The 72,089-nt window shown below is 39.6% G+C and overlaps 4 protein-coding genes across 6 annotated transcripts; 2 read left to right on the forward strand and 2 right to left on the reverse strand.

Annotated features, from left to right (window-relative positions):
* Positions 1-8,242: 8,242 nt before the first annotated feature.
* Positions 8,243-18,455, reverse strand: wdr93 (WD repeat domain 93). The gene is made up of 18 exons (XM_041217938.1): positions 18,416-18,455; positions 17,641-17,930; positions 17,087-17,288; positions 16,704-16,768; positions 16,344-16,422; positions 15,966-16,057; positions 15,533-15,571; positions 15,164-15,248; positions 14,331-14,511; positions 13,973-14,043; positions 13,443-13,538; positions 13,118-13,249; positions 12,416-12,629; positions 12,101-12,161; positions 11,578-11,734; positions 10,278-10,458; positions 9,447-9,576; positions 8,243-8,426 (listed from the first exon to the last, which is right to left on the reverse strand). The coding sequence occupies exons 2-18, from the start codon at positions 17,899-17,901 to the stop codon at positions 8,367-8,369; spliced, it is 2,106 nt and encodes a 701-aa protein (XP_041073872.1). The 5' UTR covers positions 17,902-17,930; positions 18,416-18,455; the 3' UTR covers positions 8,243-8,366.
* Positions 18,456-18,487: 32 nt separating this feature from the next.
* LOC121294333 (peroxisomal membrane protein 11A-like) lies at positions 18,488-21,934 on the forward strand. Its single transcript, XM_041217939.1, has 3 exons — positions 18,488-19,013; positions 19,528-19,643; positions 20,081-21,934. Exons 1-3 carry the CDS (start codon positions 18,958-18,960, stop codon positions 20,647-20,649), a joined length of 741 nt encoding a protein of 246 aa, XP_041073873.1. The 5' UTR covers positions 18,488-18,957; the 3' UTR covers positions 20,650-21,934.
* Positions 21,935-23,425: 1,491 nt separating this feature from the next.
* On the forward strand, positions 23,426-46,019 carry LOC121294779 (perilipin-1-like). 3 transcript variants are annotated; one of them, XM_041218857.1, is made up of 9 exons: positions 23,426-23,532; positions 24,236-24,294; positions 24,929-25,127; positions 26,848-26,930; positions 27,426-27,690; positions 31,253-31,443; positions 34,379-34,519; positions 35,689-35,925; positions 43,860-46,019. In XM_041218857.1, exons 2-9 carry the CDS (start codon positions 24,250-24,252, stop codon positions 44,265-44,267), a joined length of 1,569 nt encoding a protein of 522 aa, XP_041074791.1. In that variant the 5' UTR covers positions 23,426-23,532; positions 24,236-24,249; the 3' UTR covers positions 44,268-46,019. The 3 variants fall into 3 exon arrangements, with proteins under 3 accessions (XP_041074791.1, XP_041074793.1, XP_041074792.1); XM_041218859.1 differs by lacking the exon at positions 43,860-46,019 and adding an exon at positions 39,308-39,443; XM_041218858.1 differs by lacking the exon at positions 35,689-35,925.
* A 2,150-nt stretch (positions 46,020-48,169) lies between these two features.
* Positions 48,170-52,010, reverse strand: LOC121294843 (ras-related and estrogen-regulated growth inhibitor-like protein). The gene is made up of 4 exons (XM_041218969.1): positions 51,773-52,010; positions 51,614-51,667; positions 51,309-51,385; positions 48,170-49,875 (listed from the first exon to the last, which is right to left on the reverse strand). The coding sequence occupies exons 1-4, from the start codon at positions 51,903-51,905 to the stop codon at positions 49,450-49,452; spliced, it is 690 nt and encodes a 229-aa protein (XP_041074903.1). The 5' UTR covers positions 51,906-52,010; the 3' UTR covers positions 48,170-49,449.
* Positions 52,011-72,089: the final 20,079 nt, after the last annotated feature.

Genomic DNA, 72,089 nt, shown 5'->3' on the forward strand with positions numbered 1-72,089 from the left:
CATCGTGGGAATCTATTTATTAATGTATTTTCCAAATTGTAGGTCATTCATGTTATTTTATTTTCTTGTAAAGTGTTGAACGATTGGTTAATTCATTTTATTTCTTACTAAACTTCACAAAGGGTGATATTATATATATATATATATATATATATATATATATATATATATATATATATATATATATATATATATATATATATAAAAATCTGGCACATAACAAGCCACCCTTGATTCAACTTCAGCCAGTGATTAAAGATTAATGGAGGATAATATTGTTCTCCCTCCCCAATGTTTCACAACAAAAGATGTATTTTGTTTTTTGGAAAAGTCATTAGCAAGCCTTTGGGAACCCATTACCTTGACATCGTACAATGTTCAAAATATTTGCCCTAAGTGTGCGACGGGATCACTTTAGTCATTCCTTGGGCGTGATGTATTTCTTCTACCTCATTGTGATGACTTCATTCAGGGTCAGAAGAATCAGAGATAAGCCCACTGATACAATAGTTATACAGCTTATACTTGCCCCCAAAAAATGCTCTTGTCTTTGTTCATTACGTACTTGAATTCGGAATTCAGAGGTCAGATTAACCTTAGACTCTATGAAGTTATTAGTGTTGCATGAATGACCTCCTTGGATTTAAATGATTTGTATTGTATCTTCTAAAGACGGTAGTAATCTATTCTTATTTCTGTATTTCAGGAGACTGTATCTTTGCCTAGATGTTTTGAAAATGAATTACAGGATGCAGATACTAACTCATAAACTTTCATCAATACATTTTTAAGATTTTTTTTTTGGTAACACTGTACTGTACATTAAGTGTCTCTAATTACTGTGTAGTTACTTAGTAAATACACGTGTACTTACACATAATTAGTATGTTATTATGCGTTGTTACAATGTACATAGCATGGAAATCTTTTTGCATGGTATATGTAAGTACACAATTGTATCAGAAAGGGGTTAGGGTTAGGTTTAGAGTTAGGATTAGAGTTAGGATTAGGGATAGGGTGGGGTTACCGTTATTTTAATCTCTCAAATGGCTTCTGTTCTATCTTGCTTTTTGCTTGAGCAAGCTGTTCATTGTGTACAACATGCCTGCAAAACTGAACTTTGAATTTCTGAAAAGTAAAATAAAAATTCATTGAAATTTAGTTTCAAATAGTTTCTCTTGATGTATGGTACCAGATTGTAAGAAAGGTTAAATGAGTCTATGAGATGTGTTGGTTCAGTGAGAGAGTTAAAAAAAATGGAACATCATTCAGTCGTTAGGCAGCATTGATTTGGTACAGTTTCTGCTCTGCCATGTCTCAGGTGGAGAGGCAAGCTCGCTGGCATGGCGGACAGTCTTGTCAGTTCTTTGTCAGCACGTTAACTCTGTTGTGTCAATAATCAGCAGCCACTTCTGCAGATTGAGAATCACTGCTGTACAATCAAATGTATCTTTGTGTCCATCAATTCAAACTTACACTTTTCACTTCCTCAAGCAATTTTCATTACTGGTACCATCTAATTTGTGATTTCAAACTCTTGTCTAGAGAAATATAGCTTTGTTGTCAGTTTCATAAGACAAGACTTGATTGTGATAACTTGAGAGGTAAAGATTGCCGATTTCAAAGGGATAGATTTTTTAAATTGTTATTATTATTATTACATGGTGTAACATTTTTTTATTTTTTTGTTTCTGGGTAGTAAGTGTTATTTCCTAATTGCTTATGCCTCAAAAGTATAGAAAATGGCTATTATTCCCCACAAACTTTGCTTTTGTGTTCACATAAAGTCAGGAAAAAACAACATATGAATCCAAATTAATATGTATTTATACTAAAGTAATACAAAAATGACTACAAAAGATTTAGAAGTGAGAAGCTTTTCGAGATTTACGATTATACTGTATTTACATATATTTACATGACAAAAGACCAAAATATACAATTTCTGGTAGTCTCCATGCCTGCCCAATCACTGGCCTGCTGTACATAGAGTACTTGTACTTTGAGGACTAACAGAGACAGTGTTGCTCTGCTACGGTTTGAAAAAAACAATCAGAGAGAGAGAGAGAGAGAGAGGGAGAGAGAGATTTATATAGTTATAATTTCTTTTTATATTTTACTAAAATATCTGCCATTGCTGGAAGCATTGCTGAGATGAGTAAGGTTCACATATCGAATGGGTGGGCGGTCGGTTTATAACACAAGCACAGTTACACTTCGCTGAGGGCTCATGAAGAAGTATCAAAGTATAGGTGTAGCTGCAACTCACACATCAATTATACACATTTCCTTCACCTTCATTGTTATATTGTTTCGAAAATCTAATGCTGGTTGTATAAGCTGGTTCAGTAACAGAGCTGATTCATTATAACCTGGGCAGTATTATGTTATGAGACACATGTCTCCATGCTTCTCTCACTGCAGAAGCCTTTCCCTTTACTATGGCCATGTGAACTTTCCTAAGGGACTAGCAAATATGTGTGCTAGATAAAGACAAGTAATGAGCATATGGAGAGGCTGGAGAAACTGTGTCCTTGAGATGCACAATGGAGATTTTAAAAAGCATTACTCACATGTTTATCTACCTGTGCAGCATACGCCAAGTGGATTCAGGGCTCAACCAAAAGCGTGTTCTCTCTCCAAGTATCTGGAAAATCCTCAATTTCTTAAATGAGCTTATGCCTCAATTGCAGTGTGGCTGTAACACATTGGATCTGACACAGCACAGCATGAAACACATTGGATCTGGCACAGCACAGCATGAAACACATTGGATCTGGCACAGCACAGCATGAAACACATTGGATCTGGCACAGCACAGCATGAAACACATTGGATCTGGCACAGCACAGCATGAAACACATTGGATCTGGCACAGTACAGCATGAAACACATTGGATCTGGCACAGTACAGCATGAAACACATTGGATCTGGCACAGCACAGCATGAAACACATTGGATCTGGCACAGTACAGCATGAAACACATTGGATCTGGCACAGCACAGCATGCATCTATTTGTTTGTTTGTTATTTTGCCATGCATATTAAAATATATCATTTGATGTCATTGAGTATCATTTAGGTGCCATGTACAGCACTGCGGGACAGATTTATCAAGCTCTATGTGGCTTATTCTAGTGAATGGAAAGTAAAACTAATAATGGAAACAATGAAGGTCAATGTAAGCAATGGAAAGCTACCATAGGTTGTGCATCACTTTGTGCATCACTTTTAATCATCACTTAATCATCTACATCTCTTGTAATCTGCTGGCAGGGGCCAGTGCATGTGAATGGGCAGAGGGTACTGTGAGAGACCAGGCATGCTGCTTGAGTAATGAGGGTTCAACTTTTAATGAGAGCTGTGACTCATCTCTTAAGAGGACCTTCAATCATCTGTATTGTGGAAATCTTTATTCTTTTCCTTAAACAAACTCAATAATGTATCTCAAGATGTAACATACACACACACACACACACACACACACACATCCACTTTTAATGACAACTCCGGTGTTCTTTAACTGGTTTAAGCATGATGTTCTGAATCGAGTCCATTAATTATAGCCACTGCTTCAGCTAAGTTCTAACTGACCCTCTGTTTTAATGAGCCCCAGCAGGCTTGAGACTCCACTGCTACTCTTTTCATTACATCAGTACTGCGGCAGAAATGACAAAAATGACAAAATGTATTTTTCACTGTCTTGAAAACCTCACTTCATTTACTCTGCAAGTAAAGGCACGTGGCAAATAAAACTGCTTCTCCGTACACCCGTTACTGTAGATCAAATTTCAATAGCTTTCCAATTATTTACTTCAGCCTGGTTAAATGAATGTAGGTTAATAAAACTGCATTATAGCTGCGTTTGGGTTATCAGTGTGTTTCAATCACCGTTCACAATTATGTTTGATAACCTTTAACAACACACATTGTGGTAAAAGCAGTGTGCATCGATCAAAACAACACGTCTCTCCCACTCCCCCACCTCTACCAAGTGCGACAGCATAAAGACAGTAATCAGGGTCTGGACACCTGGAGATATTCCTATAGCAGCTCTTTCGTTGCATGCTGGAAATTCAATTCAAATCAACATAGCTCCAATCTCACTCAATTGCTTTCCAATATCCAATCTGGCCAACGCATCAGTAATAATGCATTAAAACTTCTCCTGAGGTAGGTTAAAACCCATCATATTTAAAAAGCTGCATGCTGAAGACCATGGATAGTTACTGACTCTGTATCAGTGCAGGCAGCCACATGTGGTTGGGAGTTATTTAGACTGTTTTAAAAACAGGGACATTAGCAATCCCCACACCTGTAGGAATATTTTCAATATCTCCCAAACAAATTAACTGCAGTCATAAAATGGCCAAAGCATAGCAAAGTGAATATATTGGTTTTTGTTCTCTTGGCTAATTCACCTTCACCTGTATATTGATTTGCAATAGACCATCTCATAAAACAAGGGCTGTGCTAAAGTAGGACTATTGCTTATTCCTGTCCAATATGAATGTATTGTGTCTCACCTGGGAAGCTGTTGTTCTTGTTTTAAAAGAATGCCCTGTGAGGAGCACAAACCAGTAGATATCCAGGACTCAAAGACAACAACAACCAGATTCCTGAGCTGCTCCCATCTTTACACAAAGACCAGTCAACAACAGGTACCTGTGTTTAGAGAGTATAATATATAGATTTTTTTTTCTAAGCATGTTACATCTGTTCTGTGTGTTGAAAACACAAGCAATGCTAATTCAAACTGTTGAAGTTTGGATTAACCTTGCACCTCAGACATCCTTCCTATACAGTAAGAGAGATGACACAGTGTGTGTGCCCAACACAGGTGTAATGGAGGAAACAGCTGAAGTCGTTTTAATGCAGAGGACAACCAGAATAGATTCCAGCAGCGTTTCAGGCTCAAGGGCTTATCACAAGCAATCAAGCTGAACAGTTAGACAATATTGAACATAATGATTAAATACATGTCATTAAACCCACTTGGGATAACATGCCTCCATTTGTTCCTTTAATTTCGGAGTCATATTGCCTGGATGTTGTGGTGCCAACGCTGAGGCTTTATATCAGCTTTTAAGTATGGGCACTAATTGCAGTAAACATAAAAATAATAGATGTAAAAATAATAATTTTCTGGTCATTTCTGCAATGACCTTACTGCAGAGGGTTAGAGGTGCACTGGAATATTGATCAGTCTACAAATCTTTGAGAGCTGCTGAAATCCTTGGCAATGGAATTACAAAGACATATTTTATGTTGCAATCCTTGGCCCACCTGCCTGAACAAAATCTGTAGTAATGCCCCCCTCCTCCCGCCTGTTATGACTGTTCTTACATTGCCATTTCAGAACGTATGGAGTTAGTATACCTGCAACTCCATTAAGCAATGAAGGAATTGGCTGGCTTTTATTCCACTTAAAGGAAACCGACATCCCGTTCAATCAGCATCACTTTGCTGTGTGTTGCTGCAGCATTTCTGCATTCTGCAGCAGGTTTAGCAAGGCTACACACCAGAGCATTTGTCTTAAAAAGCAGGAATCCAGCGCATTAAAAACTACATTATGACAAAATGGTTTACATTATTACGCAATGCACTCAGAAGCAAATGTGACATTTATCTAATTGAAATGATTCTGTGCAGCAAAATGTTATTCTTAAAAAAAAGAGGCTTTAGGTAAAAGCATGCAGTATAAAACAAAAAATAAGTCATTTGCTTGAAATGCAGTTCTGAAAGCAGCAGTATTTATATAAACTTGTCATTGACATTAGATGCCTTTAGCAAACACGCTGCAACAGTACATAATGCAGAAAAGGATTGTTTGTTGTCTTGCAAATAACATTTACATTTGGTCAGATTTCAATCCCAGAACCAAAAAATGCGTTGTGGCTGCTTGACTTCTGAAGGGCTACTTGCGGCTGTCATTACACACAGAGGGAAAGCCATTCCAGCTCCAGCCACTTACTGTGTGGCATCTTTCAGTCACAAATAGAAATAGCCAAGCATAACATTACTTTTAAGTTTCAGCTGAGCTCAGCCTTGGTTTGGTGAGGTGAAGAAAATATCTGTATTATTTTGTACAGCAAAGAGAAAGAAAGAAAAAGTAAACCTGAGCCTGGGGCTGACATTACCTTCAAGGAATGTACACAAACAGGGTGGCTAACAAAGTCTACCGCTACTTTCTGAGGCAGAGAATAGTGTATTAACCAGACTTCCATTCATTATATTTTGGCACTAAATATAACATCTTTTTTGTAGGACGCTGCGGCTTGACATTAAGTAAGCTCCTGCTTTGCAGTACGGAACCTTCTTACTCAGCACTGAGCCTGAACAAACTGCCAAGCCTGGGGGTGTGTGAGCCCCACAAGAATACAAATGAATGACTGGGTCTGCAGCACATGAAGATACCTCCCTTCATTTAGATTAGTAGCTCATTTATTATTCATGAAGCCATTTATCTTTAGAACGTCTTCAACAGTAGAATTTCCCTCTGCCTCAGGAGACAAGTCCACCAAGTGAATTGCAGCAAGGGATTAGACTATTACTGACCAGGGGTCAGTTGCATCAAAATACCCCAATTGCTCCTATTTAAGTTCAACCTTTTAGGAGTGACGTTAAGAAGTATTGTGCAACATTAGTCTTTTCCGTGAGTAGAAGGCTTGTTAGATACAGCTGCATTTTAAAACAAGCTCTACAATTCAGCTTCAGATGCAGAACAATGCAGACTCATCATTTTAATATGGACAGTGAACCAGTTAATTAACTCAAGGCTTGCAGTTTCTAGCTTCAGCAGATTTGTATAATTTGCACTGCATATTGCAGAGAAAGCATTCAAAATTTGTGGTTTTGGCAGAGCTTTGTCAACAAAAAATGATGCTCATGTAGTCTTTACAGCCAGCTGAACTCTTTCCTTGATTTAATATATATATATATATATATATATATATATATATATATATATATATATATATATATATATATATTTTTTTTTTTTTTCACCAGTACTGTGGACACAATACACTGTAGTAATATAATCGCTGGCATACATGAACTGATGACAACTAGATGCATTCTCTTCAACAGCTCTGAGGCAAGAAAGCTGTGTAAAACTGTGCCGTACTCTAGGGAAGCCTGCTGAGTGATGACAAATCCTCTTGCACTAAACTGTTAAGAAACACGTCACTGCATCGATTGCCCCTAATGTTTTATTAAGCACACTATTTGTTTTACTCATTTACCCATATTATGTTTTTACCACTGGGAGAACTAAGTAAAATTGCTTAGAATGTACTACACACAGCAATTAAGAAGTCAGCTTCACTTCTTTGGCGGTATGCTGTGTACCGTATAGGAATAATTTGGATAACAGACTTTGCCTTATTATTAGGTTTCATTCATACCTATTTTGTAAAAATATTAAAAAAAAAAAAACGCAACAAACGTAACTGATTTTAGTTGGAAGAGAAACTGTTGAAATTCCAGTTTTGGGGTAAACCTACCATCTGGTTCAATGCTCATTAATCAGACATACATTTTACTACACCTGCTTCCAAACCAAGGTTTAACGTCTATCCAATCACAATATTATTATTCAACTTGTCACCGAATCCTTTTTATAGCTTGATCGGTGTGTGCTCATTAGCCTATGCCTCCCTGCACGCAAAAATGATAAACTTAAGAAACAGAAACAGATGTAATGCTAAATAAACGGGGCTCTGACTAACTGCAAGACACATTTCATAATTAAAAAAATAAATAAAAAAAGATATATTCAGCATTAAGTCAGTGCTTGGGTCTGATAAGGTGTTTATGGAGCAGAGTAAGAGCTAGGCAATGATTTACAAGTAAAATGGTGCCTCTATTATGAAACAATTCATCCATAAGTTCAGCAGAAGGTAACTATATACATTCTCTAAGGGCATTCTTACACAAGCTATGCATTTTAAAAAGGTATTCAAACTTGTTCAGCAAAGACTGCTGCTGAGACTCATTTTCTCTTGTCAGCCACAGTGGATATGACTCTGCTGAATGTTCAAAACATCCAGGGTTCTGTTTTAATGAATCAAACAACAGCCATGTTCAGTTCTGACCCGTTTAGATCCACTGAATACACCCCACAATGTTAACAGGAGGCCAGTAAAATAAAACTCAAATAAATGATATATACACACACACACACACACACATGGAGAGTGAAATGTTTTTTTTATTCCATTTTTGCTAATGGATCAACATGTGCTCACAAAGAAAAGAAATGTGTAATACTGTAACTAATTTACAACTCCCATCAGTGTGGAAGCCTGCAGGTACCAGGTGCTGTATAACCTTGACACGCATGCTGAACTACAGAGCACACTACACACACACTGAAGTGATGCCTGCTTTGTCTCCTTGTTTCAATCTTGTTGACCGAATCTATACAAGAAAAAAAACACAAGAAAAATGTGTATGTATTGGTTAAAGTGTTTATCCATGTAAACCCAGTTTTATGTATGTATGAACGTATACAACAGAATGTGCATTAACTGAACAGGGAAAAGATTGTATTTAGTTTATTGTAAGTCTATAAACTTTTGTTTCAGATTGCTTCAGTGTAATCTTCAATGAGCCATGCATAATAATAATAATAATAATAATAATAATAATAATAATAATAATAATGAGAGGCTATTTTCTCCTGCAGTGTTATTTTATTGCACTAATTAACTAAATCCAATACAATGTCATTTAAAGTGGGCATGTGGCAGGGTGAAAGCCTGGCATGTAAATATGTATAAATATATATAGGGCCAGCAGGGAGGGGGTTAGAATCCTCCCTGGCAGAATACATGCGAGAATGTGGCTGGTGCCTTAATGAATGATTGGTGGTTAATTGGGTGCTAGCTATATAAGAATGGAGAAATCCTTTGTCTGGTGGTGGTGTGGTTGTGGTTGTGGTTGTGGTTGTATTGGTATTGGCATTGGCATAGGTAGGTAACTTGATCCGTGAAGGTGAATGCCCAACCTGACCACAGCGTTGTTTTGTTTAACCTTTTATGTAGTCTCTTGAGCTTGTTTAGTTGCTCCCGTCTCTTGCTTGTGTTAATAAACGTGCACACCATTATTTTCTGCCATGCATCATAGTATTCACTTTCGTAACCTCCCTTCCCTCCACTCAAATGCAATTTCCAAAAGCATTAATTTTATGCTACTGTACAATAAATTAGGCTTCTTCATAATTAAGTTTGTGTAAGAGTAAATATTTCATGCTGTTCTTTAATTGATGTCCTAAATATTATATATATATATATATATATATATATATATATATATATATATATATATATATATATATATATATATATATATATATATATATATATATTTATTTATTTATTTATTTTTAAATAAATTCTGCCCTTCTGTCTGCCCTTCCAGCTCTCTCTTTCCTCCTACCTGAGACCTTTGGGTAACTGCTGTCCGATTCAACTGTTTCTCTTGCCTCTGCCTGACCGAAGCTGCATGCTGCTGGAGCTGGTTCCAGCACTCTCTCATTTCTTTATTCCTGTCCCCCAGAGACTGCAGCCTACAGATTATTGCAGAAGAGAAAAGGGTGTTTTCATATGCCTGGTCTATACAGGGGATATGTCTGTTCTCATTATATCAAATAGACACCAATGCATCTGTTCTGAATAGAAACAAATGTCACATTAGAGTCACAAATGGCCTCAAGCCAATGACATGATCATTACAACTAGTCTTGGATATCTGATGTGCTTTTATTAAGGAAATAAAAACAACTCATACAGCTTCGTAACACTAATTATATGCTATTTCAATGTATGAAAGTGAAATGGTAACAGTCACTTCCATGTCGAAACTGAAGCAATGATGACATACTTGCACAGGATTGGTCAAGTTGTTTTGGGAATAAGACCCTATTGTAATATGTCTCCTTACTGTTTATCAAAAAAAAAAAAAAAAAAAAAAAAAGGAAGAACACTTGTTAGTTATTGTAAACTCTATTAAAAGCAAGACATCTGACATTGAAAATGTCATTGCTCACATTAATAGCTCTCAAGTTTTGACAGCACCTCTGCAATACATTCAATGACAAAGCCCAACTCTTTGATTGTGCATTGCTGAGACATAATACATTTAAACTTGTTTTGAAAACTTGGTGCAATTTCATCACTAATAAAATATATTTTTTTAATATAAGCAATATCATTTAAATGTCCTTACAGAAAGGTTAGACAGATCCAGTACTGTAGGCAGACTGCTCACCTTTCTTGTAAGTATAGCTCACATCTCTCCTCCCATGTTCCGGGATGCTTGGCAGTCTGGACGCTCGTTTGCTTGTCTCTATAAGACTCCATGAATGAAAACTGATTGAAATTGAAAATGAAAAGTGAACTAGCAGCTACCTTCCCTTCCAACAATTCATCAGGAGCCAGTTTCTTATCCCCTGTAAAAGAAAAACAAGGCACCTTTAAAATAAAACTGTTATCACCTCTCAAAACACAGGTACATTAAGTACACACTACATTTTCTGATTGTAATTGAAGAGAAAAGGTAAATGTTTCCATTACGTAGATCTCATTTACAACATCAGTCCATTCCATAGTCAGACTAGAGGTCTCAATTGAGCAGGATAGCAATAGGTCTCAAGACAAGGCAGTGCCAGCCCTCCTCTCTCTTTTGATAGATGAACTGCTTTAATCTGATTCTTGGCCTTTAGTCGATCCAAATGAATCTTGAAATGAGTGAATCGCATTAAACTGCCCTGGGGAAATCTCTACTGGCAAGGTTTGAAATAGGTACAGTAGTCTTGGCAACACATTCATTTTGACAGCCTCCACTCTAGAACTCGGGGACAGAGGAAGCAGATTCCACCTGGACATATCATCTTTGATTATTAGGGTTAAAGGGTCATAATTTAAAAGAAATAGCTTTCAGGGGTCTTTTGGCAAATTAACCCGCAGGTATTTAATAGGTACTGAATGCCACTTCAGTTTATATGTTTCTTTCATTTGATCTGATCTGAATTATATAACAAACACCCCGAGACTTTACCATATTCCTCCAGGAAGGACATCACCTCCCTGAGGTGATGTTTTATGGGGTGTAGTCTGTTCCTGTTGTTTACATAATCGTCATGCTAATATTTATACAGTTTATCTTAATGTAATCTTCTAGAAACGATTCTTCAAGAAGGAAAGCACAGCATGATTTTACTGCACTAGTTTGTGTAAACAGTGAAGAAACTATTGGTAATCGGTACATATTTTTCATTCCAATCTTTTTTCAGTTAGATTGAACCGTTTTGCTAAGAGATAAGACAACAATATGTCAATTTACTGAAGCAGCTGCCATCATAACCATTTGTAGAAACATTAAAATGACATCAACTGCCACCTTGTGGCAACAAATTGGTGGTACATCACTTGCTGAATCTGAGTTAGTTTCTTTTATACGGTATAAAGATGACCTAAACTGTCCACTGTTAGATGACTCGTTCTGCTTGACTGTACACAATATTAACCCATACAATATCCTCGGTCTGGGGAAGGGAATGATTTAGTACCTCTTATGAACAGTGACTGTCTCTCTGGGTCCAGCAGAAAGACTGGGTCCCATGGAGTAGCTAAGGCATGTGGAGCTGGAAGCACCAAATTACAGATGAGGGTCCCATCAGTGCTGTCAATGAGTGCTATGGTGCCATCCCTGGACATGAAAAGGACCTGAGAATAGAAACATATCATGGAACTCAGTTAGGATTTATTAATACATATCTTCTAACGATTTTCATAAAAGATAATAAAACCCTTTTTTTTTTCAGGGTAAATAAAGCTGGGCATGATCTATATGTTGCTCTTCAAAGAGGAAAGCTGCTGGCTGCTGGTCTGTTTTAATAGCAGATGGCTGAATGCCACAGGATCCAAAATAATTAAATTTAAAACACATTTAAATGAAGAGTAGGCAACAATGCCCTGTAATTATATTAGAGCCACGGAAACACCGGCGTTGTTGATAAATGACACAACTTATATAAATTGGCTTAAGTGCTCATGGTCACATGAAGAGCTTTCAACATTCAAGTGACTCACCAAATTGGGTTGAAAAGGTATGGATTGTATTGCACTGGGGAGGGAACCTTGATCTTCAGACCTATTGATAATTAATCACAAATCAGTTTGTTTTCCTTTTCACTTTAGATTGAGTAAATAAAGGAACAGAATAAACCATTATTCTGATGCTAAACAATGACATATTTTCTTGATGCAATATATTTATTTTTGTATACACAGAAGCTTGTGGTAATGGCCCTGTTAATACAGTAGATGCATTTCTTACTGGCACTGGAAGAAGTTGATAACATATTGATTTGAATGAAGAACTTACTGGAGAGCATTGAAACTCACCTTTCAGTTAACCTTGTAATAGTGGTGTCTCTGCCTCTTACTGATACAACTGCATGTGATGCCCCATCTTTGCAAGACACCAAGACCTGAGTTTTGGGGTTCACTTGGAACGTGCTGCATGGGACATTATCTTTATTGACAGTGTGGGGTTCCATAAACTGCACATGTCTGATATCACTGTCCCCAGGGATTGAAAGCACTGAGCAGGGGAGACCTGCAGAGTACAAGAGAGACGCATTTCAAATCACAGGGCTGAATTCTAAATGTATAAAAAGGTCATTTAACAATACCCCTTACTCGTTATAGATTTTAACGGAATTGGGTTTAAAAACTGCAGAACAAAAATGCAGCAAGTAATCAATTTGTCAGATAAATTGCAACATTTCCATTGTTCAGGCTACATCCAAAATAATGGGAGAGTTACTTTTATAAAGATTTCAAAATCTGATTATGTAAAACTCCCAAGTCATTTGAAGAATGTCTTAACTTAACAGACATCTTGTGCTCCAGCTGTAATGTGCTCAGAGGACAACAACGTTGCTTGGCTATTAGTGTGTGAAGAGCAATATCCACGATGTGCTATTACTTTCTAATGACTAACACAAGCCTTCTGTGATTTACCTGAATGAGCGAGAAGTATTGAGAATTCTATGGGTTAAGTCTTATTGTTCAATGATGGTAATCTGTCATTTGCACCCTTACCTAAATATGCATCCCATACAGTCAGCAAGCCTTCGGTGAGCCCAAGAGCTATATACTTAGTGCACCTGCTGACCGCTGAGCAGAGAATCGGACGTGCATTTGGCCACACAACATCAGGTTTGGGCTCAACCTCTGAATTAAGACATTAGAAACATTGTAATTGTCATTAGGTCTAGCCTTAGATCTAACAGAAAACCTGCCCTATTCCAAAAACCTTTCATTAATGAATTAAGACTAAATAAGATACAAGAAAAATGTTACAGTATCAATTCTTATTCCATGTATACAGTTATTGTTAAATCAATGAGAATCAGAAGCATTTCACCTGTTTTGTCATTTTTGTCTTTTGCAGGCCTAACAAGTAGATACTTTAAAAGATTATGATTTCCACTCCACCACAGATTTATAGCAATAGGCACACCTGAGGATGAAAAAAAAACCATTTACCTTACTGTTAGAATGAATATGTTTGTTCAGGTGATGAACTGTTTCTTTAGCGTCTCTGAAATACAATGCAGTTCTATCAAATTTGGGTTAATATATAGTTTTGATGCCAGTAAAAAAATAAAAAAATAATAGTTTTACTGTGATAATATATTCCCTTTTTACTTTGTTGAAAAAAATAGCAGTGGCCAATTTCAGTGGTTGTGAATGGTGCACACCTGCACTTGGACGATTATTTAAACGAACTGAAAATCCCACATCTAAACATATCAGCAGCACTGTAGCAAGAGCAGTGCCATCTGTAGACTGTTGCAGTGTACTGAAGATGTTTCTAATCTTGCACAATAATGCTACATATTGTTTTCTATAGTACAGAAATAACAGTGGATCAGGCCTGATACACTTACATACCCGTCTGGCCTTTCATTTCCCCGAACATTGGCAACAACCCACCAGGTAGCAGAAAGTTAAATGTACATTCGCTGTAATAAAACAATAAACACATCACAAGATTTTCAGTACTTAGTATGTCAGATTTCAAATTAAATATAGAGTATCAAACGAAATATTTTAACAAAGGAAAGAAGCTCTTAAACAAGCATAATTTGCATAGAATACATACAGCATGATACACAATAAACAACAATACTACTTCTTTTGGAAAAAAATGTACATAGCACTATTTCTCTTGACCCTTAAAGGTGTTATAGAGCAAGACACAGGTTTTCTTGAAATCATAAAATGTGCCATTATTACTTAGCGGATTTACCAGGGTTTATCTTCTGTTTTCTTCAATTCAGTTGTATCAAGATACTTCTTGTACACCCTTTTAAATATTATTTCTTGTTCTTCCCACTGGTGAGAGCTGATCATATGGTTTTGGCCTGAGCCAATGACGTTGCCATCCTCGGTCTTCTGTAAGACTTCAAATGGACTTTTCAAAGAGGTCCCTGTTTTAAAAAGCACAATTGTTGAACAGTTAGACATTTCATACGTATATTCAGTATGAATAAGCAAGGGATTGGTACAAACAACCACCACGAAGGATGGTTTGGTTATATTCCAAACTATTTTTAAAATGCTCTTTAACTAGAATGTTTTAAGAAGTGGACCAGGAAAACAAAAAATCACTCAGCTGGATTATTCAATAGCATTGCAGATTAAAATACAAAGGATCAAGGGATGAAGATGTACAAATTATGACCACAAATATGCAAATATATGAATAATGCAGCAGCCTTTGTTCAGTTTTTCAAATACCTTAGTACCTGTGATAAAGATTACACAGGGTGTTTTTTTGTTTGTTTTTTTTGTTCTGTTTCAACATTTGCAAAAATACAAATATTCATAAGCAAACGTTCTCCTGTTTATTATATATATATATATATATATATATATATATATATATATATATATATATATATATATAGATAGATAGATAGATAGATAGATAGATAGATAGATAGATACTTTATCCTCTTGTTACACAGAAAAGGAACTCAGAAATCAAAATGAGTTGACATCAGTAAAGATGAAACATTATTTTAAAATTACAATTGCACACCATGAGAGAGAGAGAGAACATGGTTGTGATAACTGTACCTGAAATGAATTTTGGTGGCTTGATTTTCATTACAATCACTGAAGGGGACAGTTTCAAATCTCCAACACTGCTAATATGAGGTACCTAAAACGACAAGATCTATTTTATTTTTCATCAGTTTAAGTTTTTTTTTTTTTTTTAAGACAAAAAAAATCAATATTATATTAACATTACATGTATATTAATGTAAACAATAATAATTATCATACTTTAAGTGACTTTACTATTGCTACATTAGCACTAGAAGATAAAAAAAAAAACTGTAAATAAGAATTCTACAAACTGCTGGAAGCTACTGCCAAGAAACTACAGCTAGCATGTTATAAGGGGCAGTTTTTTCCCTCATTTTTAAAACATTAAATTATTACCGTTTCTGCCAAAACGCCATCTTGAGAATCAGCAGTTTGCTAAAACGGTCAAAACAATTGGATTACAAAACATCAAAAAGACGTAAGGTAATCACATAAAGCACCAAACATGACGCAAAACAAAGAAAATCTGCATTACCAAGTACCCTTTGACAATGCCACTGAACATTACTTTACACATGAAGATAACCTGTAAACTCTAACTGGGAGCTAGTTTTCCAGTTAATTGATAAAAATATGTACAGCATAGGATCAACTGAATATAGGATAGGGAAACATTTTCTTTTCTTTTTTAAACTGTTGTTTTACATTGCAATGTGTGTTGTTTAGACCTCAGATTCATTATCATTGCTGGTGGGTAACAGTTCAGCTTTTGTAATTGTAAGACACAGTGATATTCGAATCATACTCCAGATGTCTGGCCTGCTGTCACCTGTTTTTGTGATGTTGTCTGAGTGAGCTCAAGCTCTCGAAGCCAGGAATCTTTGGGAAACCGGTGGACCTCCAGCCAAGACTCACCACTGCCTGTGTTGAGAAGCCAGGCTTGGTTAAGCAATTCAAACTAGGCTAAATGTGCAGAACAAGTAAGCAGCCGCCAGACATTATAAAAGTGAGTCAGCAATTTGGCTTCCCACGTTATCTGGAGTATGGGTTTCTAGAAATGAATCACCAATTCATTTATTGACTTCTGTCCTGAAAAAAATAAGCAGCTTTTATATATTTATACATCATCGCATATATTTGTGATAGATATTTTTATATAATACATCACATTTCTTTTTAGTTTTTTTTCTAAGGGAAAGGGATTTACCTTCCAACATTACACCTGCAAAATCCCCTCCTCTTGACAGCTCAAACTTGGTACAGAGGTTTCTTCTACTTACATCTTCCTGGATAAAATTATATAGATTTAGATAAAGATCAAGGAATTGTTTATATTATTGCCACAAAAAGCCATCAATCTATCTATCTATCTATCTATGTTTTTATGGCAAGCTTCTTTAATGGAGTGTAATATGTCTTGAGGTTTAACTTTCCCCCTAATAAAATTACCACAGATAAAAAATGAAATGTGACCTTTAGATTCTTAACATCCTATATGGAGTTTCCAATGATGTGAAGAAATAATCATAATACTACTACTAATAATAATACTAACAATAATACTTACAGGTTCATTGATGACTTTGATTAATGTGATGAAATTAGAAAAATAAACTAAGAGACGTGCAACACCTAAAAAAAAAAAAATAAATAAAGGAAAATGTTTAACCTCAAAGTAATATTTTCGATAAGCAAATAGAAAATGGGCGTATCCTTTGCTAATGATAAGTACATTGTGATATGATACATATATATATACATAGAACATTTTATAAAAAAAATCTTTTGACTTTAATTGGATTTTAAGTTGGGCATTGCATAACCTGGTGGCTGAATATTGTAAAAGTTATTATTGTTCCTATGAAGAGAATTTCAGTGTTTTGAAGGTAAAATAAATATCTGGTGTTCTGCACAGCCATATTAAATATATATATATATATATATAATTACCCATATCATCCACAGTCGCAATGAGATACACTTGCCCACCAAGACAAGTAACACAAAGAGACGTGACCTCCACATCTTCCTCTTCCCAGGCTGAAACAGCTACGTTAGTTAAAGCACTGAATACACAAAGTCCTTTAGAAACCCCAGCAAAGACATATTCACCATCATCTGAGCTCACCAGGCAGTTGGTCTTTCCAGAAATCTGTGCAAAAGATAAAGATTACATAATAAAGTGCAGATTCCAAGGAACACCTAAAGATTGATTCTGCCCGACATAGAGTCCAGTACATTAATGTTGGCAGAATATGATTTTAAACTTCAAATGCATTACCAATTTGAACATTTGCATTTAGTTTTACCTAGAAATGTGTGCATGTTAATAGTCATGGATGCACCAATACATCATATTGACAGTAAATGGCTGCAAAGATGTCTGGTGTACAGGTATTTTGTGGGTCATGTTATAATTTCACAGGTGTTTACAGTACTATTTAAACACTGGTGCCTGCAAGTCAGAATCATGGGAATGTACTAAGGTAGATTTGAATGCTCACCTGGATTTCAACAGTTGCTTCTAAGACTGGTGACTGTTTCTTTGTTTGTTCTACACGCTTGAGTTGTGCTCTGTTCTGGATAGTGCTCCATGCATCGTCGATCAATGTGTTTATCACCTTGCTGATCATCCGAAAAGGCTGAGGCAGCTCATCCTGAATCTGTTCAGGGTCCTTCAAAAATGCCTCCTCCTCGTCCACACTGCAAGCCGCCTCGGACGGGGAGGGAATCTCCAGCAAGCTTTTTCTCATGTACACAGGCATCCTGAAGCTAGTTTACAGGCCAGGTAAAGCTATTATAAACAAAGACGTGCAATGTGAGAACCTCCAAAAAAGATTAAACACATCTAAAATAAAAATAATTAATACAAATAAATAAATAAATAAACATGTGTTTGAAGGCTATTTATTAAAGATCATTCGGGTTCATTCTCCGTTTTGAAGTTACATCGTGTAGACATGTTTTTAACCTGTAACCCACAGTCACATAGATCCACAACAGAAGTATTTTACAAGTGAAATAATTGCGAAAACAAATAAGTGCACTAGTCCCAGGAACGTGTTACCACATATTCAATAATAAACAGTATTAGCATCAGTGATTCGTAATGTCACAGCGCGCAGAAAAACACAAATACAAAATACAACTATATCCAAATAAACGCAGCGCCTCATCATATTAATAAAATACAGGCTACTGGTAATGCAAAGAAACAAATAATAATAATAATAATAACTTTGGCGACTTACTAAAACATTTTACTTGCAAAGCTCTTACCTTCGCTTCTCAGTTGTTGACACGTTGCCATGGTATCAACCACAGGAAGTGCCCTCTTGCCTGTCCGTCTGATAAAAGAGTCCACTCAGCAACGACAACTGGTGCTGCAGTTAATTGTGCTGTACTGTAGATATTGTATATCCATTCATTCATTTAATAATATGGACAACTAGTGGCAGAGACTTTATTTCATAAATCTTTTAAGAATAAGGACGATTACATTTTTCGGAATGGTCAACTATATTTAATATGCTTTTTTTCCGATGTTTAGGAAATTACATTTTTTTTCTGCTGTTGAAGCAGCAGAGGTGATCTTTGTTTTACACGTTTCTAGGTGAAAGGGCACAATTGGTTTCCCAGTTGTTTTTTCTAGTGCTGGTCTGTCAAATAAGGTCCACGCGCATTTTGTATAGATATTTCACCTTAAACTCACCTATTGATATTATTTATATGTATGTAGATTTAAAAAAAATACTAAGATATAATTTTAGTAAGTTTTGACGGGTTTGTACAGTTTGCAGGTGCACCGGTTTAATATAAGTATGGAATACTTTGTAACTTTCACCAACCAGAGCCAAGGCAGAGACCGCATATTCCGGTGAGTTTGTTCGGTGTTTTATTATTATTATTATTATTATTATTATTATTATTATTATTATTATTATTATTATTATTTATTATTATTTTTATTTTACACTAGCTGCAGTATTATATATATATATATATATATATATATATATATATATATATATATATATATATACATATTAGCCTAAAGTAGTATATGGTAACAATTAGCCTAAAGTAGTTGGATGTAACGTAAACATAGTTTACAGAAGAAGCGCACCTGCAGCTGGTCAACAGAACAAGTGTTTGAGTTTATACGAGTGTATTTACTCAGGTTGTAGAAAATAGGAGGCAAGCTAGCAGAGCTGAATGTTCAGGTGTGCCTTATTCCTATCCCTTCATTGGACTTGAATACAAGATCACTTTACACTGCTCGGACATCACCGAAGCTGGTCTTTAGTATACGGTACACATGTTTGACTTCATGGGCTGTGTTGATTCATTTGCAAGCGACTCACAGGTGCTCTGTGCTTGGTTTCTTTCAGAGCGGCTCAGTATGGATCTGCCTTGCTTATTTATTTATTGAAAAACAAATCTGGAAGACAGAAACTGATCAAAAAGCTACAGAGCCTGGAATCCAACATGAGCACAGGAAGGAAGTGTAAGTGTTAGAGTGATGCAGAGGGAGTGGGAAAACTGCTCTCCAAAGCACAGCATTCACAAGCAAAAACAGGGAGGGAAATACCACTCCCATTGCATTGCAGTCTGTTCCATTCCTGGTTTTACTTCTTTGAGTTTAATAAGACACACCTGAACTTGTTACCTATACACTGTGGCTGCCCATGCTCGTAGTAAAACCAGGAATGAAACTGCTGTGCAACAGGAGTCTTATTTCCATCCCTGAATAACAATGTCACAAGTATGGCTCTTCAGCACATTATCTGTTTAGTGTCAGTGTGGATGTTAATGCAGTGAGTGGTGCCACTGTGATAAAAGGTGACAGACACGACTCAAACTGCTATGCAATGGGAGTCTCAATCCCATCCCTGAGTGTAGCGTTGCTCAGCTCACCGTCTTAACATCTTACCTTTCTTTCAGTGTTCAGACTGGGCAACACCGTCAGTGCGATCAATGCAGCCAAACGCACCTTGCATCTTGAAGACCCGGTGCTGCGTTTGTGCTTGACGGTCGCCAATCTGAATCGCTCCTTGTATTTCTTGTGTGACAACATACTGTGGGCAAGAAGTATCGGGCTGGTTACTAACATGGACAAGGAGAGGTGGCGTGTGCACGCCTCCCGCTGTTACTTTGTCTCCTTGCTCATGAACCTGACCCGGGACCTGTACGGAATCTACCAGGCAATGGAGCGGGAGGCTCAAGATAAGCAGTATCGGCAGAAGGTGAGCCAGCACCGCAGTGACGGCAGAGATGTGGCGTGCGTGGCCGTCCTGAATCTCCAGACTCTCCTCCTGCTGCTGTATCACAGCCTGAGATGCAACCCGTCTATCCTGCTGGACACGGTGAAGAATGCGTGTGACCTCTTCATTCCCATGGACAGGCTCGGCATTTATAAAACAAACCCTGGAGTGGTGGGCTTGTGTGGACTGATGTCCTCGATTTTAGGAATCCTTACACTCATGAAACCAAGCTTCAAACTGAAGCCTTAACATTGGAAGCAGTGATTAGGTATCATGAAGCTGAATATCTACTGTTTGTGGTATAGCAAAAGTTACACAGTTATTATTGATAGATGAAACGGTAGCCGTATCAGTCCAGAGGTGATGAATATGTAGATGTGATACCTTTTATTGGACTAACTAAACAACAATTAATTCCAGGCTTTCAAGGCCTTCAAATGTCTCTTTCTTGAGGTGAAAGTAGATAAGAGAGATTGTATCACTTCTCCTTCTCTTTGTCTATCATCTCTGGACTGATATGGCTACAATTTCATCTATCAATACCATACAGCAAAAGGTCTTTCTGTAATGTAACATACAGTAAACCGCTGGGATCTTTTTCTACAGTACTGTAAAGCATTAAGCCTATATACTATAGTACATGCTCTGCTATAGCGGGTATTGTAGGAAATAAGCAGAACTGTTATTATGGTTCGAAGCAGGAATTTAAAATGAGGAAATTTAGAAGCTACTGTATGTTCTAATAGCAGTTTGCATTCCATGGATATCTTCTACTGGGGGACTCTGGAATTTAACATGCATATTGTTTATGTTGGAAAGAAAATAATTTGGCTATTGTGGGCAACAATGGGAATAATTTCCACTCCTGCCCTGGACTGCTGCCGTTGCCAGCCTTGGCTTTGTATTCTGGGGCTATTTCACACAGATATTCAGCATGGAATATACCTCGGGTATTCAGTTGATTATCTGACTTTGTTTGCTTTTATTGTTAAGTTCAGATTTAACAAGCGTAATAATTACCTTTCTTTCGGGTCTGGCCAAGCAACTGGCTTGTGAAATAAAAACTAATATAAACAACAGTGTCTAGGATAGTCCTAGACTGGAATAGTTAACAGGTCTGATCTGGTATGAATCTGGAAATGTGAACGTTCATTATTATTAGTAGTAGTACTATTATGTATGTGTTTAGGAAAGCTAACATTTGTTAATATGTATTTAATGCTGTAGATATCTTTATTTTAGTGCTAGATGCACACTTTGTCTAGTTCAAAGTTAATTTAAGTCTAATAATTTTTTTTATTTATTTTTTTTGTGAACAAGAAAAAGTGTTCCTAACAACTTTGAGTATAAATGACCAAGCCTTTTTTTGGTAGTCTTTAGGACATAAAAATCTAACTATGCAAGTATTTTAAAGTATGCAAAATAAGCACTTCTATCTCAAAATAGACTTATATATACTTATTACAATTTCTATTATACTGAAAGATTGTGTGGCTAAGATTAACTGAAATCTATGTATGGTTAGATTGCATGGTTGTGAACTAATAAAGTATTTTTTCTTGACTATTGTTTTGTCAAAGCAACACATTTGCACATTGAATTGAAGTCTTCAAACCAGTTAGTTATTCCTGTTTTTCCTGTTTTTTGTTGTTGTTGTTTTTTGGTTGAGTCATAAATGACACAGAAATCCAGAACACTGGTAACCTAGAGCTTTATCACAGCAAGCACTGTTTATGAAGTCTGTCATATTACACAAAATGCAAAACTGTAGCTGTAGCTTAATCATGTACGATAAATATCAATGTGCCTACACTGTAGTATCTTGTCAAAGCATACAATATCAAAATCCTCTCTAGCAAAATATGATCTTTTATTAAGATTTCAAAAGTGCTGCAGAAATTATGTGAATAATAGCACAGACAAAACTACAGGCATTTTCCTGAGTAACATTCTCACTCTGACATGCATTACAAGGTGAGGTTTCAGAAAAGCCTTTTTGACTGTAGTTTATTAGAGTATGGTGAAGAGCACAGAGTCCAACTTTGCCCCTTACATTTGAACTTTAGTTGAGTTGGAATGAAAAGAAAGTGTTGAAATGACATGTTTGCTGTAGATACGGAGCTTTGTTTTTTAGAGTTTGTTTCAGACAGAATGACCACTGGCATAGTACCTGTGTGAAATATTTGAATCGAATTCAAGATTGCAAAATTTTTATTATAAGGATTGCACAAAACGTCACCTTTTACCAAGATGATTTAGGGTTTGCTTGTGACACATTTTAATGAGTTTACTGGAATTACATGGTTCTTAAAGGTACAGTGGCTAACCATGTAGCAAACAAAATAATTTCTCAATTATGCACAAAATTAAATAAACAAATAGCAAACGTGCATTTTCATTTAACAAAAAGGGATAGCTTTCAATGTGCCTGTGTTAATTTCAGTCAGTCTATTGTACTTGTGCTGTCTACCCCATTTCACCAGGAGAGTGAAATTCTCTCTACTCCTTCAAAGCCTTTTTTTCTGTATTTGATTCCCTTACTGACTAACATGCTAAATGACCTAGGAAGTGCAGGTATAAAAGATTACCTGAAAGTAAGACTTGCTGGTCCTGGCAGATATCATTTCTGAAATGAAAACCCATGCTTGCTATAACATGTCCTCCTTTGAAAACTGCACATGTGCAACCTGCTTAGCAGATGGGGGTTTTGCAATAATTTCATCAACACAAGTGCAGTGTTAATATTGAATGAGGTCGCTGAAAGTCCCTTTATATTATGAGAAACCTAACCCTTCCACCACAAGCCATGACTTAATGAGTGTATAATTTCTCTGCACAGACACATACAAGCGATACCTGCACCGCCCCCTTCATACACCTGAGGTGTATTTCCTGTTTCCTTGATCTAAAGATCTAAGTGAGTAACGGTGAGTTGAACTTTAACCCACTGCTATAATGAACCTTTTAACATTGTTTTGCAGTATAGCAGAGGCTGCTGTGTGCCAGTCACTGCAGTGTGGGTGGGCGGGGCAGTGCTAGTACAGTGTGTCTAGTTGCTGTGTGTCAGTCTCTGCTCCAAGGAGGGAATATCACAACACAGCTGGAGAGCATTGCAAAGGGAGCTATACTTATGTAAATATTCAATTTTCATATTTTCCATACTTTTATTATTATTATTATTATTATTATTATTATTATTATTAGTAGTAGTAGTAGTCGTATGCATAGTAATGTTTATAAATATGTATGTATTTCTAAAAACCATTAGTTGCTAAAGCAAGATTGTATATTTCTTGTGATGACAAAGTGACTTAAAATAGTGTACATTTCAGTAAGTGATACATTGATTACAACAGAATTCCTATTGTGTGGAGTCAGAATTGTGTAGCTGTATAGTTTGAGACTTCTTCTACAATGTTGTTGGGTTTATCGTAAGTCTATTGCAATGACTGAATTAGAAGTTTCCTTGGTTACCGAAGGTAATTATACTTTGAGGGTAACGATGCAGTGCGTCTGTCCATACATAATTTGGTACTGTGTTCTTTTGTTGGTTTTTTTTTTCTGAAATGGTTACTTCCTTGGTAATGTGTTCCTCAAATGTCTTTGTGGTGTGTGTGTGTTTTTTGTTTAATCTCTACTGCACAGTTATTTTTATTCTCCATGTATTCAGATTGTGTTCAGTTTGCTTGGTGCAGATCAGCAGGTAGTGATTTCTTCCTCCACTGCTGCTGATGAACAGTGTGAGACATGCTTGCAAACTGCAGGAGCAAATCCTTTACTGAGTGATGCAAGGAAAACCTCACCTGCTCACCCGCTGCTCTATTCATTCTCTTAGATTAACGTGTCACCATGGCCACAGAGAGAACCTCCCCTGTCCAAAAGGATAACAGCCAGGTATTATTATTATTATTATTATTATTATTATTATTATTATTATTATTATTATTGTTGTTATTATTATTATTATTATTATTATTATTATTATTATTATTTATTATATTATTATTATTATTATTATTATTATTATTATTATTATGTTTTCACTTGTGACCAGCCATAAGTAACCTAGCTGTATGCAGAAGCAGTTACTGTAAATAGTCTTTTAAGTTGTTTCTTCTTAGTTTATGTCTTTGAAGATAGAATAGAGCACATCTTTGCATTGGTATGGAAACATTGATTTAGATTATTGCAGTCCCCTGAAATGTACTTCAAATTATAAATTCTTATCAAACTCAAATCAGCAAGACAACATTAAGGCTGATGTCTTCCTTTGGCAAGTGCCTAGTACTTCCTTGATCAGCAGTTGAATAATGCTTCTCAATTTGAGTTAGGCATTGATTTGATCAATTAATACCAGTCAGGGATAAGCATGATTTTTTAAAGCCTTTGACAGCACTGGGAATCGCGCTGGATTGCATGAGCCCCTCCTGTAATGAAGAGGTTGTGCAATGCAGACAGTTTGTATAAAACCCCAGCTGTGGCTTGAACCCTTGAGTTTCTTGTAAGTTTGTGTTTGTGTCCTTTGAAGATGAACGTGTTCGGGAGGCTCTTTGAACTCCCAGTGGTGAGCGCCACGTACAGCCTCATCCAGAAAACCTACTCGAGCACCAAGCAGACCCACCCCATCGTCTGCACCGTCTGTGAAGTGTACGAGAAGGGAGCCAAGACTGCCACCAGCCTCGCCGTGTGGAGCATACAGCCTGCCCTCCACAGGCTGGAGCCTCAGTGTAAGTCTGGCACAGTACTGTAGGTCAAGCTCAAAAGCCAGTGTTTACTTAGGGGTGTGTATGTGTGTGTGTGGCTTACAGAGACGTCTAACCCCACAGTTCTGAAAGCTTGAGCAGGCTATCATTGACAAAACACATGCTGTGAATAAAAAAGATAGACAATAAAGATCCCTACATTTGAAACTACCCCCCCCCCCCCCCCCAAGACATTGCTGGCAACTAATGTGACTTCTCAGTTAGGATTCTAGCTACAGTTAGGCAAGATTAAATAAATAAATAAATAAATAAACAAGAGCAAACTGCAGTTATGTAATTTGTCCACCATTGGCACTGTTGCTCAGTTAAGATCCCATTAAAAGAAGTAGGGTACATATTATAAAGTGGTAAATTAAATATAGTGTCAAACTGCATGTCACAGACCTTTCTAGATTAGCCACACATAAACTGTAGTTGTACTATAGGGAAATTCCTCTTGTTGGAGCGAGAACTGACTGCTATTGCTTCATCTGCTCTTTTGCTTACATCGGTTTACAGGTTCTCTGGGATGTTGCACAACGAAGACACTTTTGTTTTGTTTTCTTGTCTTGTTTCTGATTTGGCATGTTAATAAGCCATGTCTAGACAGGGCAGCAGAACTATACAGCAGTTGCCTGTGATTGAAACTTGGATGCACTTTCTGCAGATTTGAGTTCAAGGTTTGGAGTGTGCAGCTGGCAATCCTGGTCTGAGCAGAGCCATTGTGTAGCTCTCTGGGGAGGTTCCTTTAAGCGATTTACTGTAAACCTGTAAACACTGATGGGTATAATGACTTGTTGTCCAGTTGAGGAAAGTATTTCCCAGTTCCTGGGCGATAGTACTGTGCATTTCAACACAAAAATGTGGTGCACAAGCTTTGAAGACCTGGCGTTTGATTAAAAACAGATATAATTCAATACTCAAACTTCATTGACGTGAGTGTCTCTCGTATTCTCCTCTGGCAGCTAATTTATTTGTGATGTTTAAAAAATAAAAATAAAAAACAATCCCTGATTCTGAGGAATACAAGCCAATTCATTTAGTTTTGGCACGGAATGTTGCTGACTGTTGGCAAAATCAGCAGAAATGATTGCTTATTGACTCTGATGGAGAGACTTTGGCCTGCTTTCATGTGAAAGTAATCCGTTTACAAAAGTTCCAGGTTCCTGTGGCAGTACTGCACGCAGTAGCTGGAAGATTTTGCACAGTAGGACCGTTGCATGACTCTGGTTAGGTAATTCTACACTTGGGATTTTGTCTGTGTTGAAACGGGAAAAACAAACCCTCCTGTTGCCAGTGTTGTCAGTTACAGATATTTTCATTGCTTTTAGCTTTCCTGGGAAGTTTATTTGGTAACACTTTACATTAATTGCCTCTAATGACTGTGTATTTACATTGTAGTTACTTAGTAAATGCATGTGTACTTACACTTCATTGCAATGCTATTGTGCATAGTTACAATGTGTGTAATGCGCAGATATTTTTGCATGATAACTCTATCCCTAGATGCAAATGCACGGTGACCTCATAGGAGGATGCAATTGTTTCCTCATCTAAAGCAATGGGGGAAAAAATGTAATTAAAATATATATATTTCTTATGTGTCTAAAACTATGCTACTTTTTTCCTGCCATTTTCAGCATGTCATCCCTGAAAGAGTTAGTGTGCTTTCTCCAGTGTAACAGTGTTGCTTTCCTGTGTCCAGTCATAGCTGCCAATAACCTTGCCTGTAAAGGACTGGATCGCTTGGAGGATAAGATCCCAGCACTGCAGTACCCTCCTGAGAAGGTAAGCGCTGTACTGTACTGTACACCACAGCTCCCAACCCAAAGCACAGTGAAGCAAATCATCCACAACTGCAACCACTCAATCAGAAACCTGCAGTGCTGCTAAAAGATACCCAGTGAAGACAAGCACATGTGTAGGGAAACCTGCTGTCTTCAGTGTCTGTGGACTCATCTGTGTTGCATGTCTTTTAAGAATAAGCTCAAATTTCTACAAAATTCAGATTTCCGACATATCAACGCAGATATTACTAACCTGCATGTGGCATAAGGGTTATCTGAGTAAAACTGGTATTATATGCATTTAAAAGGTACAGCTGCTAGGCTGAGGAGTGCTACTTTTAAAATGTGCATTTCCAGGATCATGTATTGATACAGATTGTTCATTTACACAGTGGACCACTTTCAAGTGCTGTAGCTTGAACCTTATAAAAGGGAAGTTGATTAAACAGCTGCCTTGGTGTGGTTTGTGTTTGTTTTTTTTTATTATTTCACTCAGCTTGCCTCGGGTATTGCAGAGGTGGTTACAAACACGGTTACCACGGCGAAGAATGGCATCACCAGCCCTATCGCCAGCACCTCCGACCGGGCGCTCCACCTGGCAGCGAGCGGCTATGAGCAGACAGTGAACATGGTGACGGGCACCATCGACTACATAGTCAACACCAGGCCGGCAAAGCTGGCCGCGGAGGGAGTGGACGTGGCTCTAACCATCACCGAGAAGCTGGTCAACTACATCCTGCCGGAGTCACAGGAGGAACAAGGTAATGGGAAACAAAACCTGACAGCGTGCCGGTACTGCATTGAGTGTAGGAGCGAACGCAAGGCTTCCTGTACATGAAGTAACCCTTTACTGTACATTGAGTGTAGGAGCGAACACAAGGCTTCCTGTACATGAAGTAACCCTTTACTGTACATTGAGTGTAGGAGCGAACACAAGGCTTCCTGTACATGAAGTAACCCTTTACTGTACATTGAGTGTAGGAGCGAACACAAGGCTTCCTGTACATGAAGTAACCCTTTACTGTACATTGAGTGTAGGAGCGAACACAAGGCTTCCTGTACATGAAGTAATCCTTTACTGCACTGTGTATGTTCCCATACCTATTTAATGACTATGTTCTCAATGTCAAATATGTTGGACACTGGGCAGCAAAGTCCGTTCACAACTCATTCCACGCTTACAGTATGTGTATCAGACCTGTAATCAACAGAAATTCAGCAAGAACAGCAAGAGCTACAAAATGAAGCGACTTTGTTCCTTTATTTTTCTTTTCGAAAGGCCCCATATATATATTTATTGGCATGCAACAATAGAAGAAAACCAATACAATATGTATAATTTATATATATATATATATATATATATATATATATATATATATATATATATATATATATATATATATATATAAAGTAAAACAAAGGAGCTTATTGCTATAGCAGTCAGTGCATCCAGTTTGAAAGCCATGAGACCATGCCAAACTATCGCCAGGGGCAAATCTGTTCAATATGAAGCACTTTCTTTCCATTGGTCGTGTTGTGTGCTCTGAAGCAATAACGATTGTATAAATGTTAACACATTCCTGCCCCCAGCTGCTTCACTTTGTATTTGTGTTTTGTTTGGAGCCCTGGCATTGATAAAGCTATTCACAGGCAGTCAGATAATAATGAAAGATGTCTGGTCTGACTTATGGAATCACAGATAAGACAATCTAGCAACCAGTCATAATCTCCACAATCAGATAAACAATAAAAACCACAGCCAGCTTTTCTTCAGTTTTGTTGTAAGATGGCATGTCAGCACTAGAGGGCAGTATATCACTGCACATGACAATTCGTTACAAAATATGCTTCCACTTCTTGGTTCTATCCACTTGTTTTTTTTATAAAGCTTCCATAAAGCATATGTTTATAAAACAGGCAACAAAACAAAAACAAGCAAAAACTGATATAACTCACAGGAAGGGTTTCATTCAATGTCAGTCTTTGCATGTTATATTTAAGGGGGTCTGGTTTTCAACCCTAATGGAAAACGCATGGCTGCGTCATTCAGTACATGAAACCCTTTGAAAAGTTACAATTCTGTTTTTAAAGCCAAGCTTAACAATTAAGCTCTGGTTTATTGTCACTTCACATTTTGTTGTTGCAGAACACTGTGTAACAATTTATTTATTTTTTTTTTTGTTCCTGGGTAGTAAGTGTTATTTCCTAATTGCTTATGCCTCAAAAGTATAGAAAATGGCTATTATTCCCCACAAACTTTGCTTTTGTGACCAGGACAGTGATATTTCAAAATATCACTATTTCCAATGGGAAAACGGGCAAATGTGTGTCTTTTCGTTCACATAAAGTCAGAAAAAAGAGTATTTAAACTAGTAACTAAAGAGTATTTTTTCTAGATTTACGATTATACTATAAATACAGTAAATACAGTATAATCTTAATCTCGAAAAACTACTCACTTCTAAATCTTTTGTAGTCATTTTTGTATTACTTTAGTATAAATAAATGTTAATTTGGATTCATATGTTGTTGTTTTCTGACTTTATGTGAACAAAAAGACACACATTTGCCCGTTTTCCCATTGGAAATAGTGATATTTTGAAATATCACTGTCCTGGTCACAAAAGCAAAGTTTGTGGGGAATAATAGCCATTTTCTATACTTTTGAGGCATAAGCAATTAGGAAATAACACTTACTACCCAGGAACAAAAACTGTGTTACATAGGGTAATCAATTAACAAGTTTCCACATTTCCAAATTTTTACTCCATGTTTTCAAATTTAAATTGTAAACGAGGCTTCAAAATGTGAAAACTTGAAAAGTTTAGAACAGAATTATGCGGTATACACAACCTTAAAAATAGAAACAAGCCTGCCATCTGTTCTGTCCCATGGCTGTGGTGACATAGAGGGGTGATGCAAGCAGTAATGATACATCTGTGATCTTCTAGTTTATATCTTACACAACATGTACAATCCATCTGACAAGACACACAACCTTCAATGTTGCTTAGCAACTGAGCTGATTGAAAAGACATAAACACACATGGGTACCTTTCAAATAAACATTAATTACATTGAGCAATTTAGCTCAAACATCTGGAAAGGTTATGGAAAACACAAACAAAATACCTTTTGAAATGACTTCATTTCAGTGAACAAACACAATAATATTTTGAAAGACGAGAAGGGCTTTGCAATGATGCATCAATTCCTACCTGCTATTAAAACTTGACAAAGAACTGCAGCTTTGATATGCATGTCATTCGAAAACAGCAGATTGCTTTCTCTTGAATGAAAAGCAAATGTATTCACAAAGCAATCTGGTTAGCCGTGACACCTTTATAAATAAACAATGACTTGGAGTGTCTGCTGGGAATAAACCAGGCTTTCTTTTTACTAGTAGAGAGGTGCTAGCGCTGATAATCAGTTGGTTTGGAGCAGAGCTTTGAAATGGATTTCCTGCTTTCCTGAGTGTAGACCAGCCTCCTAGAACTGAACCTTGACCTCTCTAGGATTGCCAAAGCTGTACCCAAAGTCAACAGTGAGCTGAGCCACCAACATGTGAACAAGCAAGGCTTTGTGTACGACATGCCTGTGTGCCAGCGCACGGGAAAAGGAAGGGACCCCTAATTGTTGCTTTGAAGGAAACATCAGCTCTCCCCATCGCTCAGCTGTAAGATGTGAACAGGAAATGAACAGTGCTGTATTTGGGAGCACGGTTCATTAGCGCCATTACTAAAAGTGGCATATAAAGCTTCTGTTTTGCACAACAACAAGCTAAATAAAGTAGAGGAGTGCTGCACAGAGAACATGATGTGCCATACGGATGAGCACATTATTAGCAAGGAGAGCTTTTTCATTTAGGTATCGACCTGCCCTGCTGGATAGACTCCCACATGAATAACTGTAACCCCAACCCTAACCTTAACACGAACCCCAGCCCCAAACCAAGTAATTAAGTATAGCCTCTTCCTAGGACACTTCATCTCCTTACTATATATAATTCAATCCACTGCACATGTTTCTGGGATTGGCCTGGGATTGGTTTCAGTACTACAGTGGTTTCTGTGGGTCGATAGACATCCCTAACCAGTGTCACCTTTTGAAGAACGGAGCAGGTACGCAGTGCAGTCACGTAGAGGGGCCCTACTTTGTAGCCGGTAGCATCTTACAAGTTATTCTGCAAAGCAGTTGTGTGCCGTCATTGACATAGCAAAGCAATCAAGGATACAAATGGGATAGACGTGCTGCAAAAGGGTCCTGGAATGTCCCAGCCAACAGGAAACACTGGAAAACATTCTGTTCTCTTTTACACAGCCAAGGTTGCATCCAAGAGCCAGGGGTCGGATGTCGCTAAGCCTGTCACTAAACCGAGCAGCTACAGGCGGCTGGGGACCCTGGCCAGCACTGTGTGCAGACGTGCCTACGAGCAGACAGCCAATAAACTGCACCAGACCAGGACGCAGGGACAGGAGCTGGTCATGTGGATACCAGGCGTATCTCCCTTGGTAGGTCGCACGAGATGCTGAGTAAAATACTGCTAATCTTATAGGGTGGGAACCACACAAACTTCAATTGTTTTTTCATAGGACGAAGCACAGACAAGTGCACCAATAACCCTGTTGAAAGAGTAAGAATACATTGCAGTTTAACCACATGCTGCTGTTTTTTCCTATCATTCCTTGCCTGGTCATAGAGTGAATAAGCACCTGTGACTACATTTAGTGTAGTGTACTGTAAGTTACAAACTACAGCAGTCTGTATCATATGAAAAGCAACACCACCAATGTCTTGGGCCAGCTTGTGTTATTATCAGGGCACCAGTGTGAGTTCCTATCTGTGAAAGTCAGTTAGATGTTGTGCGTTTCTCCTTGAATCAGATAGTCTGTGCTTCTTTCATGTTTTTAATCATCTGTGATATCAGATTAAAGTTGTCTTGTCCTTCGCGAGGGAATAAAAGAACCCGACACACCAGTCTCTCCAGGAGGAGAGATAAACACATTCGTGCCAGCCCTGGTATTGTGTCTCTGTCACCATAGTATTACAATCTACATCACGCATGTAACCAGGGACCCGTTGTTTACATTCCTTTATGCTGTCCTGCCTGTCAGGATGCTTCATGAGCTACAGGGCAGCTGTACAGTGTATTGATTCTCTGCTGCTGCACTGACCTGGGATGCTAAGATGCATGCTTGGCTGTTAGTTAAAGCACCATGAAAGCAGTTCTGTAGCCGCCCCATACCAGCTGATGGTTTCCTGGCAGGCATTGGAGACAGAGATGGTGTGAGTGGAAAAGCAGCACATGGAGAATAATGGGAGCTATGTAGGAGAGGGTAATAGAAACCGTACCATAGAGCATGCACACAGGCTGGTGAGTGGGTTGTGTCTGTATACCAGATAAGCACATGTGCTTGTGCACAAGGCTATTGGAAGAGGCAGAAGAAAAGGGAACATCTGTCTTGTACTTCTGAACTCCTGCCTTAAATAGCACGCTGTTGTATCATAATGCAAATAACTAAACATTTTCACCACAGCTTGCATTCACAGTTTTGCAATGCCAAGTTTTACTGTACTATAGACTACTGTGGTATATTTCATATGATACCTGTGATATGGGCTTCTTGTTCGGAATGAGCCAGTGGAACACAGCTGAACCATAACTACAACAGGCTGTATTCAGTTCCGTTTCTAGTGCCAAGAGTTGGCTCAGTCCCTACAACAACTCACCAAATAATATTGCTTATTATTAGACAAAAAGCACAAACATTCATGTAAAAAGTGAGCCCATCCTCCCCCCCTGTAAAAAGAGAGGTCTCCCTCATATTTATTTGACAGCATGTCCAGTACAGTGGATGCCATGAACACAGTGCTTTACATGATCAGTAGCTGGGAGAGGCAGCCGGAGGCCCCCACAGAGCAGCCAGAGGAAACGGCGTGTGTTTAACCAGGCTGTGTATAAGTCTTCTACTGTTCTCCAGACTGCTTCAACTGGCCAACTCTCAGGTCCCAGGACAGTCCTTTTCATTTTGCTTGGACTTGTGTGATATACAGCTTTCCTAGGCTCTCTGGATGTGAATGGACGGCTCACACCAAACATTGTGCTTCTGTTTAAAATAAAAATGGAATTACTGTAGATAGAAAGCCTATGTTCAACGTGGCGCACAATGGAGTGTTCATGGATCATGCTGATGTTATGCAGTATTGGTATGTCCTTGGGAGCAGTGTGGGGCACAGCCTTTGGAAATTAGTCTCTGTCTCTGTCGAGCATTGCATCCTTGGTTGAACTAATGTAATTAGCTTAGGACATGAGTGTCTCCTAAACACTGTCATGGGACAAGATGTTAAAGACAAATGACTGAAATTAGGGGAGGGGGTTTGGTAGGTAATGGCATTGAAGTGCCTGCTGGATGAGGATGTTGTGCTGACCTTCTCAGTGTATTTGTTCGGTTGCTTAGGGAATATGTAATAGGTCTAGGGCTGCTTTATCTCTTAACCAACACATCTTTGAAATTCAACAGCTGAGAGAGAGAGACACTGAAAAAGTGTAGTTATGCAGTTGTAGTTCAGTTGAATTGAATGAGCTTGTACTAATGTAGGAATAGCATTCAGCTGCATACAATACCTCTTTCTAAAACTAAAAACCCTGACTAAAGTCCCTGACCTAGAGCTTGCTGTAGAGATGCAGAAAAACACTTCTCCACTTTGAGATAAATATGGTGTAGCCTTTCATCGCAAGCTCAATTGTAGCCAAACTCCCTCTCACAAAGTTAATCAAGACGTGTTAAAATATTCAGTTAATCTGCTTTGCAAAAAAGATCGTTTGTGCATGGTGTTTAGTCACTGCTTTTCTGTCACCACCATGGCAAGAACACAATGGTCTTTGTTGATTGGTGGGAACTCAATATTGAAGGTCAGGTGTGAGTCCTTGAGATGAAAGGGCTTGACGTCAGTTGTCAGATACGAAGGCTTGTGAGCAGTGCTAGTGCTTTTGTGGTTAATGCGTGAGAACCTGGCACAGGTGTCCCAGTTAGATGACAGGTGATGTTGTACCCTGGCTCGTGGGGGCTGCGCCTGATATTTATTCAAACAGTCTGGAAACAGAAACAAAGGGAAATTATAGTAAAAAGCACACAGCGTTTCTGGGCAGTTTACCATGTACTAGGTGAGTGTTGACCGATCTTACTGTGAATAGAAAGCTTTCTATCTCTGGCAAGCAGAGCAGGGATTCGTCTATTATTGAAGCACTTGCTCGGGGTTCTTTGCTACCTGGTAGTTCATCATGTAGGGAAGGTAGGAGCCAAGTCACAGGCAAGATAATGCCCTCCAATTAGAGCCAGGGTTAAGGCTGGTCCACACACAGAGCCAGTACTAATAACTGCATACTGTGCAGTATGTGTTCTTTCTCTTACAAGAACTGATTACAGTGTAATTTGTTCTCTGCAGACTGGTTTAGCCCTGAAAAACCTGGAGGTGGTAGGCAGCATTCTGCAGAGTGTCCGCAGCTCGGTGTCGGGGCTGCTGTGGGGCTGGCAGGGAGGGCAGAGTGCCAAGGACCAGAGGAAGAGGGAGGGAAAGCTGCCAGAGGTAAAGAATACAGGGGAGAGCTGGTGAATAGCGCTGCTCAAACAACATGCTTCAATCACACCTGCACAGAAAACGCAACAATCAATATTATAGCAGCAAATTTTAGAGAGTAAATTCTCCAGAACAGTTCTGCAATACGGGTCATGTTCATCAGTGTTATTTTAGTGTATGTATTTTAATATTGTACAATTTGATTGTTCTGGAACCTCCAGCTTGGGGTGTCCAGCACACCGTACTTGCAAAACTTCCCCCAGATTTCCCCCAAATGCGAGATTAAAATTGTCAGGAATGCAGGCACTGTGGTGTTGGAACTGGAAGGGTTAAGCATTGCGATGCCAGACTTGTAATACAAGGTGATTTGAAGGGTGCCTAATGCACCGCTTTATTTGCCTTTGTGTGGTATTCCAATAAAATGTAATTGACTGCATTCTTAGCATTCAATAGACATTCCTCCACAGCATAATGAGAACAAGTAAATCACCCAAAGGTCAGTGGATTTACACAAAACAAAACAAAGTTTCTCATCCTTGTTAGAAAGCTAAATGGCCTGTCTGTTTCATAGTCAAGCAGCTTTCAATTACAGTGCTGATGTAGGAAGCTAACCTATAATTCAGTATATTCAATTCAATACTGTATTTTACTGGAAAGAAAGAAAGATGCGATATTTAGTGAAACAGGTCATTTAAAACTGATCATTTGAACATCCAGTTGCACACAAGATGATGATTTTAACCATCTGATTGCACATGACATGATGATTTTAATCATCCGATTGCACACAGCATGATGATTTTAATCAACCGATTGCACTCAGCATGGTGATTTTAATCATCCGATTGCACATGGCATGATGATTTTAATCATCCGATTGCATGTGGCATGATGATTTTAATCATCTGATTGCACACGAGGTGATGATTTTAATAAACCGATTGCACACGACATGATGATTTTAATCATCCGATTGCATGTGGCATGATGATTTTAATCATCCCATTGCACATGTCACGATGATTTTAATCATCCGATTGCACACAAGGTAATGATTTTAATCATCCGATTGCACACGAGATGATGATTTTAATCCACCCGTTCCAGTCCTTTATTTACATTTTTTTCTGATGCCTAATTTTCAAATCGTTTAAATACACTCCAACCTATTTCTTTAGAGCAATGAAGCTCTAAGCGTTGTTACCAATCTAGGACAGCAGCTGCAGAGCGCCTATGTGTCTGTGATGTCCAGCGTGGAAGGCATACCCGCGGCACTATGGAAGACCGTGGGGGAGCTGAGACAAGTCACCCCCAGTCAGGCAGTCTCTGTGATCAAGGACAGGGCGTCCTCCCTGGGAGAAACCCTGGGCACACTCAGGGACCAGGTTGTGAAGAATGTGTCCCACTATATCCTAGTAAGTACCTTAACCTATTCACGGACATGCACTTTGTATTGTATTGTGCTTTTTAGAGCATTTTGTCACTGTCAGATCTTCTATGTACATGAATCCGGGAACAGCTAAACATAATCCTACACTAATCTGAACCTCTTAAATCCAATTCATTTTACCCCAAACCTCAACCCTAGCCTTACAGCCACTGTGGAATTACAAAGTTGCAATTCAGTTCCCCAGTGAGACAATTAAAATATTATTCTCATTACAACAGCTATTGAAAGTACTCCCAGAGCATTTAGTGTTGAACGAATCAACGTCTTGCAGAATTAGGCTGGCTGGCCAGTTATAATAGTAAAAAACAAAATAGTGTAAGAGATCTCTGTGATATTTTGCCCTGAGATTAAAGCAGCATTGCCTTGGACCATGTGTTTAGATGAGAAGTGCTGGTTGCATCATGATCTTTTACAGGGGTGAGAAAGGGTACATTTAGCCCAGGAACATTTTAAATGAGTCTTTGCTTTACAAAACTTCAACCCCCTTGTATAGCCAAAGAGAACTGGCTTGCAGGCTTTTCTGTTCCATGCATTTTGTATAAATAAAGGAATGACACCAGCTATAATATGGGGACAGTAATAATTGGCATATCCCTTTCCTGTTAAACACTAAAACTGCAGGATACATGACATTTCTGTGTGCGCGTTATTCCTATGCGGCAAACGCTGCCTAATCTCATCTAGGCACCTCTGTGGTCTCAGACCATTAATGACTTAAATGAGTTATTTTCTAGGTGCCCAGGGGAACGAAGGCTAATGAGCCGTTACCTTGTCCAAGCTCTGATAAATAGAACACTTCATAGTGAACATAGAAAACACACATTGCACCCAAGTGCTGTTCACTCTCTATTCCAATGATAACATGTCAATAGATCAATATTTCAATCAATATTTATTTTATATAGCGCCTTTCATAGTGGACCACCATCACAAAGCAGTTATTACAAGATAGTTAGGAACAATGCGTAATACATTAAATACAGTGAAATTCAGGGCATGGTACATTAAATACAACAGTAAAAAAAACAATGCAGATACATTAAATACAGGCATAAAACCTTAAATACAAGGGTAGGATGTGATACGTGAAGACTAAGCAGGGCCTAATGGTTCTCTTTGATTTTCAAGGACTGATTCCATTAAGACCACAAGGAGGTTAAGTGACTTCATCAGAGTTAGTGAGTGAAAGCCTGGATTTGAACCGGGGACCTCCTGGTTACAAGCCCTTTTCTTTAACCACTGGACCACACAGCCTCCTAATTACTCAATAATGACGATCTGGAGCCCAATATCTTTACAAGTTCCTTGTTTACGAGGGAGAAAACAAGAAGCAAGACTTGTAAATAATAATTATGTGCAATAGTTAATTCCACGGTGTGCTCATCACTTATGGGCTGATGTTCACCATTAGCCAAGAAAACCAAGCAGAACCCTGCCTCTATTAATTGAAAGCGCTAGCTCCTCACGGAAGCTGCACTAAAGAGAGGGGGAGGGCAGTGAAATACACATGCTATCCTAGTCATACAGTTACAGTCGGATTAGCAGACAGACAGTGGGGTTAGTGTTGTGGGTCATCCTTTGATCTAGAAATGAGGTGACCCTAAAACCAAAATGACCTGTCGGATGTCAGCTAGTATTTAAGTTAGCGCCAGCTGCTTTTGAAGGCTGCTTGTGTGTACTGAAGATCTGTATGAACGATTGTGAAGCTGTGTTGAGGAGAGTACTGACTAATCAATGATAGTTTGCCATGTTCATGTGAAATGGATTAGTATGTTTCAGTCAGGTATGAGCATGTTTTGGGGTGTAGTTAAATAACAACACTTCTGTTCCTTCAGCACATCGTTTGTCATCAGAACTTGTAATGAGATTTGGCACGAGGCAGTGAGCGTGCATAGAGCTGTTAGTGGGTGTTGCCTAAAAGAAGTATAATTGTGTCTGTGTTTTGATGTTATAAATATAGGGGGTGTCTGGTAAAGCAGTATGTGTAATTGGAAATGATTTATTGCACTTGTGTGTTTGGTTTTATTTTGTGCTTTCCTTTGGTTTTAGTTTGTAAAGCCTGTTCTTGAATCAGAACCACACATGTAAGCCTTGCCAACTGCAGTCTATTATAGTTATTGTTGAGAGCAATTTTAAAAAAGCAATTCTAATTGCTTTTAAAGAGGTTTCAGGCAATATTATTTTTCATCAGAATGCAACCCTTTGCAGACAACATTACAGCAGTAAAGATATAAAGGGCACATTTAATCCATACTGATCAGTGCGTTGCAATCCTAGACATGCTAGTGATTTATAAATGATGTCCTGATGTTTAGCCCTAGGATTTTAGTTATGGTGCTGCTATCCTTCTAGTGTAACAAAAACAACCAAATAACCAGCAGCTGTGATGAAGATGCAGTTTCTTATAGGGGAGCTCCTGGTACCCCAGCACTGTCAGTCTCACTTACAACACTGCTACCTCGTCACAGTCATGCATTGACTATTCAAGAGATAGGAGCCCAAGACGGAAAGGCAGCACTGCCACAGCCCCAGGGAAAGCACTGCCCTGGAGGTTAATTAGGCTCGCAGATGCATTATAACAGCTGATTAGTCTAATTGATTCATTGATTAGGACTGAGGGTCATTGTCCCGACTCACACGCACCTTTTTTTATTCCAAAAATAATGTTTTACACTCCTTGTTATTTCATGCAAGACCTTTGCCTTATCAGTCAATTCCGATTTGAAAAACTACAACTACCTAGTTTGTTAATGAGTTATCCCAAGAGGCAGCTGACCTCTTGCGAATGCTGTTTCAGCAACAGATTTGACCAGACCAGCAGGACGATAATAGCATTCCTGGTACAACGAGACACCCCCAGGGCAGGGTTTCAGTCCAGAGAAAGGGAGGGGAGGTGGACAGGGGGCATTGGAAAATGTCCAAACAGATTCCATCACGGTTCGAGAGCAGAGGGAGGGGATGGACAGGCATGTAGACCGCTCTCCTCCCTGGCTCTCTCAATGCCAGTCAGGAGAATGACTCTGCAGGGGGGCATGGATTGGGCTCTTTATTAAAAGGCTGGAATTCCACCCTCTTCTAGTTTTTGGTTCATTTCACTGAAGGAAAGGAAAAGCACTTTAGACTTGCGGTTTTACAGTTTAGGCATTCCAGACCCCCACTGACTATGGCTAATGCTTTATGTCCTAACAGAAGGTGAAAGTTCAATTCAATTTCTTTTTTGCTATAATTATTTTTAAAGTGGATATCCAGGAGTGCTGTCAGTACAGAATAAAGATGTATTTTACATGATCAAAATAGTAGTATAGAAATGGCCACTGACACTGACTCTCTGCTGTATTTCTTTTAAGGTCAAGGCTGATGGAGTCTAGTCATCCACCCACACACCACCAGAGAGAAGAACATGTGATAGTTAACATAACGTAATGTCTTTGTTAATTCAGAATTAATGGATACCGTTACCCATAATAAAAAAAAATATTTATTTCTGAATATCTCTGAGTATTTTTTTCTCATTAACTTCACAAGCAATTGGCTCACCAAACGGTTTTAATGACGCAAGATTCAAACAGCTGACAGATTTCTGTAGCCGTGTGGAAGTTGTATAACCTTGCTCTTGACACAGCCTGTTGACTGGTGAGAATATTATATTACGGTATCCATGGCAACCCCGAGAGCATTTCAGTATGGACTGTCTTGGTATTAGAATGAACCCAGGCCATGTTATGTAAGAAAAAATTCTGCAATAATAAACAGGAATAGAATTGGAAAAGAAAAGGCTTTCCTCCTAATGTCCTCCTTTTGTATTAAAATCAGACTGAACCTCCAATTTAAAGTAGGTTTTGTAAGATAGCTGTGGAAAAGTATAGGCACTCATTGTCCTTTCATTCATTATAAACTTAATCTGGTTCCCTGTGGTAGGACAACACTACCTTTTAAACGTGATTACATGTTTACCAGAAACTCTATAAAAACATCACCTTAGGCAGCACCACACCCATGAGTGAGGCACACCTAGACACATGCTATTACCCGCCAGCATTTCGAAACAGGCTACTTCGCAAGGTGACACGGGTGCATGGAGCACAGCACTGCTGTTATATAGCGCAATGATGTATTTTTAAGGTCAGTGACTAAATCTGTAACTGAGAAACAAAAAAAAAGAAAACACTAATTAAAATTAAGAAAGAGGGTTTTGACCTCTCTTTAAATTTCCCGGGATCTGCAAGGAATTATTTCATTGTATCAGCCAGTTCCAGAATTGTTATCTTTTGAATGTGGAGGTCGGGTTAGTAATACAGTTTTTGACGTTTCAGAGATTTCCCTGAATTCTGAATGTGCATCACAGTCAGAGACAGGCATGCCTTTAATGGTCTTTTTAAAATGCGTCAGACACTACTTACTGGGGCCATATTACAGGATTAAGCTCCAGCTGTTTAAATGGCCCCTTAATGAGGCTAATGAAACAGTAAAAGACTCATCAGACATCTACTGAAGCTTGTTTTCCTTAATTGAACCTTAGACGTGCAGTTGTTAAGCTGAAAGCCGTGTGCTGTATCAAGGCCAAGAGCTGGCAGTGTTTTTCCAAGTCCATGATAAATGGATGGTTGGCTCAAGGACACGCCCAAATCCAGCTGCCTTCAGCTTCTAAAATGAAGAGAAAATAGCCAGTCAGGTGACTGTACCTGATACACACACTGGCCACAATTGAATAAAACAGCAGAGAGTCACAAGCTGAATATATTAGGATCACAGGCTTTGCAAATGTTATAATCTATAGATATGATTATGAATAACGATGCAGTGTCACAGAGTAACAGCATTACATCCAGGCGTCCCAGTGCTGATCACCTGATGAAGTTATTTTCTCTCTGTATCTGTTGGTAGTAATACTCAGGTGCTGCTGTCAATTAGTTTTCTTCTGTTATTTATTCTTTTAAAGTCAGCAGTGAGATTCTGGGCTGTTTTTGTCAGTGGATGAGACCACATGTTCAAACCCCCCCACGTTGCTTCTGCTCCATGTTCTTAAGGAGACGTATTATTTGAGATGTGTGACACACCGTCAGCCCTGGAATTCAAATGTGAATTGTTATTCCACTTTGACTGACATGTATGGTTTTCATGCCTTAACGTTTAAAGAGCATGACGGTTAAAGCTTTAAAAATAGCTCTTTCTTCTGCGCAGACCAGAGAAGAAAGCAGTCAGAATCAACTCTACAAGTACACAAGTGTGTTTCACTTCACAGTAACTGGATTACGTTACCCGGATTTCATAGGTTACTATGAACTCCTTATAGATGGTTTTAACCCCAATGTATGTGCATATTGTTTAAGGGAATGCTATGGACAGTATTTCAATCAAGCCCTGAAGCACCGAACTGCTCTATTTTCCATTGAGACATGCTGATTCGGTATGAGATGAATCCGCAGCACTATTCAATGTATAAACACCAGTGCGCACGTACATGGAGGGACTTCGTAATCTGGGACTATGTCAAGCTTAAATAGTTGAATAAAATCAACAGTTCACTAGCTTGTACCAAAACCTTTCTAAAGGGGGAGTAGGAGCCTGCCATAGGTCTAAAAGTTTGGTTAATATTTGTGAAAATGCGTGATAAGGGTCTTGAAAATCAAATTCAGCCCCTTCTGAAGCCCTGTGAATCTGCAATTCAGAAACAGAATGCAGGACTTTTGGGCCAGGTGGCATGAGCCTGTGCTTTTAGCCTGAGCCTGTTCTTGTCTCTCAGTTCCAAAGATTGATAGTGTATCTTTTAAAACTGCAAGGGGAGATGCAGGAGCCAGTGTCGGGAAGCTTGTAAAAGCCTGCATGTGTTTAAACAAAAGACTCCAGAGAGGCAGCGATGCAGGACGGCAGATCAGGACAATCTTTTTGTTTACTGCAAGCTCCAGGTGTAAACTCAGGGAAAGAACCATCTGTCTTCCTTTAAACATAATCAAGCTCCTTGGAGACAAGGGGAGCAGGACAGCATTAGCAGCTTTGTCTGGCTGTAGTTAAGGGTTGTGATGAAAGCGGTGATTTAAACACTCACCTTAAATTCAATTTGAACGGCTCTGCAGGGAGCTAAGTCAGTCTCACATGCATGTGTTGTAACAAGTTGGATGCATGAATTGTGTTCACTGGACATGTCAGATTTCGTCAAGATTTCCTACTTTTAATTAACACTGGAAATGTTGCTGCTGCTCAGTCCCACACTTTTACTGTACATTATGTTCACTGCAGCTTACATTGCCACGTCTTGCTTTGCTAAGTTTACCATGCTCTACGTCTCACCATGGAGCACTTCACTGCAGTGCTTTTACCATGGAGCACTTCACTGCAGTACACTTCAATAAGGGTAAACACCCATTGAATCCTTCAGTGATTGAGTTCCACCTGTTAATGATTGCGTGGTGGGATCTAACATGGATACAAGTGACACTGGCCACTGGGATTTGAGAAAGGAAAGGAACATAGTAGACATGGCCATGGACCCTGTTAATACTGCAGACTCCTTAGGGTGAGAGTGAAGAAGTCCATGGTTGATGTTATAGCTTGGTATTAAACATTACCATGTGCAGCCTGTGCTACCATCCAGCTTCATTTCATGTCTGCTCGCTGTTCAGCTGGAGGAAAGATACGGTCCCTGTATGTTCAGAAAGCGTGGAGGTGTTTGACAGTGGATGTAAACAGCACCACTGGAATATTTATAACAGAGAGGACCCCCACTGTGGAATGGCCGGCCGCAAACTGGTCCATTAGCCTGGCAGGGGTCAAGGGAATCAGACAAAGCTGCTTTGGGGCTCATAACAAGCCTGGTGTTATTTAATAGAAACCCCCCGCCTCTACCCCTGCCATGCTCCTGCTAGGAAATATCCAGACAGATAGGGTGACTCCAAGTGGTCTGGCACCGGGCTACCTGTAAAACATGCAGCCTGATGTCAGATAGTCTGTGCCTGGGGACTGGGCCGTGACGGAGAGCAGCAGGAAGGATTTGTGAGGTCGAGAGTTAGAGAAGAAAACGGTCGAAACAGATCGTTCTGGGCTTTTTACCAAGGCCAGCTCAAGCTCATTGCTATGCCTGTCTGGTGCAGATTGCTGAGATTTTTGGGGCCCCAGCTGTCTCCTAGTTGTTTGCTGGAATCCCCACTCTTTCTAGGAAAATTCAATTCTCATTCTTTAAAAAACAGACTCCCCTTTAGAGAAAACAACAGTCGAGATTTACTGCATTCAGAAGCTGCCTATCGGCCCCCCCACGGGTGATGCCTCAGACTTGATTAGCAGCTTGTCAGCACAGTGTGGGCGTGGGACGCCTGGAGTACCAGGGGAAGCTGAATAGAGATACAGAGCTGGAACATTTTTATTATATTACACCACAATTAACATTGTGCTCACAATGATATGTAACAGTTGCTGGCTACATAAACTCAAAGTCGTTAAATCCATGAAGTGTGCTGTCTTAAACAAGATACTGTATTAAACTGAGGTCCTCGATATTCTCTGGAACTAATTCAGCGAATGGAGGTGGTTGCCATTGCTAAGAAACTAATTGGGAATGGAATCTCGGAAAAGAAATGTATTTTAAAAAAAAGTATTTTAGTTAATCTCATTTTGTTAAGGCAGGCATAGAGCTGGGGAAACATATTGTGTATAAAATCACTTCTCTTGTAATTCTAAGAGTATTTGTGCATGGCTCCCAACACCCCAGCAGTATAGATATTGTTACTGCACTGTTATTCTTTTTTTCTCTTAAAATACCAGGTTCTTTCTGGTCCATGGTCAACATTAAAGTATGTAATGCAGCATCTTTCATGACAGCTCTTCTGAAGCTATAGCGTAGCAACTATACACAGGTCCTTGTGCTGCATTTTAAATAGCAGACATGCTTTCATGTTTAACCTACAGCTGCCTGGATTGTCCATCAAGGAGAAAGAAGAAGACGAGTGTCAAGACAATGACAAGGAGAGCCCCCCGGCCAGCCCAGCAGCCAGGAGGGAAGAGACAGGAGGAGAGCAGGGGAACAACTCTGCTCCCGGCAGGCAGTCCCAGGCCGGACGAGAGGACAGCTCCCCGCCCGACATCTCAGACACCTCAAAGCTGGTGCAGCAGAAGGTCCTGGAACAGATTCCAGTCCAGCAGAGGATCCTACTGGGGAAGGCCGATTCCGACTCCCGTAGCCCCTGGGGGTCAGGCTATTCCTACAGGGAGACCAGCAGCAGCAGGATGGGAGAGAAGCCCCAATCGGAGGTGAAGACCTCCACCTACACGCGATCCGTCCACAGCAGCGCCTATTCCACTGTTAAAAAGGACTGACTGTCTTCACAACGGGGTTTGGTTTCCGTGCTGGCTGGGAGTGTGAGGGCGAGGAAGGGTTACATTGAAAAAGCCAGCCCCATATCTAACCTCCTGCTAAAAACACCCGCTTCCATGTATAATCTCTCCTTGTCAAGTTTTTTTTATTTTCAACTGCACGTTTTCAGCCATGTTTTAAACACCAGGTGGTCATGTGACATTTCTTACAATATATAACAAGGGAGAAAAGTAGCGTTATTACGTTAGCTTAGGCAGAAACACTGTCTCTGTACTAGTTTGTGTTTGTGGTCCAGTGTCTGTAAGTTTGTGTTCTGTAGATGCACAGTATAGTAAAATAGCCACTCTCTTCTTTCCAGACACTGGACTGGTGTGCAGCGTTTGAAGGGGGTGGGAGTATTATTGTAACCTTTTAACAGAGGAGAGCCGGACCCATACCAAGAGGGAGTTAGTTTACGAGTGACATGAGAGCAGAGGTCAGAATATTTAGAAGGTTTTAGAAATAGCTGTTCAGACAAACATTGAGCAACAACATGGGGAACTGGAACGTTAACACTATGTCACATGGCTTGAATCTAAAAATGGTTGAGAAGAAATAATTCAAACTGGGATCATTTAAAGGTCAATTTTACTTTAAATCTTTTCTAGTGAAAACTGGGCTTTCCTATGCTTGACGCAATGCAGCAGCACGTTTAAATGAGACGAGGGAGTGTTAGGCTGTGGGAGACTGAACTGGGGTAGAGGGACCGGGTGGGTGCACAATTTTACACTGAAAATGGTGCAGAAAGACGCACCATGGGATAAAGATACTAAATGAATACAGGGAGTAAGACTTGGAAGGCTTCGAACGTTTTGTGTAGGATAGTGGGAAGCTGAAGATACGCTAAAGACAAAGGTGCAAACCTGCCAGGAGCATGTATTTCTGTAAAGAGTTCATAGACAGGTGTGGAGTCATGTGTACTTCTTGAATGTCTGCTGTGTCTTTCCATGAGACAGCCCAGCGTAGAGTAAGTTAAACGAACACTCTCATTCGCTAACACACTGCACACAAACAGCATAGAATCATTTAGAAACCAAAGTTTGCAATTTACATAGCAAACTATTTACAAGCTTTATTCTGTTTTATACATGTATTTCTGTTGAGATTGTGCAGATCAGAACTAGAGCTTGAGATGCCATTCATGTTGTGATATTCACAGTATATATTGTTTTGCATTTTTATACCATCGTGTGAACAGATAAGGTTCCAGCTGCAATATGTTCCTGTGATTTTATTTCATGCTCTGGAAAGACCATGTTAATGAAATTCGGTCAAAGACAGCAAAGATTGTAAACGAGTACATCACAAACTATAAGGATTTTTACTGCAACTGAGATTTAAAAAAATAAAGAGAACTGCTTTTACTATAATTAGTTTGGAAATGAGTCAGATATTTTTCGTGTCAGGGGATGCATTTAGGTCTTTTTTCACTTTAATTACCAGCTTTTTTTGAGTGCACTTATAATTATGTCTGCATTGGGTTGTAAGTCACAATCAGAATCTTAAAAGGCTTATTTTAACAAATATATGAACTGATTCTCTCATTTGTGGTTATTAATCCTGCAATCAGGCGTAGATAATGTCCTGTATTTTTGCAGTTTCTTTCACAGAAATTACAAAGCATTGCATTGTTCTGTTTCTTGCACAGTTAGCTTGCAGAATAGGAAGCTTACACTATATTTTACTCAATAAAACAATAAAGTACTTTCTAATCAGTCTTCGGAACAAACCCACTCCTTCAAAAAATAAAAATAACATTTAAAATAAACAATATACTTCAATATATCAATAAAATAGGTCGAAAAAAAATATCAAAAATCCACTAAATAGGACCAGTCATACTTCAAAATCAAAATAAAATCAATATATCATCAATAAAATCATAAATCACAGCAAATATCAATCATAATCAAAAAACTCATAATCATAAAATCATAAATTCCTAGCAATACCTATACTCGAATCTCAACATCATTTCAATGAGAATCAACAATATCTATCAAATAAATTCATTCAAAATTATCAATATATTCAAAATCAAAAAATACCGTTTGGGAGTATGTATTTATTTTCTTCTTGTACGAAAGCCAGCCAGACTTGCAATGATTCAGGAGCCATTTTTATTAGGTTTTCCACCCCGTGCAGTCAAAATAAACTACCAGTTTTTGGAAGAAAATACAGGTTTTAATTTCCATTTGCAAATGGTGCCTGAAAATCTCTGGCAAGAATTATTCACATCTTAGGTATTTTCTCCTGAAGAACAAACATTAGCAGCACTTGGGTTCAATCTGAGTTAACATGTCCAAAAAAAAAAAGCTTCAATTGAAACTAAATTCAAATGCTCCTGAGTGGAACAGCAGAAGAGTGTAGAAGCAGTGCGTTAACTCCAGGGTCAATGCAGGCTGTTCACACCATGCACACACCTCACCAGTCACACTGCAGGGTTTCAGTGAAATGTGTATGTTCGTCCTTGTCAGCTATGCATAGGCACCTTGGATAATAAAAAGATAACTGTTATTTAACTAAACAAAAACAGATCAGTTGAAACAGAGCAGGAATCCAATACACTTGTGTGTTTGATACGGTGCAGTGACTGCAGGTATGAAAACACACACTCTTCAGCGTCGATCACGAAGCACGAAGCACGCTCAGATACACAATGTCCTCAGACGAAATGCACTATATATTACAGGGGGTGTGTCAGGAGTGCTGGCTGCACTCGGATATGTGAGCTCATGAGCACACATAGGCATGCACAACATGTTGCACAGATCTTTTTTGTCTGGATCTTGTGTGTCAGATAGTAGCAGCTCCTCTTGCTCTGAGGATTCTGTGATGGTGTGGGATGCTTTTTCTTGGCATGGTGTTCTGGAGCTGAGAGTTATAAACGCATGGAATAGCCTGCCAGATGAAGGAGTAGGATCTAAAACACCGGGAACATTAAAATAAAAAAAAAAGACTAGATTCAGTGCTTTTAAATTCGCTCCCTCCAGTAGGGGAGCATGGTGGGCTAACAAGGAACGAGCCTTGATGGGACGAATGGCTGTTTCTCGTTCCCAAACTTTTCTTATGTTCTTATGAGAGAGAATGCTGTGAAATATAAAACAACAGTTACTCCGTGTACTTTGCTATGTATGTCAACACCAGTAAACACAGGAACTGAGCTGTCAAGAAGACAGTTCCCCGCCACGCTGCCAAAACTGTGAGTGGAAATGGGAACAGAGAGTAATAGCCAGTTGGAATTGGGTCAGCTAAAGTCCAGGACTCCTAATAGTACATGAATGAGTCTGCACTGCACGTTCAAGGTCTTCGGTGAAACAGAACCCAACAGAACATAGCAGCCGGACAGCCCATGTCAGACCTTCCAGTGTGGGTCAGAACCACTAGTAATTCTAAAACCTGTTTTAAACCAGTATTCATGAAACATGCATTTGTATAGAATGCTTAACAGTCCTGAAATTAAACGTGAATAGGACCCAGTGTTCTGGACACATATAGTGCTGAACATCAAAACTAGAGATAAACTGAAATGTTGCTTTTCAATAAGCATCATTACACACCATGTGCAACAATTACCTTAAAAAAAATACCCTTCAAAACAGTAATGTGAAATATTACCAGAGCACAATACTGCACCTGCTTCGATGATGCTTGCTCCTTTGTTTTGTATGCACTTTGGTAGTGAGAAGTGCTGCAGCAATCAGCTAGTGGTTTATTTTACAATCTACGAAGAGCCAAGAGGGGCCACCCGGGTGCTTCAGATAAACGTGTCAGCACTCGCAGTTCCAGTTTCATTCGGAGGCTGTCAGGAGCTGTGTAGTCCTATCAGCCGATGCACAGCCACGGTAAAGAAGGAAAGCAGAAGCAGTAGTAAAGATAAGATCTTTATGTGTATTTGTTACAGCATGAGCTGAAAAAGAATAGAAATATTTTACATTTAACTTAAATTAGTACATGTACATATTTACAGTTCATTATACAAGTGGCATCAACACATTTTCATTGTGCATGTCCAGGAGTGGTGTTTGCTTCTGTTTTAGTTTTCTGTCTTTACACTACCCCAGTGTTTTATTGCCCTGCATGCCTATTACACAGGGCTTCAACCTTTCTTTAAGGGTACAAATATATACCAGCCAGTCTGGAAGAATACCCGCTTTCCATTTCAGGGTTTGGACAGAGATTCTTGTCAATACTTTTGTTCAAAACTTTATAATTCTGGAAGGCTCTCCTTTGATATATTGGCTTTGATGTGGGTGTGAATGCAAAGATGGCAGGTTTGAGCTTCATATACCAATATTACTCTTTATTACAATCTAAATACAAACACAGACGTTGCAATGTTATGGGTATCAGATACAGCAGGACAGCGGGCAGATAGAGGATTGTGTATTGCATTGGTGAATAGAATAACGAAACAAGGGACAAAGTATCCACAAGGAGGTAGTGTAAAATGAATATAGACAAGGTTCACCGGGTTGCAAAAGCAACTGGGGCTCAACAAAGGGTTTCCTGAGGTGCCTGACAGACCCAAATCACACTCTGTTTCCCCTGGGATCTCCTTATAATGGACGTGTGTCTCATCTCAAGGGACCTTTTCTGTTAAACTAAGTGACTGGAAAGGAACACACAGCCGGCAGCACCTCCTTGTGTTGCTGACCTGTTCAGTATTGTAATATTTCGCTAGTGCTGCTCACTTTGGATTCAGTATTTACTTCCTTGCCACTCGCCCTGATTAAGTGTTGTGTTACGACCTTGCTCATTGCAGCTGTCCTTACCTCCCCTTTAACCACTCTCCACTTCATCCATTAAGTGCTTCTCAGGAAACTAGTTCAGTACAGTCACCCTGATCATCTACTTACAGTCCTTCCCAAAAATATGCTTTTTTTTTTTTTTCTAACACGATTTGATTTTAAGCATTTCCGTTTTGATTAGGAGTGTTTGGTACAATACATGAAAACCCTTTTCCACTGTTTCTACTTTAATGCCATAATGGGGACCGCTTTTAAAAAGCTCACCCTAATTAAAATATGTTTTTCTTTTTTAAAAACAGTTTTACTAAGCAGCCAGGGTGAGTAAGCCAGCAGTTTAACAGCAGGAAGAGTTACTGAAAGCCGGAGTGTGGCAGCAGCCCCCGGGTCCGGTTTGCTACACAGAGTCCGTCCTCTTTCTTGCGAATACCGCAGACATGCTCTTCACAATGCTCTTGATCCCGGCTGGCTTCTTGGCCGAGGTCCTGGAGTCTCGGATTTTTTCCAGCAGCCCGTGAAATACCAGCAGGACGCCGTGGTAGGTCTCTGCTGCAGACACCTCGTAAAACCCACAGTCTGTGGATAGGGCCAGGAGCCTGCCCTCCTCACTGGACACGGTCCTCAGGTGGTGCAGGTCCCGCTTGTTGCCCACGATCACGATGGGCACCTTCTCCACACCCAGGTATTCCTTCGTGGCTTTGATGCACTGGATCTGCTGGCGGATGATGCTGAAGCTGGCTCGGTCACAGATGCTGTACACCAGAATGAAGCCATCCGCCCACTGGGTCCTCTTCTCCTGGATACACTTCACTTCAGACAGGTCCTAAAGAAGAAACATGCAAGTGGCTTCCAGTTACCATTGTGGAGGTGACATCTTACAGAAGCATGTCTATAGGGAGCGCACGATGCATGTCTATAGGGAGAGCACGATGCACGTCTATAGGAAGCGCACAAAGCATGTCTATAGGGAGCGCACAAAGCATGTCTATAGGGAGAGCACGATGCATGTCTATAGGGAGAGCACGATGCATGTCTATAGGGAGAGCACGATGCATGTCTATAGGGAGAGCACGATGCATGTCTATAGGGAGAGCACGATGCATGTCTATAGGGAGAGCACGATGCATGTCTATAGGGAGAGCACGATGCATGTCTATAGGGAGCGCACGATGCATGTCTATAGGGAGAGCACGATGCATGTCTATAGGGAGCGCACGATGCATGTCTATAGGGAGCGCACAAAGCATGTCTATAGGGAGAGCACGATGCATGTCTATAGGGAGCGCACGATGCATGTCTATAGGGACCGCACAATGCCACCTCTGTTACAAAGAGGTCTGGCCCATAACCACCGAACCACTGCCATACAAATATACCTGCACATCAGCTACTGTGTGGCATGACACAGTTCAGTTCAATCACTGCAATCACACTTAGGAAGAAAAATATTTTAAAAATCCATAACTAATATAACAAAAAGAAATGGATTTACTGTCAATGCATTATTTATTTATTTATTACGTAATGTTCTGCAATCACTCCAACTCCTCCACAGCAGCACCTTACCAGGAAACACCGAACAGTAAATAAAACACTGAAGAATAACTAAAGCAACAACGTACAATGTTACCTGAAGCCGTCTTCATTAAAGGCAGCATCACCCCTTTGTTCTGTATCATTTCTAAAGCTTAGTTGTGAGCAAACTTCAGAGCAGGGCGCAGTATATCACAAGGAGCAATGACAACTGATTACCAAGTGAACAAAGAGCACGTGGAAACATCTTAAAAAATGGGGGAAAACATTCCTCAAACAAAGGGCAAGCACTGCTTCCTTAGCAGTTAAACTACACTCCGAAAAGGGCATTGACCCCAAAAAAGGAAACAATAGCGGCATCTCGTGATAGGCGTCGCTGACCCTGCAAACCATTGTGTTGGCATAGCAAATAAACCGAAGAACAATCTGCATAATAACAAAAACGAATGACTTGTTCCACCATAGACCAAATTAAAAAAGGCTAAATTTGAACATACCAGCAATTATAGTATACAAAAAAGTACTGCAGTGCGAGTGTCTTTGTATTTTTACATGCATTCTTTAAATAGTAGCCTGGAAGCAGCAGTGCTGCTATTTCATTTTGGGTATGCTCTGCTTGAACCCATAGGCTTTTTAAAGCACATTTTACCTCAACCATCATAGTAACCAGTAGTAAAGTAGGTTGTGGACAGTGGGTATGCAAACATACCTCGGAGAGCTTACCTGCGAATACGGGCAGTCCCAGATACTGAAAGAAATCTCTCTTCCATCCACAATAACGTTGTGCCTGTATATTGATTCTGGAAAACACAAGCATTGATTGGTGTTAAAAACCCTTCCAGTTTCTGCTCGTTGTGCTGTGCATAGTGTTATGGCAGGCAGTACTTCAGTGTCACTGATTGTGGCTGCACAGACTACAGTGTATTTTCAGGTGTGGAGAATATACTGTACAACGATACCAATAAGTTAGGTATTCATATTATATATATATATATATATGAAAAAAAAAACATAATTGCAATAATTACCAATATCTCCATATTCTCCAATGAATCTCCGAGTTAGAAAACGTACTGTGAGCGCTGCAATAAGAAAATATTGTTTAGAAACTTTTTTTGTATTACTATTATTCTAAAAATGTTTTGCATAATCATGTGGCACCAGGTCGAGTAATAAAGTAATCTTACCAGTTTTGCCGACCCTGTCTGCTCCCAGGACCACTACGTTAGCGTCCGTCTTTAAAGCTGCAGTTCCGGTCATATCCGAACAGTTTCTAGATTCGGCTGAGGATGGTTTTAAAGCGGCATGTCTTAACACCATTTGCGAACTAGTGAGCAACAACTCAGCAAATGTCAACCTAAATAACGTTGCCCTGATCTCTCAGACCGCATAAAACTTCCCTCAGCCTGAGCAAGCCGACGGAGCGGGTTGTGCTATTATTTGCAAGGGGCGTGGATATGTAAATGAATACACGACGGGATCAATAAAAGTGATTCTTTAGTTAATTGGCGCCTACTGTTCAATTAGTTTCTTTCTCTTGCACTGAGTTTCATTATGCATGTGAGTCCAAGTTTTTATTGTCAGTCTGTTAGCCGGTGTAAAATTATTTGGGATTTCAGGTTTCAAGCAACATCTCTGGACAAAGCGTTCGCTCCAGTCTTTGAAGAACTGCTATTTTTTTAAAAGGAGGCAATTCAATGTAAATGATGTAGAACAGTTTGTTGTAAAGGGTCACAGGTTGTAGTGTTTGTTTCTAGTTTTATAAAATCCTCCAAAAGTCTCCTCTGAAAGGTAGGAGTTAATTCAAGACTGTGGTAAAGGCTTTGGAGATCCAGCTCTGAATGGCATGGACCCTAAGCCACCCTGGCTAGTAAGCCTGCATTGTTTCTCAGTGCAGTTTACATCCAAACAATAGGCGACCAAGAGCACACATTACTGGCTTTGCATACAGAGCAATACCCAATGCGCCTTGAAGGTGCACAGTAAAGCACTGAATAGAGATTGCGAAGGACATATGGCACATGGGTAGAGCTTGACATTTACTGTTGCATACACACACTATCACCATTTGCGCTGTGAAAATGCTCAGCTAAGTAAAACAAATGTAGCTTAAACATAAAACATTAATTGACGACCTTTATGAATTCTGAGAAACATTTTTGCTTTTGAATGGAAGAACAAGTTCTAGTTTTTATAAGAAATACGTCACTCTTAAACAGAAAGGTATAACCATATGTATTTCAGCAGACCTGTAAAAGCAGGTGCTGTGGAGACGTGTTCCAGAGTGCTGTATTACCGTTTACAACAACCAAGCAAGGCACACAGCAAGAGCGCCTCCCAGTGGCTGCACAATGGAAGCTGCACTGTTTATAACGGTGCTGGATAACGGCACTGCCATGCTCTGAACAGGTTCTTCTATATTTCGGCACTGTTAGACATAATTCCCTTGAATAAGTAACGCACAAGAAATAGCTGTTTGGTGCTCATTGTGTATTTGCTTTAATTTGAGGGCTTTTCAAGTATCCATCGTTCTCATTTGTCCATAGTGCATAGTTAACTTGCAATTTATTTAAATATTGTAAATATGAAAACAGCATCCTTTCACCTTTAAATACAGCTGATACAATTAAAGTGAGTGGTGTATTTCTGTCAAAAGTAAAAACAAACGTGAAAACATACTTTTGGTGGATAATTTATTTAGGCTTTATTGGTGGTTTTGATTGGATCGCCAATAATACTTCCACCAATCAGACAGTTGCATAAATTGCTCATAGCGACTGGCTGTGTATTATTACTGGAGCTCAATACACAGCTCTCTTTAAAAAGTGTATAGTATGGTAATCTACGCAGTATAGCAGTTACATGTTCAAGTGTGTGTTGGAGGACTCTAGGTTCATTCGTAATTATTCAAGCTAAACTGTCCACTCATGCAGAAATTTATGTAATACAAAATCAGCATAAAATAAATTACAAAATTTGGCAGCGGGGTCCAGCATATTAATTCAATGGTGTGGTGTGTGCTCAAGACAGAGATATTCTTATACCATGTCGGTTTGTTTGATAGTGTATGACACATTACGTTTTACATGATACTGGGTGGTCAGCAAAACTAGTGCACGTTGCAGATGGCAAGCCTAATGTTGCCAACCCTTCCCGTGCACCCCTCTGTGCTGCAGGCTGTTCCACTGGTCCACTCGCTCCTGCATTTACCCTCTGTGACAGCAGAGCCTTCTGTGCCTGGCTTACTGCTGCATAGCCTCCATCTCCTTATCCTACCTCGCCAGCTTTATAACGACATTCCTCTAGATAAAGGAGCTCACCTAACTGCTTTACTTCAGGTAATACACAAAGCCAAGTTTGCATGAAATAACAGCAAGTAGACGCTCAAACTGTAAGGGTTCATTTAAAAGCCCAGCAGTGTTATGAAAGGGTTTGACGATGATTATTAACAATGCATTGCAAAAGCATTTTAATGACACGTTACATGTGTAACTTTTATACGGTTAATAACAGGGAACTGGAGGATGGTTAGATTAAGAAGGATGCCAGGTGCGTTCATAATTGGTATCCCTGACCGAGATATGAATTTGTGTACAGACTTCTACTCGCCACTAGATGTCACTGTAAAATAAACCTTGTTCTAGCGTTTTAATAGACGTTAAAGGACTGCAATCATCTTTAATATTTTAATGTGTGTTCTGCATGATTGTTGCTTCTGCTTAGATCAGCACTGTTCTGCTAATCAAATAAACATGACCCCATTCTCTAAACTCAAGGGCAGAATAAAATCAGCCTTGTAATCTGTATTGTGAATTGGCCAGCATGTAGTAAACTCAGTCATTGACATAGTTATGATGGACGGTTCAAATTGAAACAAAAAAAACAGAGCCGTAAAAGGAACACAGCAGGTTCGCAGTGAATTCAGTTTGTTTCAAGGAAGATGCTCAAGGTTGCTAAAACGAACGACCTTTTACTGTAAAGTGGCCCTTGTATAAGATGAGTGCACTAACAAAATCCAGGTAGACATATAGTCCATCACCAGCACCCCCCAGCCCCAGATGAGATTTCAAGAGCTTTCTCAGCGTGCACCTCTCTGCCTTCCTGTCAGCTTCCATTCCCTGCTCTCAGAGGGCCCTGTATCCCTTCTGTGGAGAGTTCAAGCTCCTATTGTGTTGCCAGGACTGCTCTGTGTTAGACAGACGCACAAAGGACTGGCTTCTATATAATTATGGGTCCCTTGGTAACTCTGGGAGGCCTGATCAATGCCCAACAGTGCTGTACCCTGCTAGCGAATGGTGCGCCCGAATGGACAGCACAGTGAACCTAGCATGGAGGTACATGCTTTATGATGACACAGTGTATTCAAGCAATTCATTCACAGGTACCATTTCCACAGCCTGCATTCATAACACAGGCACTAGTGAAAGGAGCTACCCAAAAGCCTTAAGAATATTTTCAATGGGCTGAAGCCAATTTAATTGATATTTCTTTCACTTGACAAACAGCTTCCCCCCATAGACAAAACCTGTCTGCTTTCCAGTGTGAATGCCTGCCATGATGATGCATTTCACTAAGCGTTCTGGATATAGATAAGAGTGCTCACAGAGCTGGGACATGGACCTGAAATAAATTGCCGCTCACATTATTATTACTTCATTTCATTCTCTGTGTTTGGCAAACAAAATATATGAAAATGCCATTGTTATTCACAGCGCAGCTATGCATTATGCATGACTTTATACTATAGATTTCTTTTTTGGGTCTGTAATTTCACAGAAACTGTAATTGGAACATTACTTTCTACTTGGATGTTGTATTACCCTCCTGATTTTTTTTTTTTTTTTTTTTACAAAACTTGAACAAAACAAAACAAAAAAATTCTATAATTCACGGCCTGCGCACCTGTGTGTGTGTGTGTGTGTGTGCGCGCATGTGTGTGTGTGTGCGTGTGCGTGTGTGTGTGTGTGTGTGTGTGTGTGTGTGTGTGTGTGTGTGTGTGTGTGTGTGCGTGTGTGTGTGTGTGTGTGTGTGTGTGTGTGTGTGTGTGTGTGTGTGTGTGTGTGTGTGCTGATAGACACTCACTAGGGAGGCTGTTCTGGCAAATTGGGTGAATACACTGGAACTCACGCCTATAGCTGTCACCAAGGCCACAGCTAACTTCTTGTTAGCACAGAAACGAGGATTCTGGCTTGGCATTTTAAATCTTGGCACTCGCTTTTACGGGCTGCCACATGCTTCATGATCTACATGTGGAAGGGACATTTTGCACCTACAGATATTTAATTGCTCATGACCTTCAAAGGAAATCTACAGCTTTACCAGAATAAGATATAGCTACGCCATGAACTAAAGCACACATAGCTTGCTTTGTGGGATGCGAGCTACAGTATAGAGAGTGTGCAACACTGACTCGCTTAACCAGCAGAGGGCATGGAGTGGGGCACGGGGGCTTTTTAATGCAAGACAGCAGTTTATAATTAAATAACACCCCTTCATCTAATAAATAGCTTGTACAGGTAAGTCAAATAGTTGTTTTTTTTTGTATACCAAGAAACACTGCAGAGTTTAACATACCCATGCAAGGTCCTATCAAAATACAATACAACATTGATTTTAAAATAAGTAAATGAGCTAGTCTCATTAGTTTGGCGTTTTAAACCATCTAATAATCTGATTCATTAGCACCCAGAAAACTAACTGTGAGCCTGGCTAATCTTCAACAGACACAAAAGATGGGCTGAGCTGGGGCGTTCAAGTGATGTGCCATAGATATTTACCCGCATTGACAGTGAATGACTATGTGCAATCAAAGCTAATTGACAGGGAAGAGTGCATTGTATTAAACTCCTCAAGGTTGGTTTTCCAAAGTGAGGAGAGATACAGTATTAGCTTTTCTCTGTGCACAGAAGCCATAAGTTTGTGCACTGAAGGCTGGACGACTTATACAGTATGCACCTTCAGAAAAACCATGTGCGAGGAGTCTTTTCAGAAGCGATCTTTGCTGGAAAACTAAGCAGGACCACACAGAACTCACATAATCAGATACTAAAGAGGTAAGGAATTAAATACATAAAGCATCACTTTTACATAATTGTAAATACCTAATGGCAAATGTACATTAGATGTATAATCATTTATAACAAATGTTCAGTACATCTATATCCACTGACTTCCAAAGACTCTGTTCAGGGGCCTGCCAGTCTTGTTATGTACCTGTTCTGCTTGTCAGCCAGGCAGTACACTATGTGACCTGAATATGCAGACCTTTTCAGTGTAAAGCTGGTTCGCATGCCCAAGATATTATCGATAGGGGGGCCTGATCTGTCTCTAAGGCTTCACTCTCCCAATACTGCAGATCAAACTGAATCTCTGCTCTGTAGAGGACAGCACCCCAGCTCTGTCACATGGGAGCGAAACGTTGAATTAAATGGTGTGGATTCACTCATGCAGACAGCAAGATAGAAAGAACCACAGTGCCTGCTGCTGCAGCTGTGCCTGCGTTTTGTGTGAATCCTGCAGCTTTATTAGTAATAAGAGATTGTATAATGCAGACCTGTTTCACAGGTACAATCCATTGCATGGCGCTCCCAATACTGTATGTGGTAATGACACAAAAGAACGCTGCTGCAACAAGAGACTGCAACACAAATCAATTCAGCTGTAACTGTGGGCTGATTTGTTGATCGATGATAGACTAATAAAGGGTGACATAGGAAATGTGTTGATAGGCTTTTAAATATTCTTTGTATTCATCCTCGTAAGTCAGCTAGCTACCTTACCACAGACAAAACCTAAAGGTTAATGTATCTCTGAAGGAACTGCTGTCTTTGGGAGGGAAATTATATCCCATGGCCTGTCTTCACGTTTCTTATTTATCTATCCTGTGGATCTTAATCATGTTTCTTCTGGTCAAAGAGTGTTGCTGTTTGTTTCACACAGTTTATCAGCACTGCTCATGTTGTTCTGTGTGCAATTCCAGGAAAACAAACTATTCACATACATTCACATAAAACAAATGACATCTAGGAAGAGGTGCGGAAATTCATCTGACAATAGCCTTTCTGGAGGATTATTTTTTCCAGGCAAAAGAAAATAGTATATAGAAATATTTTTAAAAAACATAAAAGCTGTGTGGACACAGACGCACACACACACACACACACACACACACACACACACACACACACACACACACACACACACACACACACACACACACACACACACACACACACACACACACACACACACACACACACACACACACACACACACACACACACACACACACACACACCACACACACACACACAGACACACACACACACACACACACACACACACACACAGACACACACACACACACACACACACACACACACACACGCACACGCACACGCACACACGTATGTTTGTGGGGGCTTCTCATTGCCTCTAGCTATATTTTTATTTAATATTTCTTACTCCAGTCAAACAAAACTCCACACAGGGTGAAAGTCGACAACAAACTCAATATTTTGGCACTTTTTATTTATTTATTTTTTAATTCTTAAAAAGTGTTCCTGCAGTTGTGGATGGATCACTTTTTTATCTTCTTTATTTGAATTCCTTATTTCCCCCACATCGCTCAGGGTTCCTTTTATCTTGTATCTGAGCAGCGCACTCATTGAAAGGCACTGAACTCACTGCTGAGCCAACATGCTTCAGTACTTCCTGTAGAGTTGCTGGCTGAGCTGACTCTAGCAGCCAGTGCAGTTCTTTAGTACAAGTGGCCAGGTTCAAATTGGCGAGCAATTTACCATTTTAGCCTGACCACAGTATGAATGTTAATGAGATGCTCACCATAGACCTGAGATTGCTGATTTCTGTGTACAGAGGGGTTATCTGGATTCTAACTGTCCTATCATTGACCAAGCTGAGTTTAATAAGTTTAAAATAACAGGACTAAACTGGAACAGCAAAGAGGTTTGAAACACTGTTGTGCTCTATGGAATAGATAACGAGTAGTTACTTAGTTTTAGCTGTAACTTACTTTACTATTCTCCTTGAATGAGCTACATCGCCAAAAGCATCATCAAATGGAAAGCACAGGACTGTTGCCATAAAATAAGGTCATGCTCCTCATATTTTCCAAAGCATGTGAGTTGTGTAATTACTTTTTGCCCCGAGTGTACACTGTAAGCTCATATGGCAGCCAAACCAAAGTCATTATCCACCTCAAGTCACCATATTGTTATCATTAAATTACAAAAGCCTCAAAGTACTATCTGTTACCATTTGAAAAGTCAGTACTGCTTTGCAAACTGTAAATGCAGCAGTGTTCAGGCAGTCTTAGAAACCACAACAGTGCATTCTTTCAGGGGATTCTTATCCATAACAGCAATCACTTGTCTGCCCTGTAGCATTCTAACTCAAGAACTCGCCATTCAATGCAATGCAGTTCACTTTCCAGACCCTTTTCATTCTTCATCCAACTTCATGCTGGGATGAGTTTTACAGTTTGGGCTTCTTCAGTTTCTTCGGCTATAAGCAGTTTCTCTCTCTGTCTCTCTCTCTCTCTCTCTCTCTCTCTCTCTCTCTCTCTCTCTCTCTCTCGCTCTCTCTCTCTGTCTGTATTGAATTGAATGTTTCAGAATTATTATTGAAAGAAAGCCTGCTGTTGCATTTTATGGTTTGGATGAAGGTTGAGCTCACTTTTACTATTCTGAACACATGAAGGGAAGTATATACATATTATACTGTATTGCAAAGCATCAGTATGGAAACTAAAATATACTGTACATACAATATGAAGAAGACTTCATTATATTACAGTAGACATCATACCTGTCTGCTAAGACCAGACCTCTACAAACTGATTAGTAGGAAGACAGAACATCCTACACTAATTCAAATGGAACTTTCGCATTGCAAATGGTGCTACTTAACTTGATTAGCAAAGCTTTTTCAATGTTGTAGTTGCCAAGGGTTAATAGCTGGCCCGTCTTTAAGCTTCTATTTGCAGTAGTCTGCAGATCCACAGAACAGAGCTGGAGATTTTGAGAATGCGTTACGTAAGGCACTGCAGCCAAGACGTGAGACTCTTGTCAGTTCTTGTTTGATGCACACACCCATACAGTATTGCTGTCACAGTCTCTTCTGGGATTTATATCTGCCTGTTTTTAGAATGCTTTTAAAAGGATCCAGAGATTTCTCATTATGCAAACACTATACGTGGGGCATTCTATTTTAGAATAGACAATGATGTGCCCTTGGCACTCTGTGAGATAACATAGCTTTAAAACACAAGAAGAATGACCCTGTTATTATTATTATTATTATTATTATTATTATAATTATTAATATATAATAATAATAATAATAATAATAATAATAATAATAATTAATAATAATAATAATAATAATAATAATAATAATAATAATAATAATAATAATAATAATAATAATAATAATAATAAATGGGGTAAAATGAACACGGCGTACACAGACTGGTGTTATTGCACGCTGATCACTTCGACCTCATGTACATACAGCCCATCAAGCACATTGCAAATTTCAGGCCACTTATGCAGCAACTCGTTTGAGGTGACATTTGGAATGTTTCACGCTGCAGTATCTGAACGCACTCGAGTGGTTTCTTTTGGAAGTGCATCTACTACACTTTCATTAAGCAGTCGATTTAATTTTTACCCATTTCGAGTGTGAATGCCTGTCAGCCCACAGCCTCTTGGGGACTATTTAAACAACTGTGACAGAGATGGGAGGGGGGGGAGTCAGGCTTAAGGAGGGTTTTAAAATGCCTGGAGTGTTGCACTTCATTAGCACAGAGCTATGGCTGAGATGAAGGGTTCAGAAAAGATCAGCAGCCCCCAGATGAAATAGCACGGTTGTAATTAACATGCTGGAAAAATACAAAATCACGCCCACCTCATGCTAAGAGTTAGCTCATGGTAATGAGATTTTAATTAAACATTGTCCCTGACCTTCTTTGAAAGGACCAACAGGCTAATGGTGGGGTGATAAAGCACTATCAATATTCTTTGTGATATTTTCAGAAGGCTCTTGAGTTTTGGTTTAACCAGTTTTCCAGTGTCAGGCTGAAAGACGACCGTCACTTCTTCTACTGTCAGAGATGACAGCAAGGCTAATTCGAGTAAGATTTCACTCAGACACTACTTCTTTTAAATGTAAATGAAGTGCAGTTCAAGTTAACTTTTCTCTTTTTTGGGGGATATGTGAGGGTATCCATGTCAGGATGATCTGAGATTAAAATCAAGGACCATACATTTTGTAATGTACGAAATATCCCAATCGTCTGAGATGGGAAACAGGCTGAAGGAGGTGCAGATAAAATTACTTTGGATTGGCTATTTCTCCTTTAGGGATACACAGCACACTAAGGTCTCCCCTTAGTCAAAGTTGTTACATAACAGTCAAAAAAGAAAGCCTGACATCAAAGACTCCAGACTTGGTGGCTGTATGCATTTAGTGCAGCTAACATGACAGCAGAACATTGTTTTGTCATGTTCAATTACACCACAGCCTCAGCCTCGCTTCAACTTTAATTAAATTGTCCTTATTTTCAGGCTGTGTGTTTTTTTTTAATACAGATTAACAGTCATTAACTGTAGACTGATGTATATTATTCATACAGTGGAAAATATCATGTTCTATATGAAAAGTGCACATTAAGCTAATTTCTTAACCTTGTTTTTTTTTTGCAACCAGTGAACCAAGAAGTAACAAACACACCTGTTTTAGTCTTTCACCTGAACGCAGGGACATTGGTAAGCCGGTAAGTCACCAGTCGCTGCTTTTCCTATGACTCACATGCTTTTAATGTCTCTGCATTTATTACGTGAAGAATAAACAGTGAAATCAGTCCTTAAGATTGGGAAGTGGCTCGGAACCCTTTAGTGAGAGTGGTTCACAGTCATCTCCAATCTCTCTCCATGCATCATTGACAACACGTGAAACTGTCTCAACAATCCATGCATTAGATTCTTAATATTGACAGTGCTGTGCAGAAATAATCACCATGCTACATCTCATCATGCGGCTTTTAGTAGGATTCCTCTGCAACAGCAAGGATAAAATAAATGATAACAAATGTTAAGAAATTCAATTTATTATGGCAGATAACTCAGTAAGGATGTTACATTGCATATGCATTGTATGGCTGCAAAACGAAAATGCAAATACACACGTAGTGTCTTTGGCTTCTTTACAGGGACGATCATTCAGTAAATGGGCACTAACCGCATCAGCAAGTCTGATTATAGGGAGGTCAGCAGGAACGTGAAGGGGTGCAAACAGCAGCTGGACTGGGAGTAAGACTTGATTAATGTTTATCCAATTTAGCGATAAATCTGGTGGCATTGTCCTTGTAATTCTATTAAGCCTCTCATTGGGTGGATGCACAGTGTCATTAAAATAGTATTAAAATTGGATACAGTATATGATTCATGAGGCTGTTTTGTTTTACAGTGTCCTTTTTTGACACATCATTGCCAGATGTGTAAAAAGCTAGGATGGTTCTCATTGACAAATCAAAGGCTTTATCACTGGTATTGCTTCATTTTTAAAGTTATTAAAGGTTTGTTTCCTGATTATCTTAGTACTTTGGTCAGAAAGGTCAATACTGGCTCTAGTTTGCGATCTCATGATTCTGGTAGTTTGGTAGTCCCAAGGATACGGACATGATCAGGAAAATTGGCTTTTTCTTATCGACTCCAAAAAACCTGGAACACTTTTTCCCATGGTTTAAGAAAGAAATTTGATAGCCTCTTGTGTTTTGGTTATAAAGAGCGTATTAGGGATTTGCTGAAAACTCCATGCCTTTGCTTTTCTTTTAGTCCACATTGAAAAGAAAAAAAAAAATGCTGTATTACTGCTCCTGTGGTTATTTGTTGTTATTGTCTGAGGATGGACCACGCAAATATTAATTGTGCTGTTTTATGTATGACATGATGTCTTTGTAAACAAGGCCTTGGCCTCAATGAGTTAATTTTCTGTATAAATAAATTAAAAGAAAACAGAGGAAATCTTTTTTTTAAATTTTTTTTTATCTGCAGTCATTTGAAGACAAAAGGTCAAACAAACTGTGCTTGTATCTAAATATGTTTTGTTCCAGATGATGTGGTGTTTTGACTCATTAAACACCAAGCATTTTTTTTTTTTTTAAATAAACAAACCGGTCTAATTTTGAAATGATAATTGGCCTGAGGTCATGATGTTAATTGGGTATTGTTAACAACTGCTGCATCTCCCTAATTAGGAATGGCACGCTGTGCTGGATAGAATGCCGTTTTCCCTCACCTTGTTTCAAAGTCCAATAATATGCTGTTATTTTTTTATTATTGGGCCTCCTTTGGTTGGATTAATCCATCTTCCTGGAAACACCTGTTCTATATGCAGTAAGCCTTGTCCAGATGGAATAACGTATTGCACAAACAGTAACAACAAACACAATTGCAATCTCAGAGCTTCCTTCACACTCACAACATCACAAAGCACTGGTCAGCAAAGAGCAAGGAGGGTGCCCACAACATCACAAAGCACTGGTCAGCAAAGAGCAAGGAGGGTGCCCACAACATCACAAAGCACTGGTCAGCAAAGAGCAAGGAGGGTGCCCACAACATCACAAAGCACTGGTCAGCAAAGAGCAAGGAGGGTGCCCACAACATCACAAAGCACTGGCAATCAAAGAGCAAGGAGGGTGCCCACAACATCACAAAGCACTGGTCAGCAAAGAGCAAGGAGGGTGCCCACAACATCACAAAGCACTGGTCAGCAAAGAGCAAAGAGGGTGCCCACAACATCACAAAGCACTGGTCAGCAAAGAGCAAGGAGGGTGCCCACAACATCACAAAGCACTGGTCAGCAAAGAGCAAGGAGGGTGCCCACAACATCACAAAGCACTGGTCAGCAAAGAGCAAGGAGGGTGCCCACAACATCACAAAGCACTGGTCAGCAAAGAGCAAGGAGGGTGCCCACAACATCACAAAGCACTGGCAATCAAAGAGCAAGGAGGGTGCCCACAACATCACAAAGCACTGGTCAGCAAAGAGCAAGGAGGGTGCCCACAACATCACAAAGCACTGGCAATCAAAGAGCAAGGAGGGTGCCCACAACATCACAAAGCACTGGTCAGCAAAGAGCAAGGAGGGTGCCCACAACATCACAAAGCACTGGTCAGCAAAGAGCAAAGAGGGTGCCCACAACATCACAAAGCACTGGTCAGCAAAGAACAAGGAGGGTGCCCACAACATCACAAAGCACTGGTCAGCAAAGAGCAAGGAGGGTGTCCACAACATCACAAAGCACTGGCAATCAAAGAGCAAGGAGGGTGCCCACAACATCACAAAGCACTGGTCAGCAAAGAGCAAGGAGGGTGCCCACAACATCACAAAGCACTGGTCAGCAAAGAGCAAAGAGGGTGCCCACAACATCACAAAGCACTGGTCAGCAAAGAACAAGGAGGGTGCCCACAACATCACAAAGCACTGGTCAGCAAAGAGCAAGGAGGGTGTCCACAACATCACAAAGCACTGGCAATCAAAGAGCAAGGAGGGTGCCCACAACATCACAAAGCACTGGTCAGCAAAGAGCAAGGAGGGTGCCCACAACCTTTCCCATATACTGTAAATATCCTTTACAGTATATGGGAGCCCCCAGATGTTTTATGCAGAGTGTCATTCTGGCTCTGAGAGTTTGCATACAGTTCCTCCAGAAATATTTTAGCATCCTGAGAAGTTAATCACATGAAGAAATGGTATGTAAACAGTTATGAACGATTAATTTCTGGCTTCTTAACATTGCTTCACCCAGATATATCAAAAATATAATCTTAAAAACACATCTTACTTTGAAAACTCCTAATGGCTGCGCATAATATCAATAAAAAAGTAAGAATGTGGCTGAACACAGTTTCAAATATAAAACAGGTGGTAGCTGGCCTGGTTGGTTGTATTAATATTTTTAAATGTGCCACTGCAATACTGTATATAGGTCAAAGCTCATTAATTACCATCTGTCAGGAAGGAAAAATGATGATCTAGCAGAAACGATGACAGAGAGGATAGAGAAAACAGATAATGGGATATGTAACAGATAAGAAATGAAACATTATGAAAAAGCAGATGATATGCAGTAAAGTGTCCCTCTATTGAAATGTGCACCAGGTGGCTGCCAGATCGAGGCATGAGCACAGGATGGGAAGAGTCTGCACAATGCAGTGCTGTAAGGAGAATGCATGCATATGTAACAGGCACTGTTGTGTGATACACTGCCCTTACAGATTCTGTAATGCAGGCGAGCCCAGCTCTTTTGCAATGCAATGGTTCATGCCCAGCCTCCACCCTGTTACACATAGCCAATACACATTTCAGAAATCAGATTGTATATGTATGGAACTGATACAGGGTGAGCATGATTCAGAGACAAACAACTTAACATGAGCTCCTACTAAATTATTTATATTTGAATTGGGGGATTATTAAAATGAAACGAAAACTGTTAACATTGTACATGTATTTTCATTAACCACACTGTAATTACAGCTTAGTAACACAGTAATAGCACACATGGTGGTGTAGCTACAACACAACAGCATGATACAAAATGAAAAATATTGGCAGTTGCTGACACATTTTGTAACTACACTGTATTTACACATATAGTTGTGTATTTACAATAAAATTACTATGTTAAAACATATGCTATTACATGGTAATTACAATGTAGTTTCATATGTGTTATGGGAAGTGAACCATAAATCTAATTTAAATTCAGAACGACACACAGATAATACCTTAAGGCCATGGAGTATAAAGTAGGATCGTTCATTTCAAGCCTCAGTAGCCAAATTGTGGAAGAATCTGCATCCGTTCTTTATGGCTGCTTATAGACTTGCTTAGCATTACTGTGAAATTGATTTAGAGATGCATTGTGGCCTCTCTCTGGAGTGATGAGAGGCCATTGGCTTGTTTGGAAAGCATGCCTACCTATTGATTCTTATATCTCCAGACTGACAAGATCTCTCTCTGATATATATATATATATATATATATATATATATATATATATATATATATATATATATATATATATATATATATATAGCATATATACACTTATATACATACATATATACATACACATGCAGCACACTAAAGCATTCATTACCTACTCATAATAGAACAGTACAATATGAAGGCACCCGCCTAGATGAAAAAGCAATAGCAGCAGAAGCAGCAGGCATATCTGTCACTCGCTTTGAGTTTAATGGCCGTCTCGTCACAGCTCCTGTCATTTTACCAGCTACTCGATTCAACTCTATTTCCTTAAACTTCCATGTTGGGTCTTTGTAATTTTGGGAACATGACTCAGTTTTAAGAGAAAAAAAAAAACTATACAAGTTGGCTAAAAAAAACTATGTTGTCTGTTTATTAGTTTTTTGTATTTATTTATAATATAATACCTTTTTTTTGTTGCCCTTGTCAAGCACTTCACCTTGGCTTTGATAAGCGGTATGAATTCACTGCCACTACAGAATCTCCATAACGACTCGGCCTGTTTTTTTTTCTGTTTTTCATTTTCCAGCTCTGGGTTTTGGGACAATTGGCATATTTTATTGTGTGGCTTTTTTATTTTATATTAATTACAACTTTTTGGTTCAAGCAAAACAAACAAAAAAGAAAGCATAGCTATATGACAAATAACATCAATTAAAGTGTCAACACAGTTATTAAAAAACAGAATTGAAGGCACAGGTTTCCCCTCAGGCCTGTTCTGAGAGTCCAGCCTATTGAAGCTGAAAATCTATTTAATTTGCTTCAGGAGCAAACATGGATCTCTGCGTCCACACAGCTGGATGAGATGCTTCCTGTCATTACTGGACCATTGTGTCTTCATGGAAAGTAACTGCTGAAGCCAAGTATTTATACCAAGCTGTAACAAACACACCCTAAATATAACGTTGTCACGAAGAAGAATCCCATGAAATAATGTATCCCATCTGGACTTCAGCCACTGGTGCCCCAAAGACATGTTTAAAAATTCAGGCTGTAAATCCAAAGCAGATGGTGTTTTTAGCAACCAGTTTTTATTACTGCTGCTGTGTCTGGAAGTTTTAGGAAGTTTTGAGACTCCCTGTGTGTCACTGGCAGAGCCGAGTCTAGTTCTGCACACACACACTCTCCCTGTGTGTCACTGGCAGAGCCGAGTCTAGTTCTGCACACACACACTCTCCCTGTCTGTCACTGGCAGAGCCGAGTCTAGTTCTGCACACACACACTCTCCCTGTGTGTCACTGGCAGAGCCGAGTCTAGTTCTGCACACACACACTCTCCCTGTGTGTCACTGGCAGAGCCGAGTCTAGTTCTGCACACACACACTCTCCCTGTGTGTCACTGGCAGAGCCGAGTCTAGTTCTGCACACACACACACTCTCCCTGTGTGTCACTGGCAGAGCCGAGTCTAGTTCTGCACACACACACACTCTCCCTGTGTGTCACTGGCAGAGCCGAGTCTAGTTCTGCACACACACACTCTCCCTGTGTGTCACTGGCAGAGCCGAGTCTAGTTCTGCACACACACACACTCTCCCTGTGTGTCACTGGCAGAGCCGAGTCTAGTTCTGCACACACTCTCCCTGTGTGTCACTGGCAGAGCCGAGTCTAGTTCTGCACACACACACTCTCCCTGTGTGATTGGAGCTGGGACTTTGACATGCTCTTGTCATCTCCTTCCAGAATCCTGAGAAACTCATTATTTTTTTAACAGGGAGTCAGTTTCGCAGCAGGCAGCATATGTTGCCACACTGAACAGTGGCTTTAAGACCTCCCAGGCAAATATTTGCCTCCAATAAATTGGATGAGTTAGGTGTCACTAACATTTACTGTTCTAGGCAACAGCTAAAAGCTGGCAAACAGACCAACAGCAGTAGCTCCACTGAATTTATTTAATCATGCCTCAGGCACCATGAGAAACAAAAACATTCACACAATTTCACTTGGCTACGGCCCGTTCTCTCAAGAACACATTGTCTCAGTGTTGAACATATATAACATAACTATAGCACTTGTTTCACTGAGAAAACACCAGCTTGTTTATTCAGCTTCTTTATAGAGCACCTCCACTGTACTGCACTCCCACAGCTGCACAGTCACTCCCCACAGAGCAGCATGCGGTATAGCTGTCTGGTTCAGGGGGTAAGAGAAGTGCTCAACGATATTGTGCTGAATAATCTACAGCCCAGCTTTTCTGGAACACAGCTCATCGGTTCATCAGTCATCCTCATTCGTGGAACAGCCCCATGAATTGTAGTTTAGTATCCTCTATATATCCAGCAATGGAATTTCATTTGCAGTGTAGAGTGTTTGGCTTGTTCTTATACCTTGCATTGAAAGGAAGTGGTGGATGAAGTGCTTGAGCAGCTGAACTCCAAGCCCCCTTGCCAGGGACAGCAGACAAGCAGGTGCTGTTTTACCAACGTGGCTCCAGAGAAGCCTGAGGGATTGATTGAAATTCTGCGCTTGTGTATGTGAATGTTTTTGATTTGTGTTGCTTTGATTTAAATGAAAAAAAGGAAAAATGAAAGGTGTACACGCAAAGCATTTTGTACGGTACAGAGTAAAAGGCCAGCATCCTTCCCACTAACTTTAGACTTTCTAAACAAGGTGTTGTTCCCCCTTTTCAGGGCTCACAGATCCGATAACAGCACTGTGGTACTTGTGGAGTGCCCAAGATAAAATGGTGTGTCAAGAACAAGGGACGCTTCACAGGAGCACACAGGAGCACACAGGAGGACACAGGAGCACACAGGAGCACACAGGAGGACACAGGAGGACACAGGAGCACACAGGAGGACACAGGAGGACACAGGAGCACACAGGAGCACACAGGAGGACACAGGAGCACACAGGAGGACACAGGAGCACACAGGAGCACACAGGAGGACACAGGAGCACACAGGAGCACACAGGAGCACACAGGAGCACACAGGAGCACACAGGAGGACACAGGAGCACACAGGAGGACACAGGAGCACACAGGAGCACACAGGAGGACACAGGAGGACACAGGAGCACACAGGAGGACACAGGAGGACACAGGAGCACACAGGAGGACACAGGAGAACACAGGAGGACACAGGAGCACACAGGAGCACACAGGAGGACACAGGAGGACACAGGAGGACACAGGAGCACACAGGAGGACACAGGAGGACACAGGTTGAATAGGCTGAACACATTGTATGTTTTGTTTTCAAGAACAAACTTGCTTGGGTACTATTAATCATGAAATGACAAAAACTCACCAGCAGTAATATATATGAGTACATGATGGCATTCGTTTGACTTTCTTCAGGTAAGGGATGTCTATCCTCTGTACCGTACCAAAAATGACACTGTCTATCTTAAAGCTTAGTGAATAGGATGCAATATTGCAATGATATGGACCAAGGCACTGACCTCAAACCTGTATATGTCTTACATATTTTTGGTCCTGCTTTCCATTATTCAGGCAATAATTAACAAAAAAAGTATGTCTTTTGCAGATTTAAAAAATCTATTTAATATCATTTACTGGCATTCTTTTATAATTTGTAAGGGAGGTTCTGAAACCTTAAAACGGGCTGTGCAAAGCTGTACTAGCTAATCTTTGAAATCTTATATCAAGCTGGCATTAAGGTTGCTGCAGTATGTTGAATTACTGGCTCTGTGCTGTGTTACATCCAGCCTTGGAGAATATGTGCGCTGTCACACAGATCACCACACTGCTGCCAAGTCCTAAACTGCACACCATAAAAAGCAATAAACCAGATTGTAATCCTTATCACACTAGCGCTTATTCCATCTGGCCCGAACAGGCAGGCACAGAGAGAGCAAAGAAACGTCCGGGTAGAAAGTGTCCCTCCAGGAACCCTGACTCCGATGGCTCTTAAGAGAATTGAAAAGCTGAGATGGTGTGAAATTGTATTAGTTGTTTTTTTGCAGACAGCACCATACATTCTGCCCTGACGTTTTTAACTGGTTTGTCTGTGGTTTTAATAAGCAGCTGGCAGTTTGGTTTATAGGTCAAATGGAGAGAGGCTGTGGGAGGTTTAAAATACCCTGCTAGCTTGAGAGATGTGTAACAGCTTTCATTTCTACACGCCGTTTACCCTGCTGAGGAATAAATTGCTTTTTATAGCTGCTTTTTAGTTCTTCCTTTAAAACAGATAATATAGTCACATGATGCACTTCACTGTTGCACAGAGATTTCATAATAGTACACCTTTGTTCTCAGCAGTATCTGTCTTGTTGTAACATTTCATTTAAGGTTTCACTAATTGCAATGCAATTTCATAGTAACTACTTCGCATCATTAACCTGTCAAGGATAATATTACTTCTGTTTCTTTCATAGTTGACAATCAGAGAAAAGGGACATCAGATTACAAATTCCTGGGCACGTCTTTTAGCAAAGTATACTTGTCACTGCTCTTTGAGGTGACTGTAGAATTGCCTTCAGAATTTTGCATTGTCTAGCCTTGAACCTCACTGATCCGCTCGCTCCCTAGTGCCCTGCTCTGAGACCAGGGGATAAAATATCTTTGTAGTTCAGCTGAAGTCGGCTGAGGGAAGTGTTAGCAATTGCAATATCCATCGATTTTGGAATTCTAGGTATTAGAGATGCAGATGCAGTGAATGTTTAAGTATAGGTTTAAAAGATATGGTTTTGGACCTTTATTTATTACCAGACCACCCTTATAATTATTTTCTAAAAGATACTTGTGTGATGGCCACCAATAAAAAATATGATTGTATTTTGTTGTGTTGTATATACGTGTTCTTGGCTAGCTCTCCCTAAAGCTAAAGCAATCCCCACGTGTTTGTTATGGTAATGCACCGAGTTGTTTAACTTCCTATAAAATGTTACAGAAGATTATGTTGGACTGAATGAGTGCCCTGAGTGAGCATTTTTATTTATATTCACATAACCTCTTGTGCAAGTCTGTATGAAATATGTGCCAAGTACAGCCTATGCCTCCTTATAGAAAACTAAGAGTTTTGCCAGGAAAAGCTGGATAGTGCCCCCATTCGAGTGCTGTCTCATTGAGAGTTAGGAGCCCCGTTTAATTTTACACATGTCAATGCCACTTGAGTGATTCAGTCCTATATCCAGAGTCCAATAGATCCCAGCTGTCAGCGGGAGCAGTTCCTGGGGCTCCCAGAGGAGATCAGTTTATTGAAGTGGAATGACTGCTATTCTGACCTGGCTTTCTTACACCCGTCCGCTGTGCCCCTGCACTTCACGGCTCTCAGGACACTAAGTTGCAAATGCTAAAGATAAGCCTGGCATTGCATGTCAATAAAACAAACGCTCTGATGCCGGTCAGTGAGTGTCTTAAATTGCATGTGAAATATGTGGATGCAAATTCCAAGAAGATGATGGAATGTCTTTCCACAGACAAACAGACACGTCGAGTCTGGTTCAGTTTGTTTAAATATCATTTTAAACCCCATTAATTTGAACCTTGTTACTCAATTTGTTTGCTGGTTTTAATAGCCTTGCTTTATTAGAGGGATGCAGCCAAAGATACAGCCCTGAGGAGATATGGAACACAGAACAGCATAAGTATCAAATTGCAGTCTTCACATCACATATGGTTTTCCGAGCCGTGACATACTGAATACTGCATGTATCTATCTTTGTTGTAGGCAATCTGTGTGCTGTGTTGGAGTATGCCTCTAATTCTAAAGGGCTTTTACTTCACTCAAATCACATGAACTAATATTGACAGAAACATATACTGTGACGAGTATATGTAGTAGCTAATGAAATAGATGTGGGGAGGGGTGTAGTATATTGTTTCTACAAATGTCCTAGTGTGACCTGGGTGTGTCTTCAGGATAAATAGTGACTTGCGTTGGAAAGCAGGAAAACAAGTCGTACGTCTGATATAAGGCGGATCTCAGATTCAATCTATTTCTGTTGACGTACGGCATGCATTGTGTTGCTACAAATCCATTTGTAATTTGGTTTTACCAGCTTTCATTGCCTCTTGGCAGCTTTCCAGCATTGCAGGTCAAATTCGATTGTTGCCGAGATGGGTCAATCATGCAGCCGTTGACACGTGCCGAAGTGGGCAGACGTCAGTCCCTCGTCGTTAAATCTGAAGTGTTGTTGACCAGTCATCACTTGTCATGAGTTGTATGACAAAGCTGCATAAGATTTCAAATGCAGGTGAAATACAGTGAGGTTGTAGGGTGAGCTACAGCACTGTGCACTTCTCTGGATCTCTTGGAGATGCTGCTGTACTGTTTGCGAACCCCAAGCATTTTCAGCTCCACGTGCATGGGGCTGTATACAGCATGAAGCCAGGTATGACCCATTGAGATTGAGAATGTGCTGGTTTTCCTCAATGAAGGAGAGGCACCGTCCACTGGTACTTTTTCTCTGCAGTCCTATGCTTATCTGTTCCACTCTGGAGTTTAGCACATACCCTGTATTTGCA

Source organism: Polyodon spathula, chromosome 19, assembly GCF_017654505.1.
Source record: "Polyodon spathula isolate WHYD16114869_AA chromosome 19, ASM1765450v1, whole genome shotgun sequence".
NCBI classification, from domain to species: domain Eukaryota; kingdom Metazoa; phylum Chordata; class Actinopteri; order Acipenseriformes; family Polyodontidae; genus Polyodon; species Polyodon spathula.

Excerpts from the sequence above, each read along its gene's own strand:
- LOC121294333 (XM_041217939.1), top strand. The coding sequence starts at position 18,958 with ATGGAATACTTTGTAACTTTCACCAACCAGAGCCAAGGCAGAGACCGC. Across the intron at positions 19,014-19,527 it reads GGCAGAGACCGCATATTCCG|AGCGGCTCAGTATGGATCTG; the intron begins GTGAGTTTGTTC and ends GGTTTCTTTCAG. Across the intron at positions 19,644-20,080 it reads CATGAGCACAGGAAGGAAGT|TGTTCAGACTGGGCAACACC; the intron begins GTAAGTGTTAGA and ends CCTTTCTTTCAG.
- LOC121294843 (XM_041218969.1), bottom strand. The coding sequence starts at position 51,905 with ATGGTGTTAAGACATGCCGCTTTAAAACCATCCTCAGCCGAATCTAGA. Across the intron at positions 51,668-51,772 it reads AGACAGGGTCGGCAAAACTG|CGCTCACAGTACGTTTTCTA; the intron begins GTAAGATTACTT and ends TTCTTATTGCAG. Across the intron at positions 51,386-51,613 it reads TGGAGAATATGGAGATATTG|AATCAATATACAGGCACAAC; the intron begins GTAATTATTGCA and ends TGTGTTTTCCAG.
- LOC121294779 (XM_041218857.1), top strand. The coding sequence starts at position 24,250 with ATGGCCACAGAGAGAACCTCCCCTGTCCAAAAGGATAACAGCCAG. Across the intron at positions 25,128-26,847 it reads CCACAGGCTGGAGCCTCAGT|TCATAGCTGCCAATAACCTT; the intron begins GTAAGTCTGGCA and ends TCCTGTGTCCAG. Across the intron at positions 26,931-27,425 it reads TGCAGTACCCTCCTGAGAAG|CTTGCCTCGGGTATTGCAGA; the intron begins GTAAGCGCTGTA and ends TATTTCACTCAG.
- wdr93 (XM_041217938.1), bottom strand. The coding sequence starts at position 17,901 with ATGCCTGTGTACATGAGAAAAAGCTTGCTGGAGATTCCCTCCCCGTCC. Across the intron at positions 13,539-13,972 it reads GGAAATGAAAGGCCAGACGG|GTGTGCCTATTGCTATAAAT; the intron begins GTATGTAAGTGT and ends TTTCATCCTCAG. Across the intron at positions 13,250-13,442 it reads AGACAAAAATGACAAAACAG|AGGTTGAGCCCAAACCTGAT; the intron begins GTGAAATGCTTC and ends GTCTTAATTCAG.